This window comes from Carcharodon carcharias, chromosome 12 (genome assembly GCF_017639515.1).
Source record: "Carcharodon carcharias isolate sCarCar2 chromosome 12, sCarCar2.pri, whole genome shotgun sequence".
Classification (NCBI taxonomy): domain Eukaryota; kingdom Metazoa; phylum Chordata; class Chondrichthyes; order Lamniformes; family Lamnidae; genus Carcharodon; species Carcharodon carcharias.
In genome coordinates, this window is record NC_054478.1 from 18,327,129 (window position 1) to 18,399,217 (window position 72,089).

The 72,089-nt window shown below is 45.1% G+C and overlaps 1 protein-coding gene across 2 annotated transcripts; it reads right to left on the minus strand.

Annotated features, from left to right (window-relative positions):
- Nucleotides 1–7,568: 7,568 nt before the first annotated feature.
- Nucleotides 7,569–45,128, minus strand: stk16 (serine/threonine kinase 16). Of its 2 annotated transcripts, none has more exons than XM_041201313.1 (8): nt 45,025–45,128; nt 38,736–38,846; nt 32,419–32,638; nt 24,515–24,648; nt 23,206–23,326; nt 19,764–19,859; nt 16,227–16,348; nt 7,569–12,402 (listed from the first exon to the last, which is right to left on the minus strand). In XM_041201313.1, exons 2-8 carry the CDS (start codon nt 38,819–38,821, stop codon nt 12,264–12,266), a joined length of 918 nt encoding a protein of 305 aa, XP_041057247.1. In that variant the 5' UTR covers nt 38,822–38,846; nt 45,025–45,128; the 3' UTR covers nt 7,569–12,263. The 2 variants fall into 2 exon arrangements, with proteins under 2 accessions (XP_041057247.1, XP_041057246.1); XM_041201312.1 differs by lacking the exon at nt 45,025–45,128 and adding an exon at nt 44,711–44,745.
- Nucleotides 45,129–72,089: the final 26,961 nt, after the last annotated feature.

Consider the following 72,089-nt stretch of genomic DNA (forward strand, 5'->3'; position numbering starts at 1 on the left):
GGGAAGGAAATCTGCTGTCCTTACCCGGTCTAACCTACACGTGGCTCCAGACCCACAGAAATATGGTTGGTTCTTAACTGCCCTCTGAAATGGTCTAACACTTCATTCAGTTCAAGGCCAAATAGGGATGGGCAACAAATGCTGGTCTTACCAGCAATGCCCACATCCCAAATGAAGTATAAATTTTAAACTTAATATTTGTTCGGAATTAGATATAGTTCTGTGTTCAATTTGTATTTGTGGGTGTTAGGAAAAAGGTACAGCTTTAAGTTTAATTTATACTTTTTATTTTTGTGTTAAGAAAGGTGAAAACTGGAATAAAAACAGAAAAATGCTGGAAAAACTCAGCAGGTCTGGCAGCATCTGTGAAGAGAGAAACAAAGAGTTAACGTTTCGAATCCATATGACCCTTCTTCAGAGCACGGACTCGAAACATTAACTCTTTGTTTCTCTCTTCACAGATGCTGCCAGACCTGCTGAGTTTTTCCAGCATTTTCTGTTTTATTTCAGATTTCCAGCATCTGCAGTATTTTGCTTTCATCAAGGTGAAATCCGAGTTTAGTTTCATTTTAGAGTTTTTTTGAGATGGAGCCAGGAAGTCTCCAAGCCTTGTTTTCATACATGCATTTTAAATGAGGCTTTACAACTCGAAGTGAAGAGGTGGGTTACCAAGGGGTTAGTAGTTTAGGGGAGTTAAAACAATCACAAAAATTAGGAAAAAAAAAACTCTGCTTTTGCCTAGCAACAGGGGATCAGAGAGAGACCCATAGGGGGAGAGGGAGGGACAGAAAGGCAGATTTTAGTTCCACCAGTATGTATATATCAAAAAGTGAAGACAGAAAGGTCTAAGACTCTCTCTCTATATGGAAATGATGCCAGACTGTTGAGGAAATGAGTTTATGTAACTCATATGTATGGCTTTAAAGTTAAAGTAATAGTGAATTTAGAGTGAGTTTTCTGGATATCTCAAGGAAGGTACCAATTGTGGAAGGACTTCTAGTGAATGTTCTAAAGTCCACTGGAACTGACCCAGCTCCAGCCTTGATTTGGAAATAGCGATACCTCTTCACTGGAGTGTTGGGTCTGTAAGGGTATTGCTAGGATAAAAGGGATAGCCTGAATTTGAATCATTATTTCCTTGGTGCTGGTGTTGAAATCTTTCCAACCTTTTTGTTGTCTAGTGAAATATAGTTAATGTTTCTTGTTTAATAAGTGTTTTATCTTTTTAATTAAAAAGTCAACAGCAAAATCCTGTGAACCTGTTTCAGTAAGTACCCTTTACGGTTAAAAAAATTATGGTTATCAAGCCAGGTTCCATTCGGGGATCTGATATATCCAGTAATAACATCAGCTGGAATCGTAACACCATGTTAGAAAAAAAACTTAGATTTATAGATGCACAGTCCATTGAAACATTCCAGAGGTCTGTGAAACTGATATGTTTCTACCTCACAGCTGTGGAATATGGTTTGCCTGGGTGAAGGGAACGATGAGGGATGCCTAGGAGCGAGTTACAGGCTGGAATTTAGTCGAGGGGTTTGGATAAATAGAATGGATAGCTGGGAGTGAGTTACTGGCTAGTTAAGGAGATCCAGATTGTTTATTTAAGTGCTTCTTTTGGAGCTAATGTTACTGCAATTAAGCTTGGTTTACAGTTGAGTAGTTTTATGAAACAAAAAAAAACATTAATACTGACAGTCAACGTGTGAGTCCACAAACTGAAACATTTAAAAATCAGCAGTAGTTGTTTTAATTCAAAGGGGAAAGAACTCTAGCAAGAGCAATGTGATCAATTTGTGCAAAGATGGACAATGTTCATAAATGCTAGTTTTTCAGTAGCACATATTGCACTGGCTGCAGTGCAGTTTCCTTGTAGTCTCGTATTGCAAAGCATTTTCAGCTTAGAAATAGGCCATTTGGTCCAGTAAGTCCATAGTGTTTCTGCTCCATGAGCCTCCTCCCATCCTTCTTCAGCTAACCCTGAGCATATCTTTCTATTCCTTCCTCCTTCATGTGCTTACCTAACACCCCCTTTCATGTATCCATGCCATTTGTCTCAACTGTTTCTTGTGGTAACGACTTCCACATTCTCACTACTCTCATGCTGTCAGGTATGGTTCCGTAGTGGGTATGTAACAGAACAAGTCATCCAGAGGCCTGGACGAATGATTCAGAAATGAGAGCTCAAATCCACTAAGGTAGCTGTGGAATTTACATTCAGTTCATTAAATAAATCTGGAATGAAAGGCTAGTTTCAATTACTGGCTTGTCATAAAGGCCTAACTGATTTTTGACTTTTTTTAGGAACAAAAATCTCTTTACCTGCTCTGGCCTACCACGTGACTCCAGACCCACAGTAATATGCTTCACTCTTAATGCCCTCTGAAATATTCTGGAAAATCATTCAGTCGTGGCCATCACCTCAACAGTAATTAGGCCCACCCATCTTCATCTAGTTCATCAATGACCTTCCTTCCTTCATAAGGTCAGAAGTGGGGATGTTCGCTGATCATTGCACAATGTCCAACACCATTTGCGACTCCTCAGAAACCGAAGCAGTCAATGTCCAAATGCAGCAAGACCTGGACAATATCCAGGCTTGGGCTGATAAGAGGCAGGTAACATTTGCGCCACACAAGTGCTGGGCAATGACCATCTCCATCAAGAGAGAATCCAACCATTACCTCTTGACGTTCAATGGCATTAGCATCACAGAATCCCCCCACTATCAACATCCTGGGGGTTACTACACTGTGGCTAAAAGAGTTGGTCAGAGGCTAGGAATCCTGCAGCGACTAACTCACCTTCTGACTCCCCAAAGCCTGTCCACCATCTACAAGGCACTAGTCAGTAGTGTGATGGAATACTCTCCACTTGCCTGGATGAGCGCAGCTCCAACAACACTCAAGAAGATCGACACCATCCAGGACAAAGCAGCCTGCTTGACTGGCATGTCATCCGCAAACATTCCCTCCCTCCACCATCGATGCACAGTGGCAGCAGTGTGTGCCATCTAGAAGACGCACTGCAGGAACTAACCAAGGTTCCTTAGACAGCACCTTCCAAACCCACGACCACTTCCATCTAGAAGGACAGGGGCAGCAGATGCATGGGAGAACCGCCACCTGGAAGCTCCCCTCCAAGCCACTCACCATCCTGACTTGGAAATATATTGCCGTCCCTTCACTGTCGCTGGATCAAAATCCTGGAACTCCCTCCCTAACAGCACTGTGGGTGTCCCTACACCACGTGGACTGCAGTGGTTTGAGAATGGGAGGTAGTGGTATTGTCACTGACTAATATGCCAGAGACCCAGGGTAATGCTCTGGGGACCTGGGTTCAAATCCTGCCACGGCAGGTGGTGAAATTTGAATTCAATAAAAATCGGGAATTAAAAGTCTGATGATGACCATGAAACCATTGTCGACTGTCGTAAAAATCCATCTGGGTTCACTAATACCCTTCAAGGAAGGAAATCTCTGTCCTTGCCTGGTCTGGCCTACGTATGACTCCAGATCCACAGCAACATGGTTGACTCTTAAATGCCCCCTGAGCAAGGGCATTTTCTTACTTCCTGTCATCTAAATTGACGAGGAATTATCTTATATTTGTGGCCCACGCTTTTTCTCTCTGACAAGTTTTTGCCACACAAACAGGACCAACAGGGAAAAATAAACGCACATTTAACGTTTCAACATTTAAACCCCGTGTGCTGAGCTACAGAGATGACAATGTTCTAAGCTTCAGTTTCCAGCTTAAGCGGAATTTCTTTTTTGCTGTTGGATGTTGGCGATATGGACAAGATGAATATTTCCTACCATCCCCAATTGTCCCGAGGGTGCTAGAGGGCCAATTGCACAGTGAAATCCGATGTTGGTCAGACTGGGTAAAATTGTAGGTCCCTCCCTGATGGACGTCTGTGAAACGGACGAGATAATCAAAGAGAAACAACATCAAAGATTTGTCACGCGGGTTTCATTTGGACGAGATCACAAAAGGGAAGCCAACACCCCTGGAACCCTAACTCAGCAAGGGCCAGCCCCTTAACAGGATGACACCAGAACTAACAAAGTTTAATTATGAGGACAGATTGCACAGATTAGGCTTGTGATCTCTTAATTACAGAAAATTAAAGATGGTCTAATTGAGGGGGCTTAAGATGATTAAAGGTTTTGTTAGGCTGAGACTGAGATTGTCAGAGGCTCAGGGAAAAGAGGAAAGAAACTTGCAATATAATAGCACCTTTCCCAATTTCGGAACACCCCAAAACACTCTACAGCCAATGAAATATTTTTGAAATGCAGTCACTGTTGCACACAGCAAGATCCTGCAAACAGCAATGTTCTAACCGTCAGGTAACGTGTTTGTGTTAATCTGATGCTGTTTGAAGCGTTAATATTGGCCAGGGCACCAGCTAGAATTCCCATGTTCTTCAACAAAATAGTGGGCATAGAATTTTCTACATCCACCCTAGAGGGCACACTGGGGTAAATGCAAAATACTGCGGATGCTGGAAATCTGAAACAAAAAATGCTGGAAAAACTCAGGTCTGACAGGACCTGTGGAAAGAAAGACAGAGTTAACGTTTCGAGTCCGTATGACTCTTCTTCAGAACTAAAGAGAAGTAGAAATGTGGTGATATAAATACTGTTTAAGGTGGGGGGCGGCGGGGAAACAGCTGAAGCTGGATAGGAGGCCAGTGATAGGTGGAGACAAAGGAGAGATTCCAAAAGACGTCATAAACAAAAAGGTCAAAGGGTTGTTAATAGTGGTGATACTGGCTAAAGGAGGTCTTGGTTTAACATCAAAACTTAAAATATGACATGTCTGGTAGTGTAGTGCTCCCTCAGTACTACGCTGAGCGTCAGCCTAGATTTTGCACTTACGTTTCTGCAGTGGCACTCAAATCCATGAGCTTTTGACTTGGAGGTGAGTGTGCTAACACACAAACCATACTCGCAACACGGAAGAGTAGCCGAAGTTTTCACAACAGAAAGCCTGGAAGCGATTGCAGGGCAGCCACAGGAGTAAGTAGCTGAAAGTAGAGCATAACGGGAGGCCTGGGAACAACTGTGGAACATGAGACAGGGGGTAAACAGAAACCAGAGTGAGCAGAGCCGAGGAGATTAGCAAGGCAAGGGCAGCAGTGCACAGATGGCTGAAGCTTGAGAGATGGGCTGTGGCATGAACTCATCAGGGTGGTCCCAGGAGTGGTTGCAGGCCTGAGAGACTGCACAAATGTGGGACTCGGTTGAGAGAAAAGGAAAGAGAAGCGTGGGCAGTACAGGTGGGAGAAATATTTTTCAACGGATACAACTACTATAGGGTAGTTGGGCATCTGAAAGCCAGAAGAGACCTAATAGCAAGTCTCTCCACCTTTTCCCCTCTGCTTTGCACCTGGGAACTAAACTACCCTCAGGGAACTTAGCCTCCTAGTGCCACCTGCTGTCTTCAATAGGTTGGAGATTCCAAACATAGTTCCAGGTCAAAGGCAACATGGATAGTATTGATACACTGTGATGGAAGCCAACAGGTGCATCCTACCGTCGCTTCCAACGGTCCTACACATCACCCCAGAGCATTCGACACACTAGTATACAATCAAATGTTCAAGAAATGGAGATTATACTGCAGCCTGCAACCCAGCCTTTGACTTTGATTATCCCCAGTTTCACTCTCACAACTCTAGTACACCAAGGAAACCGATTGCTGGCCTCTGGTGCATCGCTCCCCCCCACCCCAGATCCTTTGCCCCACTACTGCCAGGCTGCCTTCAGCTGTCTAGGCCCCAAATGTTGGAATTCTCTCCTTACACCTCTCTGCCTTGCTCTTCATTCAAGGTGTCCCTTAAAACCTCTCTCTTTGACCATCCCAATATCACCTAAAGTGACTCGAGGTCAAGTGCTCTCTGATAACGCTTCTGTGAAACACCTTGGGGTGTTTCGTTATTTTAATAGTGCTTTATAAATGTGGTTACGCCAGAGATTGTACTGGCATTAATGTGGTTTCTACTAAGTGGCAGTGTGATTGCAGCCTTTTTTTTGGAAAAAAAATCAATCTTGCATGAAAACCCGTGATTTAAACATGTATAAATAAGGCTTAGGAATGTGCAGGCCATTCAGCCCTTTGAGCTCAATCTGCCATTCAATTAGATCATGGCCGTTTTGTATTTTAATTCCATCTAGTCACCTTAGTTCTGTAACCCTTACTACTCTTATCCAACAAAAATCTATCAATCTCATTTGCAAAGTTTTCACTTGACCTGAGCAACTGTTTTTTTAGGTGGGGGAACAAGTTCTAGATTTTTAGGTGTGGGTGTGTGAAGAAGTTGCTTCCTGAAAGGCCTGGTTCTAATTTTAAAGTTCTGAACCCTTGCTCTGGGATTCCCATCACCAGAGGAAATATTTTCCCTCTATCTACTCTATTAACATCCCCCCAGCTCCCCCGGTTATTTATTTTTTCTTTATTCTTTTATGGGTTGTCCCTGGAAAGGCTGGCCATTTGTTGCCCATCCCTAATTTCCCTTGAACTGAGTGGTTTGCTACACCACTTCAGAGGACAGTTAAGAGTCAACCACGTTGCTGTGGGTCTGGAGTCACATGTAGGCCAGGCCAGGTAAAGACTGCCGATTTCCTTCCCTAAGGTTTTTACTGAACCAGATGGGTTTTTTTAAACAACAATTTTCATCTTCAACATCTTGACTATGCTAGCTTACCGGAGTTTACTGTATTGTTTTCCACTGTGCAACGGGGAAGGTCAATCTATAAGGACACAAACAGGTGGTTTCTCTTCCTAGTAATGCCACCTACTTTCACTGGATAAAAAAAGACACATAGTACTGAATAAAGTGCAAAAATCACTATTTTGTTTAAATTCTCCACATCTCTAAAATGAAATACAGGAACTATAATTAAAATAAACTCTAAGGACTAAAACAGACTTGACAAATCATATTAATAGTCATTTGGTAGTACAGAACTTGGGTATTGCTGAAGAAAGAAATGTCAAAGCTTTTTGTCTTGCACTCATCAGGACACTTGGCAAGAATACCAATATAAGGGGAAAACAACAATTTATACTGTATGAGAAGAGTATGTTGATTGATTGACAAGTGGACTCTGATCAAAATAAGTGACAGCCATCGCTGACTGATTCCTCAGGGCAATGCCTTGAACAATCAAGGTCAAGCTGCCTGGTTTAAATTTCAAATAATACTTAGCAGTTAACTGGCAGTCACCATCAACTGGTACATTCTCCATGGCAATGTCTCAACCAGAGTCCACTTGCCAACCAAATCAGCATTCTCTTAAGAGTATAAATTGTTGTTTTCCCCTTATATCGGTATTCTTGCCAAGATTCCTGATGAGGGCAAGATGAAAAGCTTCAACAGGTCTCTTTTATCATCAATATTCAAAAATCTAATCTGTTTCAGAAATGCAATCTCCAACAGTACTGTGGATTCAAGTTAAATGGTGCCGATGCTAAACCCACTCTGGTTGCTAATGGATGCAGAGTGGTTTCAAGGATGCAGAGAATTTTGAGTTATTGTACTAAACATACACACTGTAAAAAGGAAATAAACGTTTAATCTGTCCTGTTCAAGGGCAAGGATTACATAATTGGTCTGCTATGCAGTGAGGGAGGTAATGGTAAGGTCGCCATAAAGGGAGGGGATAGAGGGGCGAGGATTGGGTGCCATAATCATGCCCTTATCCCAAGACCTGGGAGGAAAAACTGATTACCGATCACTTTCAAACTACCAAGACACTGGGGGCTATTCTCAGCGCTCTGGCTCAGCAAAGGCCCCTTTGTAATATCAATCTATCACAGGTGAGATATGTATAATCTCAAATCCAGAAGATTGTGCCATAAGTCACAATAGATCCAGTTAAGTTTATGATACAACAGGTTAAAAGAAAATCACAGCCTTGGTAAAAGAGACATCAATGAATCCAAAATCTACATGTCACACCTTGGAGTTTTTCCAACAATTCAGCCTTTCATTTCCTAAGTTGAGGTAAAACACATTTGCTTAGCAGTTCACTGTAAAGCACAACAGCCACCAAATTATGGGACACCGACGTACAAACGTTTATCACGTTTGTTTTAAATGAGTTAAAACCTGAGGAGAAAGTAATTCTGGACAAAGGTCCAGATACATAGACACTGCACACACACATACACCAGTAACACGCCTCAGAGCTTCAGTGTCTTCGTTCAATAACTCACACAGCAAATCTAGCAAGCACGTAAAAGGAGAAACGTTTTGGTCGGAATGTTCTGCAAATGCTCGACCAGGTGCCTTCGGAACAACCTGCTCCGTATGCCAACTGTCAGTGTGGATCTCTAATTCATTGTCATCATGTCACCTCACTTTGCCTGTACTTCACCTGACAACATGGTTCATGCTTTTAAAACATGATGCAGGTAGGGGAATAAACCAAATCTCAAATATGAGGTGGGGGGGGAGGAGAAAGAGGAGATTTTCCACACCGTAAGATCGACAAAAGATACAGCGAAGAGTCAAAACATCACACAGAGCTAAACAGGCAATTTAAAGCTATTTGTTGTATCTTTAAAACATGCACATAACCCAATAGCTGGACTGCAGTGATTATATACATAAAGTTATACATAACATAGGTGGAACTGTGCAATAAAGCACAAGGCATCTGTGGGTTGGATGGGAGCATAAACTACAGAATGAGACCAAAGTCCTATACAGATGTTCATTAATGTTGCATCAAGTTAATCAGTTTAAGGGAAGTTAAGGTTGCGACTATGAGTGAAATTAGAAGCAAACTAATATGGGGAACTTATGATGATCAAACCTGGATGTACCTGAAACTAGAGAATTTATATTGCGTCTTATATCTCGTGTTTCCTACAATAAATTAGAGGCAGTGTTATATAAGCAAATGTGGTGGTCATTTTGTGCAGAGCAAAATGCAACAAACACAAACAAATGGTAAAGTACTTTACTAGACATATGGCAGCATGTTTAAAAATATATATTCTTGATAAATAACTGCACTAAATGTTGTAATATTGCACAGGCCTTTCTCGTGTGGTCGGATTCTAGCCTCACAAAGGCAAAGCAGAAAGTTAAAGTGAAAATATAAAGCAATTTAACATACCCTTGTTCTCTCTCTCTCTGGATCTTTCCCTATTCACAGGTGCTTTTGATTTACAAACAGGTTTCTAAAAATGTTCTATTGTAATATTGCTAAATAACCATGAATGTATGTACCACTTTCCACAGGAGAAAAGGAAGCCATTCAGCCCCCACCGTGCCTGTGCCAGCTCTTTGGTAGACTTATCCAATTTATTCCACTCCCTCTTCTGCCCCTCCCAACTCCACAGATCAAGAGAAAGTCTAATAAAGTGGGTGCGACTTTGTTGGGTCAAATCTCAAATGCTGACCAGTCTCCGATAGCTTCGCTGTTCACCCAGCATTCTGCTTGGACTTCAGCAATCAAGTTTTCCCTTTTTATCTTCACTATATTCTGGGGTTGTTGTCCTTCTTAAAGCAGAGAAGGCCTAGAGGCAGTTTGATAGAGAAGTTTAATATCATGAAGGGTTTAGGTGGTGTTAAGTAAAGAAAAACTGTTTATAATATCTGAAGGGTTAATAACCCGAGGGCACAGATTTAAGCTGACCGGTAAACAGGTTCAAATGGCAACCTTCAAAAGGGGGAACTGGATAAATACTTGGAGGAGGAAAAATTACAGGGTTGTGGGGAAAAAGGAGTGTGGGACTTACTGGACTGCTCTTCAAAAGAGCTGACAGGGATTCAATGGGCTAAATGGCCTCCTTCTGTGCTATACTATTCTATGGTGTAGGTTAAAAATAAAAATAATATCCACCCTATCACTCCTCTTTTCCCTTTATTCTTTACCTTCCCCCTCTATTGTCTGTCTCAGTACTTGCTTAAACAACCTCTAACACTTCTGAGCTCTGCTGAACAGTCATCAACCTGAAAAGCTAACTCGTTTCTCTCTCCACTATTGTTCCAGCATTTTACTTTGTCTTAAATTTCAGGTTTCCAGCATTTATAGTACTTTGTTTTGTGTTATAAATAAACAGAAGAATAGAAGTGATCATCTGAATAAAATTCTTATCTGATGAACATTACTAATTTTATTTTGCAGTGTTGGAGGTTGGGTCAAGGGGGGAACAAATTAATTATCCAATTCTAGCTTTACTAGTTAGAAAAACTGAAAAAAAAATTGAGCCCAGGAATCAATCAAGTCTCTTTACCCCTTTTAAAACAATTTCAGATGCCATTTTCTGTAGATTCACCACAAATATTGTGGCTTAGAATTGCTACAACTGCGAGGGTTAGAGGAGTGGAAAGTTATCTCCGGCCGGTATTGTGTGAGACCGGTGTTCTGACCAGGAACTGAAACAAAGAGGTCTCCTGGGTTCACACTTTCATTTGCAGAAGTGAGCAGGAAGCTTCACGTGACAAGCTAGTGATTGGACAGTTTGATTTTTTCTTTCCAAATAAAGATAGTCCATTTTGAGGAGGCACAGTTAGGTGCTTGGGAAACAGCAGGGAAGGGTCTTAATTAGCTGACACAGAAAGGAATGGCCACAGAGATGGAACAGGTGTCGATAATTCCCTAAAGGGCAACGAGACGCTGAAGAAAACATTTATTTGGTTTGTTTCTGGTCTGCTGTTTCACATCCCTGTTTGTCTGATGGGGGGCGGGGGGGGAGATGGTGGGTGGGGGTGGTTTTAGGGCATCTTAGCAGTTTGCTCAGCCTGAGTTGATTTCAGCTTGATCAGTCACCAAACAAATATTCTTACACTACTTTGGTCCTCAATAGAAGCAAGGTACTCTATCGTTTCTGGGGTGGAGTGAGGTAAAAAGGGAGGTAACCAGACTTTATATGGAACTGCGGAACGTTCAACCATGTGTGTCACTGGACAATTTCACAGGAATAACACTGGAAAGCATAGTCAGGGCGAACCCGCTTCCCTGACAATCCCAAACCAGCATCAGTGAGGTATAAAGCTCTAACTAAAATCAATCCGCTGTCCAACATGCAGTGTGAATGGCATATTTTAAAAGCATTGCAAGCTGTGGAGTGGGGGTGGGGAGTGCAGGGGACAGGTTAAAAAGATTTCTGCACAAGCTGCTGGAATTTTTTTTATGATTATCAAGGTAGTCCTCAATTACACACACGGAAATGGCAGAGCAGGTGGGTGCACAGGACTTATCTCTTAAAAATCCAATGCCCTTTCTGTGGTCAATGTGCAGGTTAGCAGCACAAGGCTACCTGTCCACCAGCACTTTGTCAATTCTGCAGCCCTATACAGCAAAGCTGGAGGTGATGCGGAACAAAAGAACATGCAGGGTGAATACTAACACCACTGTGTCAGCCAACGAGTTGGAGCAGGGGCAGGTCCTCAGAGCCTCTGATTTCCTGACTGACGCTACGGGATACAGCGTCTCCCGGGCAGTGTGAGATTAGTTGTCCAGCAAAATGCAGTGAATGGAGGATAGATACTGAATTATTGGCGTAAAATCAACCCCAGGCACTTACAGCACTGACTGATAGGGGAAATTACTCAATAATTTCCGTTCTTGCCAGTCACCAAATACAGCCAAGATCATGCCATACAATACCGGATGTTCAGCGCAAACTAAAACACAAGTGATGAATCATGGCTATCCACTACCACTTGGTTACTGAGATTTGGATTAGGCTTCCTTACAGAGGAAGAGGATTGACAAGACATTTCCTATCAGACTGAAGGCAGGAGGTGAACACTGATCACTTCAGGCACTGGCAATCACTGCTCTCGTTAAAATAAACTCAGGAACAATTTACCAGCCAACATCCCTCCTCCTTTGCCTCAAACAAGTAAAACTACCCAGGATTTTCCAAGGTTCTTCACAGAGCACAACATAAGAGAGAAGGTGCCTCTGGGTTTGGTGGGTAAAGATTGATTCAAATGCATGAACATGGGAAAGCACAGGAAGAGATAATGGAGTAAAATGAGCAGCCGATTGCCTTTGGAAAGAAGAAAAATGTGCAATTCTTTCTCCCCCTCTTCCAAATTAAAAAAGATCAAGCACTTAAGATCTAGGAACAAAATAATAAAATGAGGTCCCATTCTATCCCACTGCCAGAGTTGCTGACGTTGGGATTTTATATGGTTTTTTTTGTGCAACAGCGTCAAGGTCTGACAGCCAATAAACTTGAGGCGCTCTCAGGGATAGATCGAGCCACTCCTGTTTATGCTGCCGAGATCAGATCGATTTAGTCTCCTGGACGACTTCTATCGGCAGCAGTTGTTCAGTCTGATTCAACACCCAGGTAATATTTGGTCTCTCTTGGGGGTTAGTAACCATCGTGGAGGTTAGCAGATGTTGCAGGGCCTGAGTGTACCTACAATATAAAGGAGCAACGGAGAATTCAGTTCACAACAAAAATGGCACACAAAAACATACCTTGCATAGAATTTACCGTACAGAAATAGGCTCCATCTCTACCTCATCTAACCTAATCATCATATCCTTCTATCCCTTTCTCTCTCATGTACTCACCTAGCTTCCCCTTAAATGCATCTATGTTTTTCACCTTAACCACTCCCTGTGGTAATGAGCTCCACATTCTTGCCACTCGCTGGGTAAAGAATTTTCTCCTGAATTTCCTATTGGAATTATTAATGGCCATCTTATGTTTATTGCCCCTAGTTTTGGACTCCCCCACAAATTAAATCATCTTCTCTATGTCTACCCTAACTACCTTTAATAATTTTAATGACCTCTATTAGGTCACCCAAAATATAAAAATATTTTAGAAGAGCAGATCTAGTTTTAGGACTGGAAAACTCCGTTGCAATGATCAGTCCTAGATCACAGAATGATTTACAGTGCAGAAGGAGGCCATTTAGCCCATCGTGTCTGTGCTGGCTAGGGCAATCTACCTTGTGCCACACCCTTGCCACCTCCCAGTATATTCTTCCTTTTCAGATAACCTCTTGAACGTGACTGAACCTGTTCCACTGCACTCTCAGGTAATGCATTCCAAATCCTAGCCACTCACTGTGAGAGAAGCTTTTCCTTATGTCAGCACTGCTTCTTTTTTTAGCTATTTTAAATTTGTGCCTTCTGGTTCTCGATCCTTCCACCAATGGGAATATTCTTCCCGACCTATTCTGTCCAGATTTTGAATACCTCTCTCAAATCTCTTCACATTCTTCCCTTCTCCAAGGAAAACAGTCCCTGACTTCCCCAATCTTTCTACATAACTGAAGTTCCTCATCCCTGGGATCATTCACATGAATCTTTTCTGCGCTCTCTCCAATGCCTTCAAATCCTCCTTAAATTTTAGTGCAACACTCCAGTTCAGACTAAACCAGTGTTCACTTCAAGTTTAACATAACTTCATAACAGCACAAAAGCCATCACTTTCTACCTTTCTCTAGTTCTGAAGACGAGTCATATTGGACTCAAAACGTTTACTCTGCTTCTCTCTCCACAGATGCTGCCAGACCTGCTGAGTTTTTCCAGCATTGTCTGTTTTTATTTCAGATCTCCAGTATCCATAGTATTTTGCTTTTATTTTAACATAACTTCCTTGCTTTTATGCTCCTCTTATGCCCCTATTAATAAAGCCTAGGATGCTGTATGCTTTATAATCTTCAAAGATTTATGCACATATACACATAGGTTCCTCTGCTCCTGCACCCCCTTTAGAATTGTACCCTTTATTTTATATTGTCTCTGTGATTTTCTTACCAAAATGAGTCACTTCACACTTCTCGGTATTAAATTTCATCTGCCATTTTCCACCCATTCTATCAACCTGTCCATGTCCTTTTGAAGTTCTACACATCTTCCTCACAGTTCCAAGTTTTATATTATCTGCAAATTTTGAAATTGTACCCTGTACACCAAGGTCTAGATCATTTAATATATATATATATATATATATATATATATATTACATATCAGGAAGAGCAAGGGTCGCAACACCGACACCTGGGGAACTCAACTACAAATCTTTCTCCAGTCCAAAAAAACATCCATTAACCACCATTCACTCTCTTGTTGCTCAACCAATTTCGCACCCACGTTGTTACTGTCCCTTTTATTCCATGAGCTATAAATCTGCCAACAAGTCTGTTGTGCGGCACTTTATCAAATACCTTCTGGAAGTCCACGTACACTACATCAATAACATTACCCTCACCAACCTTCTCTGTTACGCATCAAAAAAAACTCCAGCAAATTAGTTAATCATGATTTTCACTTAGCAAATCCACCCTGGCTTTCCTCAATTAACCCTCATTTTTCCCCAAATGGCTATTAATTTTGTCCCCAATTATCATTTCAAATTTAAAAAAAAACCACACTATTAAGAACATAAGAAATATAGCAGGAATAGACCATATGGCTCATTGAGCCTGCTCCACTGTTCAATATGATCATGGCTGATCTTGGACTTCAACTCCACTTTCCCACCTGTTCCCTATATCCTGGATTGCCTGAGACTCCAAAAATCTGTCTATCCCAGCCTTCCCAGTCTATCCCAGTAATGTATTCAAAGATGGAGCATCCACCACTCTCTGGGGTACAGAATTCCAAAGATTCACAACCCTTTGAGTGAAGAAATTTCTTCTGATCTCAGTTCTAAATAATCGTCCCCCTTGTCCTGAGACCATACCTCCTTGGTGTAGATTTCCCCAGCCGGGGGAACAACTTCTCAGTGTCCGCCCCTGTCAAGCTCCTTCAGAATCTTGTATGTTACAATGAGATTGCCTCTCACTCTTCTAAACACCAGAGAATACAGACCGAATTTACTCAGCCGCTCATTATAGGACAACTCTCTCATCCCAGGTGCCAATCTTGTGAACCTTCACTGCCCCCAGTACAAGTATATTCTTCCTTAAGTATGGAGACTAAAGCTGTGCACATTATTCCAGGTGTGGTCTCACCAAAGCCCTGCATAATTGTAGCAAAACCTGTTTATTCTTGTTTTTTTGCATTTATTCTGAATCTTTAATCATTTCTTTCAGCAAAGATGCAGCCAGCTCTCTGCTGAATACATTTGCCCACCAGTGGTGATGGATTTGCACTCACCAGTGGTTCTGCGGTATAAGTGAGATTGTGGGCAACCAGGGTCAACTACAACTGGCTCACTTGCGTCTGACAGTTGGGGAGAGGTTTGCCCAGAGCTTTGCCTGAATGTTTTTCTCCACTACTTCAGTCTCCCACCTCCAGGAGTTAGTATTACTGCTAAATGGGGACAGTGATGCACCAGCCTGCTCAGTTTAAATAAAGAAATTGTATCTATTTGCCTTTCACTCTCTTAATGTTCCAAAGTGCTTTACAGCCAATGAAGTACTTTTAAAAAGTTTAGTTACTGTTGTAATTTAGGTAATGTGGCAGCCAATTTGTGGACAGCAAGCTCCCACAAACAGCAATAAGACAATGACCAAATGATCTAGAGCTTTCTTAAAGTTATGTTGGTTGCTTCAAAATAGTGGGCATGGGATCTTTTATATCCACCTGAGGGGACAGATGTTGCCTTAGTTTAATATCTTATCCAACTGACAGTGCTACACTGGGATGTCATTGTGAAGTCACTGGAGTATCTACTGATTCAGGGCTGGGAACGCTTCCCACTGAGTCACAGATGGAATAGCGTGACTGTGCAAGGTCAGTTTCCACCTTTCTTTTCGGATGTTTGCTTGCCCTTTGCCCTGGTGTTAATGCTCTCTCTTGACACAACCCACATTTGAAGGAGGAAAAAAAAAATATCAGTCATTCACTATCCAATTAGTGTATGGATATCCCACAAGTATGGATATACTGTACTTGTTCCATACTTTTGCTGAAATCCATTGGAAATGGCAGCTGTAAAATGCAGTTAAGAGTTTGATAATGTGCACTGTTACATTAAGTGGGTAGCACACTGTGGTAGACGGTAGGTGTGCTGGTCCAATCTTCAGCTGGAGCCTATAGTACAAAACACTGTAACACACACAGTTGCAAAACAATTACTGTACGATGAACCTATGGTGACCATTACACAAGCTTCAGTAGAGATGTGGAAGAAAGCTGATGAGAAGGGGAATTCAGAACAGTTTAGGCATTCAGCCTTTCAAACTGTACATTCTAAATCTTTATGAGTGTAATCATTTCTGTCACCATTCTTCCTATAAAAGCAAATGCTCACGAAAACAATCTCCGACTGGTCCTTACCTGCAATTTTCTGGAATGGTTATTGAATTCTGTACGGCCAAGGCAACACAGTCTCCCCTGTGAAAGATGCTGTCATATGGTCCTTCCAGGAACATCATAGCATACAGCACGCAGCCTAGGGACTGAAAATAAATCAATCAGTCACTGCAACACAGTGCAAAAGGTCAGGAACTAAAACCAACATACACACAATCATGGTATAGGCGCACAACTCATGGATTGAAAACAAATCAATCAATAGCAGTTAAGTAACTCAGAGTGAACCTAGCCTACATGGAATCACAAAATACTATAGCACAGAAGGAGGCCATTCAGCCCATCACATCTGCGCCAGCTCTTTCAAAGAGCAATCCAGTTAGTCCCACTCCCCCACTCCTTCTCCATAACCCTGCAATTTTTTTCTCCTCCAAGTATTTGTCCAATTTGTTTTGAAAGGTAACAGTTGAAATCTGTTCCACCACCCCATCAGGCAGTGCATTCAAAAACCTAACCGTTCACTGTATAAAAAAGCTTCTCTTCATGTTATCTCTGACTCCTTTGCCAATCACCTTAAATCTGTGCCCTCTGGTTTTCACACAGTGCAGAAGAGGCCCTTCTGCCCATCGAGTCTGCACCAACATGTGAGAAACACCTGACCTATCTACCTACCTAATCCCATTTACCAGCACTTGGCCCATAGCCTTGAATGTTATGACGTGCCAAGTGCTCATCCAGGTACTTTTTAAAGGATGTGAGGCAACCCGCTTCCACCACCTTCCTAGGCAGTGCATTCCAGACCGTCATCACCCTCTGGATAAAAAAGTTTTTCCTCACATCCCCCTAAACCTCCTGCTCCTCATCTTGACCTTATGCCCCCTTGTGACTGACCCTTCAATTAAGGGGAACAGCTGCTCCCTATCCACCCTGTCCATGCCCCTCAATCTTGTACACCTCCATCAGGTCGCTCCTCAGTCTTCTCTGCTCCAATGAAAACAATCCAAGTCTATCCAACCTCTCTTCATAACTTAAATGTTTCATCCCAGGCAACATCCTGGTGAATCTCCTCTGCACCCCCTCCAGTGCAATCACATCCTTCCTATAATGTGGTGACCAGAACTGCACACAGTACTCCAGCTGTGGCCTCACCAAGGTTCTATACAACTCCAACATGACTTCCCTCCTCTTGTAATCTATGCCTCGATTGATAAAGGCAAGTGTCCCAAATGCCTTTTTTACCACCCCACTAACATGCCCCTCTGCCTTCAGAGATCTATGGACATATACGCCAAGGTCCCTTTGTTCCTCAGAACTTCCTAGTGCCTATCAACACTTCAGCCAGTGAAAACAGTTTCTCTTTATTAACTCTATCTAAATCCTTCCTAATTTTGAACACCTCTGTCAAATCTCCTCTTAACCTTCTCTGCTCTACGGAGGACAACCCTAGCTTTTCCAGTCTCTCCACTTAATTGTAGTCTCTCATCCCTGGAGCAGTTCTATATACATTGTAGACTATGGGCCAGCATTTCCATATTGTGGTTTTGGAGAACAGTGGAATATGGGTCATGCATTCGCAGAGGCAAAATTCGCCAGGGAGATGGAATGGAGACAATGCGATGAGATCAAAGTCACATACTTTACGAACTTCATATCAGCTGGCAACTTGCATTTGATGTGTGGAGGGGACAATGGCGAAAGTAGCCCAGTACCCTCCTGATACATTATGCAAACAAATAATAGCTTGGACTGTTAATCAACTCTGACCACCTACAACTCAAACTGGGTTGCATGGAACTATAAACTATTTGGGACGGCCTGCTTCCTTGGCCTTGTCTGCCAACACTACTGTATCAGCCAATGAGTTGAAGTCAGGGAACGACTTGCGGCCTTACTAACAGCAAACAATCTATTTTACAGCAGAGTCCAAACAGACAGAAACTCTATCAACAATAGCAAACAGAACTCATGACCGCAGCTAAATAAAAAATTGCAGGATCATTTTCACTAGAAAATTGCAGTGAACAGATAATGGTTCATCATTATCATCATCATGGGCTCTCTGACCAAAGGTAGGGCCTTGGCTCAAAGAAGTCTTTCCATAGCTCTCCATCTCATTACATAATCCAAATTGTGTGCACAAATTCAATCCTCGTCACTTACAACAGTGCAGTCTCCAGCCATAGGAACAGGAGGAGCCTATTTATGGCTGATCTGCAACCCAACTCCACATGTCTGCCTTTGCCCCATATCCCTTAGATTTTTTTTTAACCAAAAGGTACTATCAATCATCATAGAATTGAAAAATAGGGATGTTGTGCTAAACCTATATTGGAATCTTGGTTAGACCACAGGTCCAGTACTGCCAGCATATCGCCACATTATAAAAAAGGATATAAATGCACTCGAGAGGGTGCAGAGAGAAGATTTAGGATAATACAGGAAGGTGTGGGCATCAGTATGAGGGAAGAATTGAGAGGCCGGGGGTTCTCTTCTCTTGAAAAAAAATGGGGATTGAAAAGTGACCTAACGGAAGTTTTTAAAATTATGAAAGGTTTTGATAGAGCGGATACAGACAGAATGTTTCCTCTTGTGGGGAAGAGCATAACTAGAGGTCATCAATATACGATAGTCAGCAAGAAATCCAATAGGGAATTCAGAAGAAGCTTCTTTACCCAGAGAGTGGTGAGAATGTGGAACTCGCTACCACAGGGTGTGGTTGAAGTGAATAGTAAAGATGCATTTAAGGGGAAACTAGACAAGCATATGAGGGAGGGTTACAATGACAGATTTAGATGAGGAAAGATGGAAGGAGGCTTGGAGAATAAACACCAGCATGGACTGGTTGGGTTGAAAAACATGTTCTGTGCCATATATCCAATGAATTCCTATATAATCTCAGATTTAAAATTTACAGTTTATCAATCAGCAATTGCCATTTGTGGAAGAGAGCTTCAAACTTCCATCATCCTTCATGTGTAGAAGTGTTTCACTCCTGAGAGGTCATGGTTGAAGAATTTATCCAATCCTTCCATTCTGTGGGGCTTGTACTATGACTATATGCACAGACACCTTATATAGGGCAGGCTTTCAAATTGCTAGCAGGAGGTGGTGGTGTAGTGGTATCATCACTAGATCAGCAATCCAGATACCCAGCTTCGAATCTCACCACAGCAGATGAAATTTGAATTCAATAAAAAAAAAAAATCTGGAATTGAAAATCTAATTATGAAACCGTTGTCGTAAATACCTACCTTATTCACTAATATCCTTTAGAGAAGGAAATCTGCCATCCTTACCTAGTCTGTGACTACCTCAGCATTGTGATTGACTCTGAAATGGCCTAGCAAGCCACTCAGTTCTCGAGGAGGACTAGCCAGCGACGCCCATACCCAATGAAAGAATATTTTAAAAAATCACTGACTGGCAACTTTTTAATCGGTTTTCAACTGATCTAGCAAAATCACACAACTGGCAACGCAACTATGGTTTAGATCCATTCAGAATTAAATCCGGCGATGACTGGGCTAGGGTTACAATAAGTATTCAAATTAATCTACGTACCCAAATGTCTGTGCGCTCATCTATGATGCAGTGGCTCGAAACACTGAAGAGTTCAGGAGCTCGGTATGATATGGTGCAACGCTGAGCTGCCCAGTCCTGGAACAGAACAACTAAATATCAACATAGTGGTGAGTTACATGGAATACACAGGTTCATGCCAGTGTTTCATGCTCAACACTGGCCTCCTCCCATCTTTCTTCATCTCACTCCATCAACAAATCCTTCTATTCCTTTATTCCTCATGTGTTTATCTAGTTTAACTCAAATGCATCTACGTTACACACCACAACCTGTAGCAGTGACCCCACTCTTCCCTCCCTTGAGCTGAATGCAAAATTCAATCACGTTATGATCCCTGCTACCTAGAGGCTCTTTTACTATGAGGTCATTAATTAATCCTGCCTCATTGCACACTACCAGGTCTAGAACAGCAGCCTCTCTAGTTGGCTCTAGAACGTACTGCTCTACGAAATTGTCCAAAAAACGGATGAACTCAACTTCTGGGATACCTTTGCTGATCGGATTCATTTATTTTAAATGTGGATTAAAATCACCCATGATTTTCTTACAAGCCCCCCCATCAATTCTTCCTGTATGCCCCACCTTAGTGTCATTACTACTCCCACAATTGACTTCCCTTTGCTTTTTCTTATCTCTACCCAAACTGATTCTACTTCTTGATCTTTAGAGCTAAAATCATCTCTTACTATTGTACTAATGTCATCTTCACCACCCTTTCCTAGCTTCCTGCCCATCCGAAAGATCAAGTACATTTCAATATTCAGGTCCCAGTTTTGGTCACCTTGCAGTGGTTGCTGTAATGCTATCAGGTCATTCATATCTATTTCTATTTGGGCTGACAATTCATCTATGTTGTTATGAATGCTCGGGCATTCAGACACAGAGCCTTTAACTCATCTTTTTATTATTTTTGCAAACTCTGGCCTTATCGATGATTCACTCTTGTTTTCACACTCTGTCCCTTCCTGCTACACTCTGATTATCATTACCCTTATTGCTACCTTGCTCTCTTGCCTTGCCCTTTCCCTTTAACTTGCCACATCGTCCCTCGTGATCTCTCGCCCTGCTCTCTGCTCCTCTGAATTCTCTTTCTTGCTGATTTATGGCCCCGCTCTCTGCTCAGAATTCTCACTTTCTCCTCCGAATTCTCGCTTTATTTGCTTTTTTTGTGGTCTCATTAACCTGGTTTGTTCTTTTAGTGATCTGTGTATCTTTAACCCTAGATCTGTCTGCTATACCAAATTTAGACTTTTATGTTCCTAGTAGTACGTGACCCCCTTATTCTGCCTACCAAAAACGTACTGTCTCACAACAATATTGAAATTAATTAGCCAATTACACACCAATTCTGCAACTTTACTGTTTTCTTGCATTATGTCACAGTCTTCTACAGTCTTAACTATATCACACTACATAATTTGACATTACACACAAATTGTGAGAAGGGAAGGTGGCTGCCGTGTTAGTGCAATGCTTCATTGGCAGAATCTGACAGAGTCAGCTTGGATTTATGAAAGGGAAATCATGCTGGACAAATCTACTGGAATTTTTCGAGGATGTAACTAGTAGAGTTGATGAGGCAGAGCCAGTGGGGTGGTTTATTTGTACTTTCAGAAGGCTTTCGACAAAGTCCCACATAAGAGATTGGCGTGTAAAATTAAAGCTCATGGGATTGGGGGTAGTGTATTGAGATGGACAGAACACTGATTGGCAGACAGGAAACAAAGAGTAGGGATAAACGGGTCTTTTTCCGAATGGCAGGCAGTGACTAGTGGAGTACCGAAGGGATCGGTGCTGGGACCCCAGCTATTCACAATATATATTAATGATTTAGATGAGGGAACTAAATGTAATGTCTCCAAATTTGCAGATGACACAAAGCTGGGTGGGAGGGTGAGCTGTGAGGAGGATGCAGAGATGCTTCAGTGTGATTTGGACAAGCTGAATGAGTGGGCAAATGCATGACAGATGCAGTATAATGTTGATAAATGTAAGGTTATCCACTTTGGTAGCAAAAACAGGAAGGCAGATTATTATCTGAATGGCTATAAATTGAGAGAGGGGAATGTGCAATGACACCTGGGTGTCCTTGTACACCAGTCGCTGAAGGTAAGCATGCAGGTGCAGCAGGTGGTAAAGGCGGCAAATGGTATGTTGGCCTTCATAGCGAGAGGATTAGAGTACAGGAGCAGGGATGTCTTGCTGCAATTACACAGGGCCTTGGTGAGACCACACCTGGAATATTGTGTGCCGTTTTGGTCTCCTTATCTGAGGAAGGATGTACTTGCTATAGAGGGAGAGCAGTGAAGGTTTACCTGACTGATTCCTGGGATGGCAGGACTGACATATGAGGAGAGATTGAGTCAGTTAGGATTGTATTTGCTGGAGTTCAGAAGAATGAGGGGGGTGGATCTCATTGAAACCTATAAAATTCTAACAGGGCTAGACAGGGTAGATGCAGGAAGAATGTTCCCGATGGTGGGGGAGTCCAGAACCAGGGGTCACAGTCTGAGGATACGGGGTAGACTATTTAGGACTGAGATGAGGAGAAATTTCTTCACCCAGAGAGTGGTGAGCCTGTGGAATTCGCTACCACAGAAAGTAGTTGAGGCCAAAACATTGTATGTTTTCAAGAAGGAGTTAGATATAGCTCTTGGGGGTGAAAGGGATCAAAGGATATGGGGAGAATGCGGAAGCAGGCTATTGAGTTGGATGATCAGCCATGATCATAATGAATGGCAGAGCAGGCTCGAAGGGCTGAATGTCCTACTCCTGCTTCTAGTTTCTGTTTCATGCCAGTGATCCTCTAAAATCCTCAAAGGTTCAGTTGATCTGGTTCTGCTTTAGTAGCAAAGGCGCCTCGGCTCAAATTCTGGCAATGATTTATCCATCATAAGTGAATAAAATGATTTCATATGTTAGGATGTGAGGAGGCTGCAGTGACTTGTGCACAAATGCTTCCACACAGTGACAGTTTAGGCTTTGGTCACATGAGGCTTCTGACAAAGGAAAAGGGAGATCAGCAATGCCTCACATTACTATTTCGTGGGGATGAGATTCCTCTCATTATAATCAGCTAGAATGCTAATGTTACACAACATACTTTAGAAACCTCACTTTTTTTTTGCTCTGAATTGTTTGACTTCAAAGTTTGATCATTTTTGGCTTCAGTTTAGAGAAATGGCACAATTTTCAGGGAAATGGGGAAAAAGTAGGGACTTAACTGAGTAGTTCATGCAAAGTGGCATGATGGAATGAATGGCCTCCTTCTGTGCTGTGACCATCTATGAAATCAGTCTGTACTTACAAGGGCTGGATTTATAGCATAAAATACAAAATAAATAATTAACATTGATTTGTTTTTCTGCCTCTCCCAAATCTATATTTTTTTTTAAATTTCCTTCACCCTTGCCATATTTACCTGGATTGTCATGGCTTCTCGAGACCCTTTCACCTCGATCCTCGCCTTATTCATTGATCCTAGATCCATCAGCACAGGTTGCTCATTGTCATCTAAGAGAACATTGGTGGGTTTCAAATCCCTGAAAGTAAATAACTGATGAAAGAACTTGCATTTCTACAGCGCCTTTCACAACTCCAGGACGCCCACAAGCACTTTACAGCCAACAAAGTACTTTCAATGTGTAGTCGCTGTTGCAATGTAGGAAATGCGGCAGCCAATTTGCACACAGCAAGCTCCCACAAACGTCAACATGTTAATGGTCAGATGATGTATTTTTGTGATGTTGGTTGAGGGATAATTGAATCGACCAGGATACCGGGGATAACTCCCTCGCTTACTTCAAAAGAGTGTCTTGGATCTTTTATGTCTATCATGAGGGTGTAAGACATTGTCTTGGTTTAACATTTCATATGCAGATGACAGCTCCGTGAGTACAGGATGTATTCATCATCCTGGGGGTTACCATTGACCAGAAACTGTACTGGACTAGCCATATAAACACTATGGATACAAGAATAGGTCAGAGGCTAGGAATCCTGCAACAAGTAACTCACCTTCTGACTCCCCAAAACCTGTCCACCATTTACAAGGCACAAGTCAGGAGTGTAATGGAATACTCCACAATTGCCTGGATGAGTGCAGCTCCCACAACACTCATGAAGCTTGGCACTGTCCAGGGCAAAACAGCCCACTTGACTGGCACCACATTCACAAACATTCACTCCCTCCACCACCAACACACAGTAGCAGCAGTGTGTACCTTCTACAAGATGCACTGCAGGAATTCACCAAGGCTCCTTCGACAGCACCTTCCAAACCCATGACCACCTCCATCTAGAAGGACAAGGGCAGCATATCGATGGGAATACCACCACCTGGAAGTTCCCCTCCAAGTCACTCACCATCCTGACTTGGAAATATATTGCCGTTCCTTCACTGTCACTGGGTCAAGATCCTGGAACTCCCTTCCTAACAGCACTGTGGGTGGACTGCAGTTATTCAAGAAGGTAGCTCACCACCACCTTCTCAAGGGCAACTAGGGATGGGCAATGAATACTGGCCCAGCCAGCGAAGCCCACATTCTGTGAGTGAAAAAACAAATTACTACACTGGAAGTTTCAACATGAGTTGTGGGCTCCATGTTCTGGAGTGGGACCTGGATCCATGACCTCAGGAAGCAAAAATGCTATTTGCAGTGAAATGGCTGAGACGGACACACATGTCCCCAACGTACACAGGTCACCAACATGAAGAGGCCGAGGTTTACCTGTGCGCATAGCCTTTGTCATGGATGGCTTTGAGTCCACCGCAGAGCCCGTGGAAAATTTTCAATATCCGTTCCTCAGACATGAAGCTATTGGTGTCCCTGAGCTTTTCCAGCTCTGCCCACAGTGAGCCGTTCTGAAGGAAAAAAAACAGAAATGGTGTTATGCTCATTATTTAAATGACTCCAATAACATAGACTGTCAAGTGCAAAGTTGTTTTGTCAGCCACTGCTCAGTGGATAACACTTTAATTTGTGGCTGGAGGTCATGGGTTAAGTCCCACTCTAGAAATCTGAGCACACTCTTGGCTGACAGTCCCAATGTAGTACTGACAGACTGCTGCATCGTCTCGACTGTTTAACTGTTTGCAGACAAGAAGTTAAACAGATGCCTCGTCTGGCCTCTCAAGTGTAGGCAGAAGATTCCATGTCACCGTTTTTTTTATTCATTTAAGGGGTGTGGGCTTCGCTGGCTAGGATAGCATTTATTGCCCATCCCTCTGGGGAAGAGCAGGGGAGCTGACCAATATTTATCCTTCAATCAATATCACATGAGATGATTATTTTGTCACTATGTTTGTTGGAGTTTGGTGTGCATGCTCCAATCACTTACAATACTGGCTACACTTCAAAAGCACTTAATTGTTTGAAAAGCATGTCGGAATGTCTGATGTCACGAAAGGTGCTATACAAATGCAAGTTCTTTCTTTTGACAAAGGGGACCATGATTCAGATGATACATTAAACCATGGCCTTGCCTGCATTTTCTGGTAGATGGAAAAGATCCAATGGCACAACCCAAACCAGAGGAGGGAGTTCTCCCCGTGAGCCTAAACCAACAATAACTAATTAGGCACCCATTCATCCCATCTGCTGCTTCTGGGATGTGTGTGTGCAGTTGGCAGCTCTGCTTGTCTGCATTAATCCCCAGGTAAATCATTGGATGTGAATCGCTTTGGGGATGTACCGAGGACATGATCAGGTATTACAGAAATCCCAAGTCGTTTAGATATTACGTGGAATTTACAACACAACAAACAAATAAATTGGCCTAACCAGTCTGTGCTGATGTTTATACTCCAAATCTTATCACAGCCTTTCAGCATGTCGTTCCATTCCCTTTCATCTCATGTACTCATTTGGTTTCCTTAATGGCCGTGCTATCAACTGCAAAGCCTCTAAGCTATTGTCCCCCCCCCTCCTCCTCCTCAAAACCTTGTGCCTCTCTTTCCTCCTTAAAGACACTTCTAAAAGCTTGGACAAAAAGGTAGGTTTTTAAGTCATCTCTTAGTCATCTCCTTAATTGTCTACTCTCTATGTGGCTGTGTTGAACTTTGTTTTATCATGCTCCTGTGAAGTACATTGTGATGTTCTACTACATTAATAGTGCAGTATAAATTCAAGTCGCTGCTCTGGCTTTGAAAGTATTAAGTTATCTGCCTCTCATTGTTTATTTCCCTTTTCAGGTGTTTATTTTTCAATCTTTTTTATTTGCATTAATCTTCTTCAAATAAAAACTTCCATCGCTTGGTAATAGCTGTTACATTCATACACGTTTTATCGCAGTCCTGCTTTGTAAGGGTATCCTGTGTAAGGATAGCTGAACAGCACCATCAAGTGTCTGAAGTCAGTCACTTCCAAAATAGAAGGGATGAGAAGATTCAGGAGAGAAACCTTTGGGTAATTGGAAATCTGAAATAAAATGAAAATAAAGGCTAGCAATACGCAGCAGGTCAGTCAGTGTTTGCCTCTTTCTCAAGAAGGGACACAGCTGAGACTCCATCAAAATGTCAACCTGCCTTTCCTTGGAGTCCAACTGAAGAGCTGTGCAATCTCATCGCTGGAGCAAAGAACCTGCATTTCAGTGTTCAAAATACAGGGGGGGCAGTGGGAAAATTCACCCTTGAAATCACACGAGTAGCCCATGCAAAATCAAAGATGAGGGGGGCCCAAAAGTTCAAGGAACTTTGCTTCGCACATATTACCTTACCTTCTGACTCCTCTGTAGTCAAAATGGGGTTGAACAACTGGAGGCATGAGAGAACAGGAAAATAATGCAGAGTTCGATTCGAGGAGCAGCAAGCACGAGAGACAGAATCTGTGACGAGCTTCTCCTCCAATCAGATTCTGTCTCTCCCATGCTCGCTGCTACAGCTCCTCCAATCACTGATCCTCTCTCTCTTGCTCTTGCTGCTCCTGCAGAGGCAGAATCTCTGATTGGAGGAGCAGACGGTGCAGGAGGGAGGGAACTTGTGATTGGAGGAGCTGCAGCAGTGAGGATGGGAGAGATAAGGAAATCAAAACGAAAAAAGAACTTTTCCATGAGTGGAAGAAAGTGCGAAAGAGAGAAACAATTCGCTTCAGAGCAGAACGTCAGAACTTGGAAGTCAAAGTGTCAAATAGCTGACGCTTTTTCCTCCCTTTTGGAATTTTTTTGAACCTTTTAAGAGTGAGTGTCTTTCTTAAATCGAGTGGGGAGAGGGCTGTCTCTGGCAGGCGCTGGGTAGGATGAACTGAGGTATCTTTCAGCAATTATAAACAAAGTCCCCTCTCCACCCCTCTTCCAGTTACAACAACCTTCCTATTTAAATATAAAAGGAAATACAATTGGGATCTCAGCACGGCCATCAGCGAGCAGATCTGGAGGAGAGAGGGAGGTCAAGTTGGCAGAGGATCCAGTGCAGGTAAAGTGGCTCTGGCTGTGCCCATGAGGGAGAGGGAATGTGAAGTGGGGGAGGGATGGCGTGAAAGAGAGAGAGTGAAAGACTGAGAAGTGGGGTGGATTGGAGGGAAAAGGAAGCCTCTCAGGGTAAGAGAGGGAGGGTCTGGGCAACAGCAACATCGCTCACTTTCACACAACTTATTTTGTTCATTTATGTATATGATTTCTCAACTTTTTAAAAAAAAAATCTAGAGACCTGGGGTAGAGAGAGAGAGAAAATACTGTTGGGAAAATCCAATTTCTTTCTTCTCCTTAGGCTTCTCTTTAAGTGTTTCTGCTGTAGAAGTGTCTGTCTGTACACAAGCTACTTTTGCCTGTTGTCAGGGGTGTGTGGGGGTGTGTGTGTTTTCTTTTTTGAAAAAGAAGTTTTGATGTGTAGAAAAGGTTGGGACACCAGTCAATCCAGAAGAGCCCGACCTTCCAAGCCTCCAGTTTGCTTTCATTTCAGCCACTGGAGGATGACGACAGAGTTTGGGGTGGAGGGGGGGGCGCGGTGTTGAATGAAGGAATTGGCTTCCTGCACACCACAGTCTCTTGTTTCTTTCATATCCTTAAATCGGACGTGTAGAGCAAGTTTGCAAATTCCTGCTTCAAGAACAGTTCTTTAGATCTGTTGTACCTTCGAGGAGCCCCTGAAAGCCAAAAGGCTGTCCCCGAAAATCAAAATTCAGCCTTTGAGAAAATCTCAAAAAGTACCCTCGAAAAGAATATTTTGACCCAGTTGTGTTAATATAATGACCTCAGGACATCCCAAACATTATACCGCCAGTGATAACCTTTGAAGATGACAGGACATAATCGACAGAGTGTTTAGCAAAGCATATGGGATCTTGGGCTTCATAAATCAAATACAAGAGCAGGGAAGTTACCTATATGAAACTCTGGTTAGGCCCTAACTTGAGCACTGCATCTAGTTCTGGTCACCACACTCTAAGAAAGAAGTGAAGGTCCTTGAGAGAGTGCAGAAAAGGTTTACCAGAATGCTTCCAGAAATTGGGGGCCGGGGTGGGGGGGGGGGGGGGGGGGGTTTTAGATTGGAAAGGCTGAGGTTGCTCTCCTTGGAGCAAAGGAGATTGAGGCGTACAAGATTATGACAGGCTGAGTTAAAATAAACAAGGAAAAAAATCTTCCCATTACCTAAAAGTACAAGGACTAGGGGACACAGATTTAAGATGCTGGGCAAGAGTTGCAGGGGGAATGTGAGGTAGAACTTTACGCAGTGAGTGGTAATGACCTGGAACTTGCTGTCCATGAATGTGATGGTTGTGGAAACAATCAATGATTTCAAAAGGAAATGGGCACTTGAAGGAAATACCTAAGAAAGGATATACTTGTCATAGAGGGAGTGCAGCGAGGGTTCACCAGACTGATTCCTGGGATGGCAGAGTTGTCATGAGGAGTGATCATGCTGACTAGGCCTGTATTCACTGGAGTTTAGAAGTGTGAAGTTATCCACTTTGGTAGAAAAATCAGAGTATTATTTAAATGGTGATAGATTGGGAAACGTTGATGTACAAAGGGACCTGGGTGTCCTTGTACACCAGCCACTGAAAGCAAGCATGCAGGTGCAGCAAGCAGTTAGGAAGGCAAATGGTATACTGGCCTTCACTGAGAGAGGACATGAGTACAGGAGCAAGGATGTCTTACTGCAGCTGTACAGGGCCTTGGTGAGACCATATCTGGAGGATTATGTGCAGTTTTGGACTCCTTACCTAAAGGTATACTTACCATAGAGGGAGTGCAGCGAAGGTTCACCAGATTGGGCCAACTAGGCCAGTATTCACTGGAGTTTTGAAGAATGAGGGGGGGGATCTCGTTGAAACATATAAAATTCTGACAGGGCTGGACATATTGGATGCAGGGATGATGCTTCCCCTGGCTGGGGTGGGAACCCGTAAAACCAGGAGTCACAATCTCAGGTTACGGGTTAGGCCATTTAGGATGGAGATGAGGAGGAACTTCTTCACTCAGGATAGTGAACCTGTGGAATTCTCTACCACAAGGGGCTGTGGAGGTCAAGTCACTGAATATATTTAAGAAGGAAATAGATAGATTTCTGGACTCTAAAGGCGTCAGGGGTTATGGAGAGAGCGGGGGTATGGTGTCGAGATAGAGAATCAGCAACGATCATACTGAATGGCTGAGCAGGTTCAAATGGTCGAATGACATACTCTAGCTCCTATTTTCTATGTTTCTATATTTAAACTTGCAGGGTTACGGGGACTGAGCAGGGGAGTGCGACTGACAGGACTGCTGCACGGGCAGCCAGCACAGACTCAATAGGCCAAATGGCCTCCTTCTGTGTGTAAATAACTCTATGACTCTTAAGCGTTTTTGGTGTGCAGTCACTGTAAGAAACGTGGCAGCTAATTTTCACATAGCAAGATCCCACAAACAGCAAAGGGATAAATAGCAACACATAAATGTTTATGACACAGAAGTTTTTAATTTCCCGATCAGTCTGGCAATGTGGGACCTTATCAAAAACCTTGCTAATGCCCATGAAGACTACATGAAACATGCTACCCTCACTGACCCTCCTTGTTGCATCCTCAAAAAATTAAATCAAGTTATTCAACCATGACCTTCCCTTAACAAAGCTATGCTGACTATCCTTGATTAATCCATGCCTTTCGAAATGGTGACTTATGCCATCCCTCTGAAATTTTTCCAATAATTTGCCCACCACCAAATGTTAAGCTGACTGGTCTGCAATTACTCAGGCTATCCTTTCTTCCCTTTTCAAACAATGGTACAACATTAGCAGTCCTCCTATATCACCACAGAAGCCAGAGAAGATTGGAAAATGATGGTCAGAGCCTCTGCTGTGCCTTCTTTTAGTGGTTGGGATGTAATTTATCCAGGCCTGGTGATCCAAAGGTTACTAAGCATTTTAATATTTCCTCCCTCACTATATTAATCCCATCCAATATTTCACATTCCTTCTTAACTAGTGACTGCTTTGTCCCTCTCTTTTGTGAAAATGGACGTAAAGTGTTCATCAAGAACCATGTCATGGCATGAAATGGCAAAAGGATTGTCCCATGACAAAAAGATTAATACGGAGTGAAAAAATAGAGTGTGAGAGAAAGCTAGCTAGAAATATAAAGACTTTAAGAGTTTAATTGTAAGGGTTTCAATAGATACTTAGATAAGAAAAAAGTTAATAAAGTGAGCATTGGTCCTATAGAAAGTGAGTCTGGGGTATTGATAATGGAAAATAAGGAACTGGCAGATGAATTGAACAGGTATTTTGCATTGGTCTTCACTACAAGAGGACACAAGCAATATCCCACAAATAGCTGTAAATCAGGGACTGGGAGGGAGGAACTCAGGAAAATTACAATCACCAGGGAAGTGGTACTTAGCAAACTGTTGGAGCTGCAGGCTGACAAATCTCCGAGTTCTGATGGACTTCATCCTAGGGTCTTAAAAAAGTGGCTAGTGAGATTGTTGACATGTTAGTTTTAATTTTCCAAAATTCTCTGGAATATGGTGAAGGTGCCATTAGCTTAGAAAATGACAGATATAACTCCTTTATTCAAAAAGGGAGACAGATAGAGAGCAGGAAACTACAGGCCAGTTAGCCTAACCTCTGTCACAGGAAAAATGTTGGAAGCTATTATGAAAATCGTTATGGCAGGGCACTTAGAAAAATTCAAGGCAATCAGGCAGAGTCAACTGTTACCATCATGTTAGGCAAGGGGTAGATGGGAATGTGGAATTCAAAACACAAGTAGATCAGTCATGAACTTAATGAATGGTGGAGTAGGCTCTTGGGGCTGAATGACCTACTTCTGCTCCTATTTTGTATGTTCATAACATGGTTTTGTGAAGGGGAAATCACGTTTAACCGACTTGCTGCAGTTCTTTGACGGAGTCACATGTGCTGTGGATCAAGGGGAACCGATGGATGCACTGTACTTAGATTTCCAGAAGGCATTTGATAAGGTGCCACATCAAAGGTTATTGTGGAAAATAAAAGCTCATGGGGTAGGGGGTAACATATTGGCATGTTTAGAAGATTTTCTAGCTAACAGGAAACAGAGGGTAGCCAAAAATGGATTTTTTCTGGTAGGCAGGATGTGATGAGTGGTGTGCCAGAGGGATCGGTGCTGGGGCCTCAACTCTTGACAATTTATATAAATGATTTAGAGAAAGGGATCGAAGGTATGTTTGTATCATCAGCAAATTTAACAAAGTTAGGTAGGAAAGTCAGTTGTGAAGGGGACATAGATAGGTTAAGTGATCACAGTTTAGAAATACGGGGTCACCTACTTAAAGATGAGAAGAAATTTTTTCTCTCAGAGGGTAGTGAGTCTTTGGAACTCTGCTTCCACTGCCTTTTGAGGAAGGGAGTCTTCAAATGTTTTCAAGGCAGAGGTAGATAGATTCTTGATAAACAAGGGGGTAAAAGGTTACTGGGGGCTCGAGATAGGCAAGTCCCATCTTTTTCTTTAAGGAAATGTATTTCTTCTGAACCCTCTTTAGCTCCATCCCATCACCATCAAGTAGCTGTTTCCAGTTCACCTCTGCCAAATCACATCTCAGTTTAGTAAAACTGGCCTCTAATTTAAAACTTCTACTCTTGGTCTATCTTTATCCTTTTCCGTAACCACTCTAAACTTAATTGAATTATGATTACTACCACTAAATTGCTCTCCCACTAAACCCACTTCCACCTGCCTTGGTTCATTCCCTAAATCTATATCCAAATCTGCCCATTCTGATGTTGGGCTTATTATATGCCTAGTAATGTTGGATGAGGGACACATGTTGATCAAGACACCAAAGAAGCTTCCCTTATTGCTTTTCATATGGTGTTCCATGGGATCTTCTGCACCCATCCACAAGGAATCAATTTTAGGGTCTCATCTGAGAGATGGCACCTGAAACTGTGCAGCACTGAAGTGTCAGTTGAGATTATGTGCACAGGTCACTGATGTGGGGATTGAAATAATAAACTTTGACTCAGAGACGAGAGCTACCAACTAAGCTGAGGCTGACACATGTATGTTAAGGGTTAATTCTATGATATGATAAAAATTTATGCTCAGAGGAATAGTGGGCTGGAGAATCAAATATGACACTTTTGTAGTGCTCTCTCTCTCTGAGCTCCTTGCTGGGGTGCAAAGTTATCCTTACATAGAATTCCCTCTCTAATATGACAGACAGTCAGCCCCACCTTAATATAAGGCAGCAGCAGCCAGCCCTCACACTTTGGACCTTTGTCCATGATGCAGTGTGCTTCCAAATGCAGGATGTTCGGGTGGTTGAACATTTGATGCATCTCCACCTCGTTAAGAGCATTCTTGCGATCTTCTTTGTCATGGCAGATGATACGCTTTAGGGCGTAGAACTGGCCGTTTTGAACGCTCTCCACTAGATCCACGTAGCTAAAACCCCTGAAACAGAAAGGGAGAATGGAGCTAAGGGTGTCGGCACATAATTCAAAATAATGTTCTCCACTTTTTTTTTTAAAACATCTCCCCAACAGAGCAGGTAGGGGGCTGATTCCTGGGCCAAACCCAGAGAGATAACCAATTGAGAGAATATTCTAGGATTAACACATTGCAAATAACCCTCATCCTGGTGTTCAAATTACTCCTTAGATGTTGCAAATGTCCCAAGGTGCTTCACAGGAGCACAATCAGACAAAATTTGAAACTGAGTCATATGGAGATATAAGACAGATGAGAGGTTTCCCATCTCTGTAGCCTCCTCCAGCCCTAAAGCCCTTCGAGATCTCTGTGTGCCTCAATTCTGGCTTCTTGTGCATTGGCAGCCGTACCTTCAGTTGCCTGGGGCTCTGAGCTTAACTAATGAGTTATAAGCGCAAATAGAGAAAAATGGGTATGATTTGGTGGTATTTACTGAGACGTGCTTACAGGGAGAATAGGTTTGGGAGTTGAATATCCAAGGGTACTCAGTGTTTCGGAAGGATAGGCAGGAAAGAAAAGGAGGTGGTGTAGCTTTGTTAGTAAAGGAAGAGATCAGTGCTATAGTGAGGAATGATTTGGCACTTGAGAGCAAGACGTAGTCAGTCTGGGTAGAAATAAGAAATAGCAAGGGAAAGAAGTCCCTGGTGGGAGTGATCTATAGGTCCCCAAACAGTAGTTTAGCAGTAGGGCACAGTATAAACCAGGAAGTACTGGGAGCACATAAGAAAGGCACGGCAATAATCATGGATGATTTTAAAATGCATATAGACCTGACTAATCAAATTGGCAAGGGTAGCCTCGAGGGAGAGTTCATAGAGTGTATTAGAGATGTTTCTTGGAGCAAAATGTTGTGGAACGAACCAAGGAGCAGGCTATTCTGGATTTGGTTTTGTGTAATGAGATGGGATTAATTAATGATCTCATAGTAAAGGATCCTCTAGGGTAGAGTGATCATAGCATGATGGAATTTCAAGTTCAGTTTGAAAGCGAGAAACTTGAGTCCAACGCTAGTGTTCTGGAGTTAAACAAAGGTAACTACATAGGTATGAGCGCAGATTTGGCCCTAGTGGACTGGGCAGGAAGACTACAAGGTAGGACAATTGATGAACAGTGGCAGATATTTAAGGAGATAATTAATTCCTCCCAAGTAAAATATATCCCAATGAGGAAGAAAGATGGTAAGAGGGGGAAAAAGCATCCATGGCTAAGCAAGAAAGTTAAAGATAATATGTAAAGGCAAAAACTAAGGCATACCAAATTTCAAAGGTCAATGGCAGGCTGGAAAATTGGGAAACTTTTAAAGATCAACAAAGGGTTACTAAAAAATAAGAGCAAAGGTAAATTATGAAAGAAAACTAGCGCAAAATTAAAAACTTATAGCAAAAGCTTCCACAAGTATATAAAAGGAAAGAGAGTAACTAAAGTGAATGTTGGTCCCTTGGAGGATGAGACTGGGGAGTTAATAGTGGGGAACGCAGAAATGGCAGAGACGCTTAATCAATATTTTGCCTAGTTTTTCAGTGGAGAACACTAGTACCACCCCAATAGTAACAAGGAGTTCAGAGGGTATAGAGAAGGAGGAACTTAGAACAATCACCATCACTAGAGAAAAAGTACTGAGCAAACTATTGGGATTAAAGGGTGACAAGTCCCCTGGACCTGATGGCCTACATCCCAGGGTCTTAAAGGAAATGGGAGCTGAGATAGTGGATGCATTGGCTATAATATTCCAAAATTTCCTGGATTCTGGAAAGGTTCCAGTGGATTGGAAAAATGCTAATAAAATGCTCTTATTCAAAAAGGGGTGGGGGGGAGGCAGAGAGTAGGAAACTATACACCAGTTAGTTTAACGTCCGTCGTTGGGAAATTGTTGGAATCCAATACTAAGGAAGTAGTAATGGGGCATTTGGAAAGTCAAAATGCAATCCATCAGGGTCAGCGTGGTTTTATGAAGAGTAAATCATGTTTGACTAATTTGCTAGAGTTCTTTGAAGATGTGACAAGCAAAATGGATAATGGGGATCCTGTAGATAATGTATAACTGGACTTCCAGAAGGCCTTTGATAAGGTGCCGCACAAAAGATTAATACACAAGATAAGCTCACACCGAGTTAGGGGTAATATATTAGCTTGGATAGAGGATTGGCTAACCAACAGAAAACAGAGATTGCGGATAAATGGGTCTTTTTCTGGATGGCAAGCTGTAACTAGTGGGGTGCCACAGGGTTCGGTCCTTGGGCCCCAACTATTTACAATCTATATTCATGACTTGGATTCAGGGATAGAAGGTACTATAGCTAAATTTGCAGATGACACCAAAATAGGTGGGAAAGTAAGTTGCAATGAAGAAATAAGAAATTTACAAATGGATATGGACAGGTTAGGTGAATGGGCCAAAATTTGGCAGATGGAATTTAACGTGGGTAAATGTGAGGTTATCCATTTTGGTTGGAAGAATAAAAAGGTGACTTATTATTTAAATGGAGAGAAACTTCAGAATGCCTCAGTGCAGAGGGATCTGGGTGTCCTCGTGCATAAATCACTGAAAGCTGGTATGCAGGTACAGCAGGTAATAAGGAAGGCAAATGGAATTTTGGCATTTATTGCTAAAGGAATAGAGTATAAAAATAGGGAAATGTTGTTGCAACTGTACAAGGCATTGGTGAGACCACACCTGGAGTACTGTGCACAGTTTTGGTCCCCTTACTTGAGGAAGGATGTCGTTGCACTGGAGGTGGTTCAGAGGAGGTTCACTAGATTGATTCCAGAGATGCGGGGCTTGTCTTATGAGGAGAGATTGAGCAGTTTAGGTCTATACTCGCTAGAGTTTAGAAGGATGAGAGGAGATCTAATTGATAAAAACAAAAAACTGCGGATGCTGGAAATTCAAAACAAAAACAGAATTACCTGGAAAAACTCAGCAGGTCTGGCAGCATCAGCGGAGAAGAAAAGAGTTGACGTTTCGAGTCCTCATGACCCTTCAGCAGAACTGGGTGAATCCAAGGAGAGGGGTGAAATATAAGCTGGTTTAAGGTGGGGGGGGGGGGGGGGGGTGGAGAAAGAGAAGTGGAGGGGGGTGGTGTGGTTGTAGGGACAAGCAAGCAGTGATAGGAGCAGATCATCAAAAGATGTCACAGACAAAAGAACACAGAGGTATTGAAGTTGGTGATATTATCTAAACGAATGTGCTAATTAAGAATGGATGGTAGGGCACTCAAGGTATAGCTCTAGTGGGGGTGGGGGGGTCATAAAAGATTTAAAAATAATGGAAATAGGTGGAAAAAGAAAAATCTATATAAATTATTGGAAAAAACAAAAGGAAGGCGGAAGAAACAGAAAGGGGTGGGGAAGGAGGAGGGAGTTTAAGATCTAAAGTTGTTGAATTTAATATTCAGTCCAGAAGGCTGTAAAGTGCCTAGTCGGAAGATGAGGTGCTGTTCCTCCAGTTTGCGTTGGGCTTCACTGGAACAATGCAGCAAGCCAAGGACAGACATGTGGGCAAGAGAGCAGGGTGGAGTGTTAAAATGGCAAGCGACAGGAGGTTTGGGTCATTCTTGCAGACAGACTGCAGGTGTTCTGCGAAGCAGTCGCCCAGTTTACGTTTGGTCTCTCCAATGTAGAGGAGACCGCATTGGGAGCAACGAATGCAGTAGACTAAGTTGGGGGAAGTGCAAGTGAAATGCTGCTTCACTTGAAAGGTGTGTTTGGGCCCTTGGACGGTGAGGAGAGAGGAAGTGAAGGGGCAGGTGTAGCATCTTTTGCGTGGGCATGGGGTGGTGCCATAGGTGGGGGTTTAGGAGTAGGGGGTGATGGAGGAGTGGACCAGGGAGTCCCGGAGGGAACGATCCCTATGGAATGCCGCCGGCGGGGGCAGGGTGAAGGGAAGATGTGTTTGGTGGTGGCATCAAGCTGGAGTTGGCGGAATTGGCAGAGGATGATCCTTTGAATGCGCAGGCTGGTAGGATGATAAGTGAGGACAAGGGGGACCCTATCATGTTTCTGGGAGGGAGGAGAAGGCATGAGGGCGGATGCGCGGGTGATGGGCCGGACACGGTTGAGGGCCCTGTCAATGACCGTGGGTGGAAAACTTTGGTTAAGGAAGAAGGAGGACATGTCAGAGGAACTGTTTTTGAAGGTGGCATCATCAGAACAGATGTGACGGGGGCGAAGGAACTGAGAGAATGGGATGGAGTCCTTACAGGAAGCGGGTGTGAGGAGCTGTAGTCGAGGTAGCTGTGGGAGTCGGTAGGTTTGTAATGGATATTGGTGGACAGTCTATCATCAGAGATTGAGACAGAGAGGTCAAGGAAGGGAAAGGAAGTGTCAGAGATGGACCACGTGAAAATGATGGAGGGGTGGAGATTAGAAGCAAGATTAATAAATTTTTCTAAGTCCCGACGAGAGCATGAAGCAGCACCGAAGTAATCATCGATGTACCGGAGAAAGAGTTGTGGAAGGGGGCCAGAGTAGGACTGGAACAAGGAATGTTCCACATACCCCATAAAGGAGATCTAATTGAGGTATACAAGATGCTAAAGGAGATAGACAAAGTAGACGTGGAATGAATGTTTCCCCTTCTGGGGCATTCCGGAACAAGAGGCCATAGTTTTAGGCTAAGGGGTGGTAGATTTAAATCAGAGATGAGGAGGAATTACTTTTCTCAAAAGGTTGTAAACCTGTAGGATTCACTACCTCAGAGTGCAGTGGATGCCAGGATGCTGAATAAATAAGGAGATAGACAGATTTTTAATTAGTAATGGGATGAAGGGTTATGGGGAGAGCGCGGGAAATTGAAGTTGAGGCTGAAATGAGATCAGTCATGATCGTAATGAATCCTGCTCCTAGTTCTTATGTTAACAGAGCTCTGGAATTCCCTCCCTAAAGCTCTCTGCATCTTTTCTCAGTTACGAGGCTCCTTAAAACCTACCTCTGAACAAGTTTTTGTTCACCTATTGTATTATTTCCTTATGTGGCTTGGGGTCAAATTTTGTTTGATAACCTTTCCTGCAAAACCCTTTGGGATGTTTCACCACATTAAAACATGCCATTTAAATGCAAATTGTCGTTATCAAGAGTTCAGAGGGTGTTGATCTTCATCAGCAGCAGTACAACGAACTGAATGTTCGATCCACTCTGCTATTACACTATATGTATTTCATGCAGTACTGCCAAAGGCTTCTGTAAATCTCTGAGTGTTTCTTCCATTCTTCATGTTTGAGATCTAGAGGTGGGGTGTATCACAACTGAAACTGATCCTGCCCTGACCAAATACTGTCCAGTGGGCATCACTGGAAAGAGGGCAGGAACTGAAACCACGGCACATGTAATGTTCTAAATGCTGCTCTGCGTGATTCACTGCAGACCCGGGATTAAACCTCAGGACCCACAGGTCTCTGTGGCTGAATTAAGTTATGTCTCAAAGCAACATTGGCGGTGCAAGAGCAGAGAGGCAAATTGAAAAGCCGGTTAAGAAAGTCTACGGTATCTCTGGCTTTATAAATAGGAGTATGTAATTTTAAAAAAGTCATGCCAAACTTTAACAAATCACTAGTGAGGCCTCAGGTGCAGAAGTGTGTACAATTCTAGGAACCACGCTATAGGATGAATGGTAAGGCTTTGGAGAGGGTAGAGAGGGGGTTTACTAAGATGTTGGGAAGAAAGGTAATGAAAATAACGAGGGGATTTCATACAAGAAGCTGGGAGAAGCTGCTTCTTCTGGTCATGGATTTAAAATTATTGGCTAGAAGGGATCAAGGAGAAATTTCTTCATGCAGCGGCTGCTGTTAAGATTTGGAACACACACAGCAGAAAGTGTTAGAATCAGACTTCATTGGAACTTTGAAAAGGCAAATGGACATGTACGTGAAGCAGACTAATTTGTAGAGTTACTGATGAGAAAGATGGGGTCTGAGGCTAAACTGGGCAGCTCTTTCAAAGAAGCGGCACAGGCAGGATAGTCTGCATTTTGTGCATTAAGGGGGTATTCTTTGATTCTAATCTTTTAAGCACAGGGTGAGCCAAAAGCCATACGCAAGACATAACAGTGGCTGTGATCACATACCCTTCGTCCAGCTTCTGGATAAAGAAATAACGCTTATTATCGATGGTGATTGTCCCACGAGAGCAGATGCAAACAGCTTGGCCCATGGTCCATGGGACATCCTTTAGGCTGCTACGGTATGAAAAAATAAATAAATTTCAGAACTTACTGAAATCTAAAAGTTTGCAGATTTGCTTTCCACCCAACCAAACCTAAACCAACCCACTGTCCCCGAGAGGATTCTGAATCATCTCAGTGAGCTCCAAGTGTTGCAGGAAAACCTTCTGACTAGGGATTAGGAGTGCTGCCAGTATTAGCATAAAGAATTTGCGTGAGGGTTGGGGGGGGGGGGGGGGCGCGAATAATCCAGATATTCCTGGATAGATCAAGTATAACACGGGGAAAGCTTTCACTCCTCAAGCTTGCTATACTCATTCAACTAGGTCATGGCAATCTGTATTCTAATACCATTTTCCTGCTATGTTCCATATTGCTTGGTATCCTTGTTATGATCCAGTCAGGGACTGATAACATTTTTTGTTTAAAGACCAAGTTTAAAATCCCAGGTACTTATTAAGAGAATAAAGTGACAAGATTCTACGGTTTTGCACAAATTAGATAAAACTTCCATATTGGGTAGATTATTTGATTTTTTTTTCTTATATGCTAACACTCAGAATTGACGTGAGGTAAATATGAATTAACGGACAAATTGTGTTCAAACACACTATGCTGCACATTTAATGGCAGATATGATCAAGACAGATTTCTCAGCAACCCACCCAGACGTCAGTGACTGACAGTCAAAACCTTGTTAAAACTCCATCTCTCACAAGGATTTCAATTCTTCGCATTCAAAGATCAAGTCTCTGAATTCCCTTGAAAACCACTGACTCGGACTGCCTTGGCAACTTCTCACCTCCCAATGGTTCAATCTCTCCTCCCAAGACTGCATTCCACGGGTTCACAAAGCTGCACTCCTGTCTTTAAATACAAACATGCTTCCAACTCTTTCACAGGCTGCTTCCTCCATCACTGCCCCTTGATTACTTCGAACTCCAGTTTCCTACCTGCACCAAGCTACGAGTGGCTCCGAGAGCTTCTCTTAGCCCTAGTCCTCTTCAGCACAGAGCCATTAACCTTCTGCCACCTTCTCAGCTTCCCAGGGCTTCTCCTGATCCCTAACTGCACCAAAGGGGCTCAGAGAAGCCCTGGGAGCCAAATTGTCTGGAGCCTGCTAACAGCAGCACATTTTTGGTATTGAACCTTTTCATCTGCTGCAGAACACGCAGATAAACTGAAACCAGAGAACCTTCCTAAGCTCCACCCATCTCCATGATGACATAGCCTTTCAGGGTTCACAATGCTTTTAAACTAACTTAGCTCTAACTCCCAAAACCAAACATCTTGCAAAGAAGTGCAGCCCAGTGGGTAGTAGGAACACAGGACTTAGGAACAGGGGTAGGCCATTCAACTCTCAGCCTGCTCCACCATTCAATAAGATCATGCTGATCTGACGGTGGTCTCAACTCCACTTTGCCATTATGCTCTCCAGCTAAGTAAGTCCACCTACTGTTTTGTGGCTCCATCTTTTTAATTCTGACTCCAAAACTGGAGTCAATGGAAATCAGGGGGAAAACTTTCCGCTGGTTGGAGTCATACCTAGCACAAAGCAAAGCGGTTGTGGTTGTGGTTGTTGGAGGTCAGTCATCTCAACTCCAGGACATCGCTGCAGAAGTTCCTCAGGGTAGTGTCCTAGGCCCAAACATCTTCAGCTGCTTCAACAGTGGCCTTCTCCCATCATAAGGTTAGAAGTGGGGATGTTCGCTGATGATTGCACAATGTTCAGCACTATTTGTGACTCTGAAGCAGTCCATGACCAAATGCAGCAAGACATGGACAATATCCAAGCTTGGGATGACAAGTGGCAAGTAACATTCATGCCACACAGTGTCAGGCAATGACCATCTCCAAGAAAGAATCTAACAATCAACCTTTGACGTTCAATGGTATTACCATCACTGAATCCCAAACTATCAACATCCTGGGGGTTACTATTGACCAGAAACCGGAGCAGGTCAGAGGCTAGGAATCCTGTGGTGAGTAACTCATCTCCTGACTCATCACATTCTGTCCACTATCTACAAGGCACAAGTCAGGAGTGTGGTGGAATACTCCCCACTTGCCTGGATGAGTGCAGCTCAGGACAAAGCAGCCCACTTGATTGGCACCACATCCACAAACATTAACTCCCTCCATCACCAATGCACAGTAGCAGCAGTCTGTACCATCTACAAGGTGCACTGCAGAACTCACCAAGGCTCCTTAGACAGCACCTTCCAAACACACGACTGCTACCATCTAGAAGGACAAGGGCAGCAGATAGGTGGGAACACCAACACCTGGAAGTTTCCCTCCAAGTCACTCACAATCCTGACTTGGAAATATATCGCCGTTCCTTCACTGTCGCCGGGTCAAAAACCTGGAACTCCCTTCCTAACAGCACTGTGGGTGTACCTACACCACATGGACTGCAGCGGTTCAAGAAGGAAGCTCACCACCACCTTCTCAAGGGCATTTAGGGATGGGCAATAAATGCTGGCCCAGCCAGCAATGCCCACATCCCGTGAATGAATAATAAAAAAAAAATTAACAAACATAGGTACCTGTCTGAAATGCCATTTTCTTCTAGGTGTTCGGGCAATCTCTAAGCCCAGCATTTTAGTTGCCTTACTTTTACAACAATAATCTTCCCAGAACTAACCAATACCTCTAAAATATCAACATGATGCTTAAACTAGATTTTTGTCATGATTTCGCCGACAAAAGTCTCCCCTCCTCTGTCCTGAAAATTTCAACTGACCCCAGGTCTCGAGATCTCTTTCCTGGAGATCCAGATCCTTTCAAACCCGTTCCGTCATTAGAATGACCTCAATTAGGTTGCTGCTCGGCCCTCTACACTCAAGGATATTCAAACTTCCATCCTGTCCTTCTAATTTAGACCCAACTTATAAATCAGGTGCATCTAAGATCTTTGTCTTCATTGACTGTAGGAGGACGTATCAGAGTCTGGATCAGCTGTGCACACTTCAAGTTGCGGGTACTAAAATATCTCGTGGTTTTGATTTAGGACTGACCCACCAAAAAGACAGCATCACTAAAAACACCCTGGCTCACATAATTCAAAAAGGACACACTAGCAAATAATGAGAAGGACTAAATTACCTAGGACCACAATCTGCAAAACGCACTATAGAAGTCATTTTAGACTTCAGATGCTAGTCTTCAACAGAAGTTTTAAAACAGAGTTAACGTTAGCAGCTTTGAAGAAGTCATATGGACTTGAAACTGTTTATCTCTCCATAGATGCTGCCAGAGCTGCTGAGTTTTTCCAGCATTTTCTGTTTTTATCCTAATTATTCCTGTTTGTTTCCCTTTTGAGGTAGAGTATCTGGACATCTTTTCGATAGGATTTCCATTCACCTGATTACAATGGGATATGATTGAAGTTTAATTAATTTCATAGTTTTGCATGGTATCCTGAAAGTCTCAATCATTTCTGAATGAGTCATATATAACAGGGTGTGTCACAATGCAGTTGGTGTAAATTTGCCTTTGAGAAAATATCTTTTTGCTTTTTCCTGTTATTATGAGATTGTTGCACAATTAAATAAAACTCTTGTCTATTTGTTGTAAGGAATTTGAATCTTGACCTTTGTCACGTTATTTTATACCAATATTGTGAAAGTACTCATATGGATGCAGATCAACTTGTCAGTCACAAAAAGCACATTAAATGAAGGAAATTATATTTATATAGCACCTATCCAATGTCAGGATGGTCCAAAGTGCTTTACTGCCAATGAAATAATTTTGAAGCACGGCAATAGTTGCGATTCAAGAAATGTGGCAGCCAATTTGCACACAACAAGCTCCCACAATGAGCAATATCAGAATAACCAGGTAATCGGTTTCAATAATGTTGAGGGAAGGATAAATATTGGCCCAGAAAATCTGGGAGAACTCCCCTATGCTCCTTCAAAATAGTACAAGGTCTTGAACATCCACCTGAGAGTAGATGGGGGCCTACATTTAACATCTAATCCAACAGCACAGAACTCAAAACCGAGGCAAGGGTGAGTACCAAACAGGTGGATATTTTCAAATATCTTCCTCTTCTAAAACACAGTCAACATTGGGGAAAGGCTGGATAAATCGCCTCCATAACACTCATTACACTTTCCACTCTGTAAACCCACTTTGAGAAGCAGTAAAGCACAAAATAAATGATATTATTACCAGCCCAAAAGGACCTTGCACATATGATTCTGTGATATAGAATGATGCAAATTCATGACACAAAAAGGTACCATTCATGCCCATCGTGTCCATACCAGTCCAAAAAGAATCTTCAATGAACTTTCCAGCTCTTGGTCCTTAAGAGCATATACCAGTAACTTTTAAATGCAATGAGTGATTCTGCCTCTACCACCCTTGCACGCAGAGAGTTCCAGACACCCACTACCCTCTGTGTGAAAAGGTTTCTCCTCAACTTCCATCTCATCTTTCCACCAATTACTTTAAATCTCTGCCCCCTGTTTATTGACTTCTCTGGTAAGGGAAATAGGTCCTTCCTCTCCGCTCTATTTAAACACCCTCATAATTTTGTACACTTCAATTACATCTCTCCTCAGCCTTTTCTGCTCCAAAGACAAATAAATTCAGCTTATCCACTCTTTCCTCATGGCTAAAATTCCCTAGTCTTGGCAACATTCCCTTAAATCTCTACACCTGCTCTGCCGCAATCACATCCTCCTTGTAATGCAGTGGCTATCTAAATATAGCACTTTTAATGTAGAAAAATTTCCCTGAGGCACTTCACAAGTGCAACCAGGAAAGAAAATAGGACACTGCTTCAAAGATAGGAATGCAGGAAGAGGTGGTGGTTATTTAGTTTTCCCCCATCCCCCATTACGCCTGACTCCCTTGTAGCTCAAAAATCTGTCTAACTCAGCATTGAATGTTCAATGACCCAGCCTCCACTGGAGGAGGCTGCTTTCCGTGCACGTATGCGCACTCCCGCTACCACGCTGGGTATGCATGCGCTGTCCAGTGACACCCATGCATGCTCACCAGGCCCAGCGTCCCCTGGGAGTTGTAGCCCCAGCTGTTGTTAGGAGACCAAGTGACGCCTCTCCCAATTCTGGGGGCCTGAATTCCAAACACTGACGACCCTCTGGGAGAAGAAATCCCCCCTCATCTCCGTCTTAAACGGGAGACCCATTAACTTGGAAACTGTGACCCCTGATTCTAGATTCCTCCTCTCAGCATCAAGCTTGCCAGGACCCCTGAGAATCTGACATGCTGCAATAACTATTGCCACATTATTTTATACCAATATTGTGAAAGTATTCATATGGATGCAGATCAACTTGTCAGTCACAAAAAGCACATTAAATGAAGGAAATTATATTTATATAGCACCTATCCAACATCAGGATGGTCCAAAGTGCTTTACTGCCAATGAAATAATTTTGAAGCACAGCAATAGTTGCGATTCAAGAAATGTGGCAGCCAATTTGCGCACAGCAAGCTCCCATAAATGAGCAATATCAGAATGACCAGGTAATCGGTTTCAGTGATGTTGGTGGAAGGATAAATATTAGCCCATGATATCAGGGAGAACTCCCCTATGCTTCTTCAAAATAGTACCATAAGGTCTTGAACATCCACCTGAGAGTAGATGGGGGCCTACACTTAACATCTAATCTGACAGCACAGCACAAAAAAAAACCCAAGGCAAGGCTGAGTACCAAACAGGTGGATATTTTCAAATATCTTCCTCTTCTAAAACACAGTCAACATTGGGGAAAGGCTGGATAAATGGCCTCCATAACACTCATTACACTTTCCATTCTGTAAACCCACTTTGAGAAGCAGTAAAGCTCAAAATAAAGCACAAAACCGTGTGTGTGAATTTACAACTGAGACCATACCTTTGAGCCTGAATGAGAATCAAAGAACACCTCCTTCCCCTTGTGAGCATGCGCGACCAGGTTTCTCGACCCCACACACCCAAGCTGCCGGGCGGACAGGAATCGCTAAATACGCATGCGCACCCCAGCCACTGCGCTGGATATATCTATATGGGCAGGCCAGTGGCAACTACGCATGCTCGTCAGGCCCAGTGTCCCCCTGGGAGTTGGAGTTCCCTTCCCCCTCCCCGCCACAGCTGTTGTCAGGAGACGGAGCGACGCATCTCCGAAACGACCCAAAAGTTCGCGGTGTTTTTTTTTTTAAGTCCCTTTACCTTTCCTCTCTCGGCTCTCAGTAGTGTTTCTTTTTGTTTGGTTCTTTCGAGCCGCTTCGAGCTACCGGCGGCAGATTCACGTACCTCAACAAAATCCCGCCCGCCCGCCCGCCCCACTTCGGCTGATGGACGCTTCGGCCGGCCCGTTCCCGCGAGATCGACCTTTTTCTCTCTCTCTCTCTCTCTCTCTCTCCCCCTCTCCCTGCGCCTGTTGAGGTCTCGCGAGAGGGGTGGGCGGGGCTTTGCTCCATGTGCTCCCTCCCGCTCTGCCCTCCTGGCTGAGGAGGAGCCAGACTCAGCTCCTGGCAACCAGGAGCCGGAGTGGGCAGTTCAGCCCCTCGAGCCTGCCCCGCCATTCAACACGATCATGGCTGATCTCATTTCGGCCTCAACTCCAACTTCCCGCCCTCTTCCCCCTACCACCCACCCCCCCCCTCCCCACCCCCCTCCATAACCTTTCAACCCGTTACCGATTAAAAATCTGTCCATCCCCTCCTTAAATTTATCCAGCGTCCCGGCATCCCCTGCACTCTGAGGTAGTGAATCCCACAGATTCACCACCCTTTGCCAAAAGTAATTCCTCCTCATCTCGGATTTAAATCTACCACCCCCTTAGCCTAAAACTATGGCCTCTCGTTCTAGAATGTTCCACAAAGGGAAACATCCGCTCCACGTCTACTTTGTCTATCCCCTTTAGCGTCTTATATACCTCAATTAGATCTCCTCTCATCCTTCTAAACTCGAGCGAGTATAGGCCTAAACTGCTCAATCTCTCCTCGTAAGACAAGCCCCGCATCTCTGGAATCAATCTAGTGAACCTCCTCTGAACCGCCTCCAATGCAACGACATCCTTCCTCAAGTAAGGGGACCAAAACTGTGCACCGTACTCCAGGCGCGGTCTCACCGATGCCTTGTACAGTTGCAACAATACTTCCCTATTTAGTTCAAACTATGGAGGGAGATGGCGTTGCCGTGGTTTTTAAAAATTATGTCGCAGGACGTGAGTGCCTCTGGCCGGGCCAGCATTTATTGCCCATCCCTAATTGCCCCTTGAGAAGGTGGTGGTGAGCTGCCTTCCTGAACCGCCGCAGTCCATATGGTGTAGGTGCACCCACCATGCTGTTAGGGAGGGAGTTCCTGGATTTTGACCCAGCGACAGTGAAGGAATGGCTGATATATTTCCAAGTCAGGATGGTGAGTGACTTGGAGGGGAATTTCCAGGTGGTGGTGTTCCTATGCATCTGCTGACCTTCTCCTTCTAGATGGTAGAGCTCATTTTGTTAAGAAGGTGCTTTGGTGAATTGCTACAGCAACTGTGTGTCGCTGGTGAAAGGAGTGAATGTTGGAGATAGTGGATGTGGTGCCAATCAAGTAGGCTACTTTGTCCTGAATGATGTCAAGTTTCTTGAGTGTTGCTGGAGCTGCACTCACCTAGGCAAGTGGAGTGCATTCTATTACACTCCTGACTTGTGCCTTGTAGATGGTAGGCAGACTTTGGAGAGTCGGGAGGTGAGTAACTCACTGTAGATCCCCTGCCTCTGACCTGCCCTTGTTACCACAGTATTTGTATGGCTGGCTCAATAGAGTTTCTAATCAATGATAACCCCCAGATGTTGGTAGTGGGGAATTCAGTGATGATAATGCCATTGAATGTCATGGGGCGATGGTTGGATTCTGTCTTGTTGGAGATGGTCATTGCCTGGCACTTGTGTGACGTGAATATTACTTGCCACTTATCAGCCCATGCCTGAATGTTGTCCAGGTCTTGCTGCATTTGGACATGGACTGCTTCAGTATATGAGGAGTTGCAAATGGTGCTGAACCTTGTGCAATCATCAGCGAACATCCCCATTTCTGACCTTATGATAGAGGGAAGATCATAGATGAAGCAGCTGAAGATGGTTGGGCCTAGGACACCACCCTGAGGAACTCCTGCAGTGATGTCCTGGAACTGAGGTGATTGACTCCAACAACCACAACCATCTTTCTTTGTGCTAGGTATGACTTTAACCAGTGAAGAGTTTGACCCCCTGATTCCCACTGACTCCAGTTTTGCTAGGGCACCTTGATGCCACACTCGCTCAAGTGCGGCCTTGGTGTCAAGGGCAGTCAGTCTCACCTCACCCCTGGAGTTCAGCTCTTTTGTCCATGTTTGGACCAGGGCTCTCATGAGGTCAGGAGCTGACTGGTCCTGGTGAAACCCAAACTGGCTGTCAGCGAGCAGGTTATTGCTAAGCAAGTATCGCCTGATAGCACTGTTGATGACCCCTTCCATCACTTTACTGATGATCAAGAGTAGACTGATGGGGTGGTAAATGGCCGGGTTGGATTTGTCCTGCTTTTTGTGTACAGGACATACCTGGGCAATTTTCCACATTGCTGGGTAGATGCCAGTGTTGTAGCTGTACTGGAACAGCTTGGCCTGGAGCACAAATCCTCAGTACTACTCCTGGAATATTGTCAGGGCCCAAAGCCTTTGCAGTATCCAGTGCCTTCAGCTGTTTCTTGCCATCATGTGGAGTGAATTGACATCATGTGGAGTGAATTGAATTGGCTGAAGACGGTGAAGCTGGGAACCTCTGGAGGTGGCCAAGATGGATTGTTCACTTGGCACTTCTGGCTGAAGATTGTTGCAAATGCTTCAGCCTTGTCTTTTGCACTGATGTGCTGTGCTCCCCCATCATTGAGCATGAGGATATTTGTGGAGCCTTCTCCTCTGGTTAGTTGTTTAATTGTTCACCACCATTCACGACTGGATGTGGCAGGACTGCAGATCTTAGATCTGATCTGTTGGTTGTGGGATCGCTTAGCTCTGTCTATCACTTGCTTCTTTTGCTGTTTGACATGCAAGTAGTCCTGTCTTGTGGCTTCACCAGGTTTGTGCCTCATTTTTAGTTATGCCTGGTGCTACTCCTGGCATGCCCTCCTGCAATTTTCATTGAACCAGGGTTGACCCCCTAGCTTGATGGTAATGGTAGAGTGGGGGATATGCCGGGCCATGAGGTTGCAGATTGTCTTTGAGTACAATTCTGCTGATGGCCCACAGCGCCTCATGGATTTGGCACAGTGGTATTGTCACACAGCATGATGGAAGGTATCCTCAATGTGAAGGTGGGACTTCGACTCCACAACGACTGTGCGGTGGTCACTCTTACCGATACAGTCATGGACAGATGCATCTGCAGCAGGCAGGTTGGTGAGGATGAGGTCAAGTATGTTTTTCCCTCTTGTTAGTTCCCTCAACATCTGCCACAGACCAGTCTAGCAGCTATGTCCTTTGGTACTCAGCTACTGACCTTCTCTTGGCGATGGACATTGAAGTCCCTCATCCAGAGTACATTCTGTGTACCCCAAGTGATGTTCAACATGGAGGAGTACTGATTCATCAGCTGAGGGAGGGCGGTACATGGTAATCAGCAGAAGGCTTCCTTGCCCATGTTTGGCCTGATGCCATGGGGTCCAGAGTTGATATTGAGGACTCCCAGGACAAGTCCATACCAACTCTGCACATACCCAAGGATGGTGATGGTGGTGTCAGGGACATTATCTGTAAGATATAATTCTGTGAGGATGACTATGTCAGGCTGTTGCTTGACTAGTCTGTGAGACCGCTCTCCCAATTTTGGCACTAGCCCCCAGATGTTAGTAAGGGGGACTTTGCAGAGTCAACAGGGCAGAGATTGAGATTGCCTTGGTCGATGCCAGGTGGTCCGTATAGTTTTATTCCTTTTTTGCGACTGAGTGGTGGCATGGCATGCTCGGCCTCTTCGGAGGGCAGAGAAGAGTTAACCACTTTGCTGTGGGTCTGGAGTCACGTGTTGGCCAGACCAGGTAAGGATGGTGACAGATTTCTTTCCCTTAAGTGGGGCCAGGTGGGTTTTTAACAACAAACAACAATGGTTTCATGGTCATCATGCGACTTTTAATTCCAAATTTTTATTGGATTCAAATTCCACCCCTTCCACCATTCGTTCCAGCATCTTCCGTGGTGGGATTTGAACCTCGGTCCCCAGACCGTTATGCTGGGTCTCTGGATGAGTAGCCTAGCAACGATACCACTACGCCATCACCTCCCCCCCACAAACACATGGAAGAAACCAGAAACAGCAGTTTGATTTGGAAACTGTTTGAGTTCAGTTGGTTTTGAAGACAGCTGCCAGGCAGGAGCAGCCTAGAAAGGGCAGATAGCTGGTCCCAAGGGAAAGTTGGTTGGAAGTAGCTGCCAGAGAGAGAGAGACTGGAGCAAAAGGGACCAATAGCCAGTCCCAAGCTAAAGTCCCCAAATCCAGGGCAGTGGAACAGGAGAAGTCCATGTGGTGTAGGTACACCCACAGTGCTGTTAGGGTGGGAGTTCCAGGATTTTGACCCAGTGACAGTGCAGCAACGGTGATATATTTCCAAGTCCCCAAACCCAGGGGAGTGGAACAAGAGAAATTCCCAAGCAGACCTTCTAACCAAGGAAGGACAGGAACCTGGAAAAGGTCCTGTTAAGTGAAGTTAAGAGTGAGGCGCAGAGAGAAAGGCTCCAAGCTTCCAGCTTAAATCTTCAGGAAGCAGGAAGCAGAGTCAAAGTGATATAAAGGTTTGTGAGAAGTCATAAGGTCCAAAGAAGCAACTGAAGGTCTGTAACTCTTTGCTATGGGCATGTGAAGCAGTGGTACTGTTGGCGGCTCAGTCGGTGAGAGTGAGTGTGTGGAAGACAGCTTAAATGCATGTGGTGGCCCATGGGAGAGGAACATTGAAAGGAGAGTTCGAAACACTGCAGGTGAATCCTTGCGGAAGGTGTCTGAGAGAAAGCATCGGTTTAGGAAAAGATTCCAAGGCAAGTTCTTGGAAAGTGGAGTTTGGAAACCCTTGACTGAAACATGGAGTTCAGTGAGACTGGTTGGCTCACGGTGTAACAAGGGTCTGGGGGGAGTTGAGGAGAGGCCCATAGCATCTGTCTGGGGTGGCATCTGTCACTTGGTTTCAGAGTGTGGTGTGTCTGACCACTGGCCGCTAATTAGTTTACATGGACTGTATACTTACTGTCAACATTAGAGTATAAGATAGCTTTTGTAACTTGTGTTATCCTTACAAACCTGTATATATCTGTGAAAGTATAGTTGTGGGTGAAGGAGTATTGTAATATAGTTAATCTTTTCTTGTTTAATAAATGCTTTATACTTTTGTTAAAAGTTCATCAGCTGACTCCAGTGACTCTGTTCAGTAGCCCCTCCCCAAGTATCTAAACAAACAAATAAAAGTTAGGATCTATGAAGCTGGGTTCCACCCTGGGACCAGGCTTGTCCAGAGGTATCCTCAACTGGAGATCATAACAGTCCCGCAAACAGCAATGAGATAAAATAGTAGAACGTTTGTTTTTGGTGATGTTGGTTGAGAGATAAATATTGGCCAGGACACCAGAGAGACACCCCTGCTCTTCTTTGAGATAGTGCTATTGCATCTTTCTCTTCAACCTGAGAGGTCCTGAGATGGAGGGAATGGGACAGAGAATTGAAACGACAGGGAGCTCAGAGAGAAGCGATCCGGCAAAGTAATCTGCATTTGGAACCCCCTCCCATCCTAATCCCAATCAGGTGGAGCTGTGAAACTGCTCGGCAGAGAATGACCACATGATGGTGCAAGTAAGCTGATTTCTGACCACCTTGAAAATTGCTCAATGAAACTGGTTTTTGCAGATAAACAATAATGAAGATAACAATTTGCATTTACATAGTTAATTGTCCCAAAGAGCTTCATTGGAGTATTATCGAACAAAGTTTAACAACCAAGCCACATAAGGAGATACTAGGTAGGTGACAAAATGTTTGGACAATGAGGTGGTGTCTTAATGAAAGATAAGGAAGGGCTCAGAGATTTAGAGAGGGATTTCCAGAGTTTGGGCCCAGGCAGCTGAAGGCATGGCCACCAATGGAGGGGCAATTAAAATGGGGGATGTGCAAGCAGCCAGAATTGGAGGAACGCAGAGATCTTGGAGGTTTGTGGAGCTGGAACAGGTCACAGAAAGGGAGGCAGTGAGGTAAGGGAGGAATTTGAAGACAAGGATGAGAATTTTAAAATCAAGGCATTGTCTTAATTGGAGTCAATAGAGGTCACCAGTGGGTGATAGTACCTTAGCTAGACCCACTTACCAGCCTTTTCCCCGTAGCCCTGCAATTTTGCGTTCCTTCAGGTGTTTAACCAATTCCCCTTTGAAATCATTACAAGCCGACCAACTCCCACAGCTACCTTGACTGCAGCTCCTCACACCCCAATTCCTGTAAGGACTCCATCACTTTCTCTCAGTTCCTTCGCCTCCGTCGCATTTGTTCTGATGATGCCACTTTCCAAAACAGTTCCTCTGACACGTCCTCCTTCTTCCTTAACCGAGGTTTTCCACGATGGTTGACAGGGTCCTCAACCGTGTCTGGCCCATCTCCCACGCCTCTGCCCTCATTCCTTCCTCTCCCTCCCAGAACCATGATACGGTCCCCCTTGTCCTCACTTATCAACACATCAGCCTCCGCATTCAAAGGATCATCCTCTGCCATTTCCGCCAACTTCAGCATGATGCCCCCATGAAACACATCTTCTCTTCACCCCCCCCGGTGGCATTCTGCAGGGATCGTTCCCTCTGGGACACCCTGGTCCACTCCTCCATCACCCCTTACACCTCAACCCCCTCCCACGGCACCTTCCCATGCAACCACAGAAGATGCAACACCTGCCCCTTTACTTCCCCTCTCCTCATTGTCCAAGGGCCCAAACACTCGAAAGGAGCAAGTGAAGCAGCATTTCACTTGCACTTCCCTCAATTTAGTCTACTGCATTCGCTGCTCCCAATATGGTCTCCTCTACACTGGAGAGACCAAACGCAGACTGGGTGACCGCTTTGCAGAACACCTTCGGCCTGTCCGCAAGCATCACCCAGGCCTCCCTGTCGCTTACCATTTTAACACTCCACCCTGCTCTCATACCCACATGTCCATCCTTGACCTGCTGCAATGTTCCAGCACCTCATCTTCCGCTTAGGCACTTTACAGCCTTCCGGACTTAATATTGAGTTCAACAACTTCAGATCATGAACTCTCCTCCATCCCCACCCCCTTTCCGATCCCCTTTTTTCCAAATTTATAGTTTTTAATATATTTTCCTTTTCCCACCTATTTTTAAATTTATTTTGATCTACTGTTTTATCGCCACCTTTAAGCCCATTTCGATCCCTTCCCCCCACCCCAACCCCACTCGGGCCATCTGCCACTTATTTGTCCTGCTTTCTACCCTTAATGTCCCCATTAGCACATTCCTTAGATAATATCACCACTGTCAACACCTCTTTGTCCTTTTGTCTATGACATCTTTGGCAATCTCTTCTTTGCCTCCACCTATAACTGGCCCTCTATCTAGGTCTACCTGTCCCACCCCCCCTCAACCAGCTTATATTTCATCTCATTTCAATATTTCTTTAGTTCTGATGAAGAGTCATACGGACTCGAAACGTTAACTATATTCCTCTCCGCAGATGCTTTCAGAACTTCTGAGTTTTTCCAGCTATTTTTGTTTTTGCCCCTTTCGAAAGACACGATTAAATCGCAGAATCATAGAACCGTCACAGAACAGAAGAAGGCTTTTCAGCCCATCGTATCCGTGCTTACCCCCACCACACTCTCAAGCAGCGCATTCTAGATCCTAGCCACTCGCTGCGTAAAATGTTTTTCACGATGTCATTAGTTCCTTTGCCAATCACCATAAATCTGTGTCCCCTGGTTCTCGATCCTTCCACCAATGGGAACAGTTTTGCCCTGTCTACTCTGTCCAGATCCTTCCTGATTTTGGACACCTCTTCTCAAGTTCTCTCTTCTGAGAAGAACAACCTCTCCAATCTATCGATGTGCAACTGAAGTCACTCATACCTGGAAATACCCTTGTGAATTCTGCACTGTCTGTAAACACTTCACATCCTTCCTAAAGTACGGTGCCCAGGAATTATTTTATTCATCCTTGACATGGCCAGTACTTGTTGTCCATCCATATTTGTCCTTGAGAAGGTGGTGGTGAGCTGCCTTCTTGAACCGTTGCAGTCCATGTGGTGTAGGTACACCCACAGTGCTATTAGGGAGGGAGTTCCAGGATTTTGACCCAGCGACAGTGCAGGAATGGCAATATAGTTCCAAGTCAGGATGGTGAGTGACTTGGAGGGGAACTTCCAGGTGGTGGTGTTCCCATCTATCTGCTGCCCTTGTCCTTCTAGATGGTAGAGGTTGCGGGTTTGGAAGGTGCTGTCTAAGGAGCCTTGGTGAATTGCTGCAGTGCATCTTGTAGATGGTACACACTGCTGCCACTGTGTGTTGGTGGTGGAGGGAGTGAATGTTTATGGATGTGCCAATCAAGCGGGATGTTTTGTCCTGGACTGTTCAAATTTCTTGAGGCCGTACTCATCCAGGCAAGTGGAGAGTATTCCATCACACTCCTAACTTGTGCCTTGTAGATGGTGGACAGGCTTCGGGGAATCAGGAGGTGAGTTACTTGTTGCAGAATTCCCAGTCTCTGTAGCCACTGTATTTATATGGCGGGTCCATTTCAGTTTCAGATCAATGGTAATCCCCAGAATATTGATAGTGGGGGAAGCTGGACACCATACAAGAAAGGCAAAGCAGCCCACTTGATTGGCACCCCATCCACCACCTTAAACATTCACTCCCTCTACCACCGACGCACAGTAGCAGCAGTGTGTACCATCTGCAAGATGCACTGCAGCAACTCATCAAGCCTCCTTCGACAGCATCTTCCAAACCTTCAACCTCTACTGTCGAGCAGCAGATAGATGGGAACCATACCACCTGCAAGTTCCCCTCCAAGTCACTCACCATGCTGACTTGGAAATATATCGCTGTTCCTTCACTGTCACTGGGTCAAAATCCTGGAACTCCCTCCCTAACAGCACTGTGGGTGGACCTACACCACATGGACTGCAGCGGTTCAAGAAGGCAGCTCATCACCACCTTCTCAAGGGAATTAGGGATGGGCAATAAATGCTGGCCTAGCCAGCGACGCTCACATCCCATGAACAAAAAAAAATCAGTGATGGCAGTGCCGTTGTCAGGAGATGATTAGATTCTCTCCAGTTGGGGATGGTCATTACCTGACACCTGTGTGAATGTTACTTGCCATTTATAAATCCAAACTTGAATGTTGTCCTGGTCTTGCTGCACATGGGCACAGACTGCTTCAGTAAACATTTTCACTACCAACCTGAGTATTGGACACAATACTCCAGTTGAGGCTGAACCAGTGCTTTATTATGGTTTATCTGTGCTGTATGTTCTATGCAATGCATTGTGTAAGGTGAGACCACTTAGATAGTGAACTGTGGGGGGCATCACATCTGCCTTGCAATGACAGGAAGGGGAAACGCTGGCCCATTTCTGTAACCCCATGAACTTTGTGAATGTTGAACCCAACTCCACCTTACTGATCACCAATTTAGCACCCTCGTAACACAAGAGCCTGGAGATTAAACTTGACCCCACCCACCTCCCCCCCACCCCGCCCCAGCCTACCTTGTTGTATAAACCTGCACAGGGCACTGGGGAGGCTGAGAGCGGATTCCAATAACTGGCAGCATTCCTAATGAATCCCATCAGTAATTAAAGAGAGTGCATTCTTACATTTCGTGTCATCGTAACAGATGAATTAAACAGCCACCAGGTGTCCTATAAACGTTTTTCAGTAATTGGATAACAGATTCACACTGTTCAAAAGCGCTTAGATTGACTTAAAAAAAACACTTTCACACAATCAGTCTGGTGTTAGTGCTTTTCTCTCTTGTGCAGAAAACTCAACTACTTGTTGAGGTTAACATGGGTGGGTCATGTGACAGGTTCCTAGTTTCTCATCTCCCATAAACCGAAACCAACTAAAGAACTAAATCTTGCTACCCCGCATTGTAACTCAGAGAAGTCCTGTTCATCTGCCACCCCCGTGTGCTCACTGAGCTGCATTGGCTCCCCACCACCCGCCAACGCCCCTACCCCCCAACCAGCTCTTGATCTTTAAAATTTTCACATGTTTTTTAAAATCCCTCTGTGGGCTTCACCCCTCCTGATCTCTGTGATCTACCCCATAACCCTCTGAGATCTCTGCGCTCCTCCAACTCTGGCCTCTCGAGCATCCCCTGATTTTAACCGCTCCACCATTGGCAACCGTGCCTTCAGCTACCTGGGCCCTAAGCTCTGGAATTCTCTCTCTAACCCCCTCCACCTCTCTTCCCTCTTATAAGGCACAGCTTAAAATTTACCTCTTTGACCAAAGGCAGGATTTATAGGTCAGCTTGTGGGCAGGCCCAGGAGTGGCCGGGGGATGGACCCTGGCTGCGATTCATCGCTGGCTGGCCGATTAACAGCCAGCTGGTGTGAAACGCACGCTGAACTGCTCAGCGCTGCCGGGGTGGTGGGGGGTGGGGGGTGGGGGGTGGGGGGGTGGTTTGGACGCTGACATAAGCGTGGGCACCAGGGGAGCACTGAACGAAAGCTCCCTGAAGGCAAAGAGCTGCCTCAGGGAGCCGAAGAATTTGAAAAACCGATAAACAAAGATTTTAAGATCCGGAAAAAAATGTCCACGCATCAAAATCAGTCACCTGAACATTTACACGATGAAAATTCTGTCCGTACGGTTTTTATTTTTTTAACTTAATAACGGAAACCTCATCCCGCCCTTGGGTGAGGTTTCAACAAAAACGCAAAGTCCGCCTGGCCGACTCGCCTGTCCACCAGCCGTAATGTCGGGGGCAATTACAACTTAATTGCCCTCTTAATTGTCAGCGGGTGCGCTTCCGACTAGTGCATGCATCCGCCAACCAAAATATCGCGCGAGCGCCTGATGATATCTGGAGGCTTACCCGACGTCACCACGCGCTATATTACGCTCGAGTGGGCCAGGCGCGCACCCACACACTGTCCTAAAAGTTCTGTCCCAAGCTTCGATGCACCTCTCCTAATATTTCTCTATATGGCTCGGTGTCTGATAACGCAGCTGTGAAGTCAGTGCCAGGGACATTTTACCATGGTGAATGCTCCATATAAATATTAGACTCTGCTGTTATCCAGAGGTTCCACAGTAACGATGAGGACCTAAACTGTCCTATCCACTTAAATTGTACAGAAAAGGCAAGCATAATGTTTAGTAGGATACATGTATCTATTGGGCCGAAACTACACAAGCTCAATTGTGCATATTGACATTTGGTGCTAGACCTGTAAAGGGATTTTGGTGGTTTGAGTAGTCTACAAGTGACATTCTCAACATCCTTTAGCTACAAAAATAGGGTCCTGAACAAAATTGATTTTTGAATAAAACATTTCCTGCTAGGATACCTGGCGCTTGCCTCAATCTCACCTTCCTCTCCAACATGACCCTTCCCTGTTTCTTCAAGATTACCACGTTCTTGCCTGAAGCTGCAGCTTCCTTCAGGGGTAATTCCTAAGGGGAACATCAGAGGGAGCTTTACTCTGTAGCTAACCCCGTGCTGTACCTGCCCTGGGAGTGTTTGATGTGGACAGTGTGGAGGGAGCTTTACTCTGTATCTAACCTCATGCTGTACCTGCCCTGGGAGTGTTTGATGGGGACAGTGTGGAGGGAGCTTTACTCTGTATCTAACCCCGTGCTGTACCTGTCCTGGGAGTGTTTGATGTGGACAGTGTGGAGGGAGCTTTACTCTGTATCTAACCTCATGCTGTACCTGCCCTGGGAGTGTTTGATGGGGACAGTGTGGAGGGAGCTTTACTCTGTATCTAACCCCGTGCTGTACCTGTCCTGGGAGTGTTTGATGGGGACAGTGTAGAGGGAGCTTTACTCTGTATCTAACCCCGTGCTGTACCTGCCCTGGGAGTGTTTGATGGGGACAGTGTGGAGGGAGCTTTACTCTGTATCTAACCTCATGCTGTACCTGCCCTGGGAGTGTTTGATGTGGACAGTGTGGAGGGAGCTTTACTCTGTAACTAACCTCATGCTGTACCTGTCCTGGGAGTGTTTGATGGGGACAGTGTGGAGGGAGCTTTACTCTGTAACTAACCTCATGCTGTACCTGTCCTGGGAGTGTTTGATGGGGACGGTGTAGAGGGTGCTTTACTCTGTATCTAACTCCGTGCTGTACCTGTCCTGGGAGTGTTTGATGGGGACAGTGTGGAGGGAGCTTTACTCTGTAACTAACCCCATGCTGTACCTGCCCTGGGAGTGTTTCTGCTCACCTCTTACAATGTCCTTCCAAACAGTCAGCCTCCAGAGGTCACGGCCATCAGCGACTGTCCCCCTGTTAGCAGGGTCAATGTCCATGTAGCAGAGCTGTGGACTTCCAGGAGGTCATGACCCAGTGGCCAGTTCACTATACGGAAGGACTTTGGGTATACGGCTATTCTCCATCCGATGAATGTACCCGAGCTAGTGCACCAGTGTAGGTGTCGTTGGCTTAGCAATGAGTGTGTGCTGATGGAATTACCTCACTCCAGGAACTCTGAGTCGGTGATCTTGTCCTGCCAAGAGATACAGAAGATACCTCTGAGACAGCGAAGGTGGAAACTGTTCAGTCTTTTCTCCTTTCTAGCACACGTTGTCCCGGTTTCAGCACTGTAGAGGAGTGCGCTGAGGACACAGGCTTGGTAGACTCACAGTTTGGTGTTCTCAGTCAGGTTGCTGTTGTTCCTCACATTCTCACTCAGATTGGACAGAACAGCTGCAGCTTTTGTGATGCGTGTGTTGATTTCAGCATCAAGTGACAGATTGCAGGCGATTGTGGAGCCCAGATATGTGAAGCTAACACCACCTCCAGCGCCACATTGTCAATGCTGATGGATAACAGAATAGCAACATCCTGGACCATGACATTTGTCTTCCTGATGCTGATGGTCAAACCAAACTCTTTACTGATGTGAGAGAGTCTGTCCATTTGCCGCTGTAGCTGTTCCTCAGTGTGTAATGTTAGTGCTGCATCATCAGCATTGAGCAAATTCCTGATGAGGACTTGGTGCGCCTGTGTCTCGGATCTCAAGCGAGCAAGGCTGAACGGGTTTGCATCAGCTCTGGTATGTAAGTAAACACCCTCGGTAGATGACCTGAAGACATATTACAAGCAGCAAAGAGAAGGATATGCCAAAGAGTGTCGGTGCCAGATCACAACTCTCTTTGATCCCACTGGGGATCTCAAAGGGTTCCAATGTTGTCCCGTTGTAGCTGACCCATAGCCTTACTCATCATATTGTCATGGAAAGAGGAGATCACATTGAGCAGCTTCAGCAGACAGCCAATTACCTCCAGCAGCTTAAACACGCTGCCTCTGCTCACGTGGTCAAATGCCTTGGTGAGATCTTTGAAAACAATGTATAGTGGTCTCCCTTGTTCCTGGCAATTCTCTTGCAGCTGCTGTGCTGAGAAGATCAGATCAATTGTAGATCTTCCAGTTCTGAAACCACACTGGGATTCGGGATAGATGCGTTCAACCAGGGTCTGCAGTCTGTCAAGGACAACGCAGGCAAATACTTTTCACATGATGCTCAGCAGGGAAAGGCCTTGATAGTTGCAGTTGCTGTTGTTCTTGTACAGAGTCACAATCTTTGCATCACACACATCCTGGGATGCTGCCCCCTCCCTCCAGCAGAGACAGAAGTTTGTGCAGATGCTGCAGGGGTGCTGGTTTCCCGTGCTTGATGAGTTCAGGCAGTACAGTATCGACACAGGGAGCTTTGCCCATGGCAAGCGAGTCAATAGCTTTGCTAACCTCCTCCACTATGGGTTTGACATCCAGCTCTGCCATCACAGGCAGGCTTTCTATGGTGTCTGGAGCTTCTTCGGTGACAGTGTTCTCCCTAGAGTACAACTCAAGGTAGTGTTCCAACCACCTCTCCAATTGTTTATTGCAGTCGACGATGACCTCCCCCGCCTTTGTTTTCAATGGAGCCATTTTCTTTGCTGATGGACCCGTTGTCTTTTTGATCCCTTCATACATGCCCCTGGCATTCCCAGTGTCAAGGATATCTGGATAGTCTGGCGAAGTTGTAGCCAGTAGTCATTGGCACACCACCGAGCAGTCATTGCAATCAGTGTCTTCTCACTCGGATCTCTCTTGTCATTAATGAGAGTGTACCGCTTGGCTTCAATGACAGGTTCCATCACTGTGATGTTAGACTCGAACCAGACAGCATTTTTCCACTCTTGCTTCCTGCATGTTACAAATGTGGTTTTATATACGGTGTTTCTGCACACTGCTTGCACATGAAGAGGGGAGAGACCTCACCTTCAGTGAGACACAGCCAGAGTGAGTGTGGATATTGGCAATTTGGTGCACAGTGGGAATTCGATGCAGAGGGGAAGAGGTGCTCTTTGCATTTTTTCTTTGCTATCCAACTTCTTAAATCTTCAGAGTGTGGTCTTGCCTTGCTGCAGTAGTAGAGGCTACAAGGGAAAGGAATGACTGTGAAGTAGTAGGTACAGTCATGTAAGTATTTACTATTTTTATCACTTATAGTTTAAGGTCTTTTTGTGGTTTATAGTTTGTATATTCTGTAGTAATGAGGATCAGGAAAGAAGGGCTCTAGAGTAAGTGATTTAAAAGGTTTAATTTAAAAGGATAAGTCATGGCATGAGAGCTCAAAGCCGTGGTGTGCTCCTCATGCTTCATGTGGGAAGCCGAGAACATTTCCATTGCCCAGGGTCAGCATGTGTGCAGGAAGGGTGTCCAGCTACAGCTCCTGGAAGCTCGGGTTTCAGAGCTGGAACGGCGGCTGGGGACACTGTGGAGCAACTGCGAGTCTGAGAGCATCGTGGATAGCAAGTTTAGAGAGCTGGTCACACCACAGCTGAAGGGTCTTGAGGAAGGAAGGGGATAGGTGACCACCAGGCAGTCCAAGAGAAACAGGCAGGTAGTTCAGGAGTCCCTTGGGATCCCGCTCGCAAATCGGTATTCCATTTTGGATGCTGATGAGGGCAATGGTTCCTCCAGGGAGTGCAGACAGAGCCAAGCATCTGGCACCACAAGCAGCCTGTCTGTACAGGAGGGGAAGAAGAACAATAGTAATAGGGGATTCTATAGTCAGGGGAACAAATAAGCGCTACTGTGGCCGTCAACGTGACTCCAGGATGGTGTGTTGCCTGGTGCCAGGGTCCAGGATGTCACTGAACGGTTGCAGAGCATCCTGAAGGGGGAGGGTGATAAGGTAGAGGTCATGGTACATGTTGGTACCATGACATAGGTAGAAAGTGGGATGAGGTCTTGCATCAAGAATTCAGGGAGTTAGGCAGTAGACTAAAAAGCAAGACCTCTCGGGTCATAATCTCTGGATTACTTCCAGTGCCACGTGCTAGCGAGTTCAGAAATAGAATAGCGCAGATGAGTACGTGGCTTAAGAGTTGGTGCAGGAGGGAGGCTTTTAGATTCCTGGATCATCGGGACCATTTCTGGGGAAGGTGGGACTTGTACAAGCGGGATGGTCTACATCTGAACCAGAGCAGCATAAACATCCTTGTGGGCAGGTTTGCTGGTGCTGTTGGGAAGAATTTAAACTAATTTGGCAGGGGGCGGGGATACATAATGTTATCAGATTAGGGACACATCATAATACAGTAAAACAATCAAGTCAGAGGGAGTACAGCTGCATTAAGTTTCAAGGGAGAAAGGCAAGGCTGGATGGCCTCTACTTTAATGCCAGGAGTACAACAGGTAAAATGGATGTGTTAAGAGTGAGGATTGACATGTGGAATTGTGATATACTAGCCATCACTGAGACGTGGTTGAGGGAGGGGCAGGATTGGCAGCTCAACATTCTGGGATATAGAACCTTCAGGCGAGACAGGGGAGGGGGTAAAAGAGGAGGAGGCATTGCATTATTAGCTAAGGAGTCAGTTACTGCAGTAAGGAGAGATGATATCTTGGAGGGGGCATCAAATGAAGCTTTGTGGGTAGAGTTTAGGAATAAAAAAGGAGCAGCCACATTGTTAGGTGTTTATTATAGACCCCCAGATAGCGGGAAATTTATGTGCACAATTTACGGAGGTGTGTAAAAACAATAACAATAGGGTAATTATATTAGGTGATTTCAACTTTCTCAACATTAAGGGCTTGGATGGGGTGGATTTCTTGAAATTTGTTCAGGAGAACTTTTTAGGTCAATATGTTGAGGGTCCACCAAGGGACAGCGCAGTGCTGGACCTAATTCTGGGGAATGAAGCCAGACAAGTGGCTGAGGTGGTGGGGGAGCATTTTAGTGATAGTGACCACAACATGGTACAATTTAAGCTTGTTATGGACAAAGAAATAGACAAGTTGCAAAAACATGTTTTGGATTGGGGAGAGTGGATTTTAGTAAAATAAGGTAGGATCTGGCCCAGGTAGACTGGGAACAGCTACTTGTGGGAAAATCTACAGAGGAGCAGTGGGGGGTGTTCAAAAAGGAAATGGGGAGGGTACAGGCTCAACATTTCCCTCTAGGGTGATAGGAATGAATAACAAGCCCAGAGAACCATGGATGACCAGAGATATTCAGGATACGATGAGAAGGAAAAGAGAGGCTTGTAGCAGGTGCAAGGGGAGCAAATCAGCAGAGGCATTAGTGGAGTACAGACAGTGCAGGGTGGAGCTTAAGAAAGCAATTAGGAGAGCAAAGAGGGACTATGAGAGCGCTCTGGCTGGTAAAAGTAGGGAAAATCCCAAGATGTTCTAAAAGTATATCAATGGGAAGAGGATAACCAGGGAAAGAGTAGGGCCCATGAGGAATCAAGGGGGCAATCTATGGGTGGAGCCAGAGGACATCGGTAGTGTGTTGAAAGAATACTTCACATCCGTCTTCACCCAAGAAAATGAGGATGAAGGTATCAAACTCGCGGAGACAGACTGCGAGGTTCTTGAGCAAAATGATATAGGGATTGATAAGGTATTGGCAGTGTTGGCAGGCTTAAAAGTGGACAAATCTCCAGGTCTGGATGATTTGTCTCCCAGACTCCTGAGGGAGGCAAGGGAGGAGATCACAGGGGCTCTGACCCAAATTTTTAATTCCTCTCTAGCCACGGGGGAGGTGCCAGAGTACTGGAGAGCAGCTAATGTGGTTCCGCTATTTAAGAAAGGTTGTAGAGATAAGCCAGGGAACTACAGGCCAGTGAGTTTCACATCAGTGATAGGGAAACTATTGGAGAAAATTCTGAAGGAGAGAATCTATCTCCACTTGGAGAGGCAAGGTTTGATCAGGGATAGTCAGCATGGCTTTGTCAGAGGGAGGTCATGCCTAACAAATTTGATTGAATTTTTTGAGGAAATGACCAGGTGTGGAGATGAGGGTAGTGCAGTTGATGTAGTTTATATGGATTTCAGCAAAGCCTTTGACAAGGTCCCACATGGGAGACTTATAAAGGGCAAATGCACATGGGATACAGGGTAATTTGATAAGGTGAATTCAAAATTGGCTTAGTTGTAGGAGACAGAGGGTGATGACAGAAGGATGCTTCAGTGACTGGAAGCCAGTGTCCAGTGGTGTGCCACAGGGATCTGTGCTGGGTACCCTATTATTTATATCATTTATATAAACAACATAGATGACTATGTCGGGGGTAGGATTAGTAAGTTTGTGGATGACACAAAGATTGGCCGGGTGGTTAACAATGAGGTTGAGTGTCTTGGGCTACAGGAAGATATAGACGGGATGGTCAAATGGGCAGATAAGCGGCAGACGGAATTTAACCCTGAAAAGTGTGAGGTGATACACTTTGGAAGGAATAATTTGATAAGGAAGTATTCAATGAACGGCATGACATTAGGAAGTTCTAAGGAACAAAGGGAGCTTGGCGTGTGTGTCCATAGATCTCTGAAAGCAGAGGGGCATGTTAGTGGGGTGGTGAAAAAGGCAAATGGGACACTTGCCTTTATCAATCGAGGCATAGATTACAAAAGTAGGGAGGTCATGTTGTAGTTGTATAGAACCTTGGTGAGGTCACAGCTGGAGTACTGTGTGCAGTTCTGGTTGCCACATTATAGGAAGGATGTGATTGCACTGGAGGGAGTGCAGAGGAGATTCACCAGGATGTTGCCTGGGATGAAGCATTTAAGTTATGAAGAGAGGTTGGATAGACTTGGGTTGTTTTCGTTGGAGCAGAGAAGACTGGAGGGCGACCTGATCGAGGTGTACAAGATAATGAGGAGCATGGACATGGTGGATAGGGAGCAGCTGTTCCCCTTAGTTGAAGGGTCAGTCACAAGGGGACATAACTTCAAGGTGAGGGGCAGGAGGTTTAGGGGGGATGTGAGGAAAACCTTTTTTACCCAGAGGGTGGTGAACATCTGGAATGTGCTGCCTGGGAGGGTGATGGAGGCGGGTTGCCTCACATCCTTTAAAAAGTACCTGGATGAGCACTTGGCACATCATAACATTCAAGGCTATGGGCCAAGTGCTGGTAAATGGGATTAGTAGGTAGGTCAGGTGTTTCTCACGTGTCGGTGCAGACTCGATTGGCTGAGGGCCTCTTCTGCACTGTGTGATTCTGTCTTGAAGTATGTTCCATTTTGCTTCAGCACCCTCTGTGGGAATGCCAGAGAGTGCCTGTTCAATTGAATCACAGACCTGTTGGCTTTTATCTGGGTAGGCAGTATGGCTGACGTTGATATGAGGACAACCTTTCTGCTAGAATGAAAAAACTTCAAGGGTTGCATCCTAACCCTGGTGCACACCAGGGAATGATCTGCATCACAGTCAGCACTGTGGTAGCTGCGTGTGTTGTGAATGCTGTTCAGAGAGTCACATCTGGCGATGATCAGATCCAGCTGGTGCCAAAGCCCTGATCTTGGATGTCTGCAGGACATCTTGTGCAAGGTTTGTTCTGAAAGAAGGTGTTAGTTAAGCCTGTGATAGCAGCAAAACTCACGCAGTCTCTGTCTGTTCTCATTTATCTTTCCCATCATGTCTGATGCTTGCAGGTCATGCCTCATGGTCCATGCCCAGTCCTGCATTGAAATCCCCCAATAGGTAAAAATGTTCTGATTTAGAGAATCTGCTGATAACAGTGTTAAGTTCCCCATGAGTACAGGTGTGAGAATAGGGTGAGGGTGTGGGGGCAATGCCAGAGCTGTGAGAATGGGGTGAGGGGGTGGGAGGGGGCAATGTCAGAGGTGTGAGAATGGGGTGAGGGGGTGGGGGCAATGCCAGAGCTGTGAGAATGGGGTGACAGTGTGGGGGCATTGCCAGAGGTATGAGAATGGGGTGAGGGGGTGGGAGGGGGCAATGTAAGAGGTGTGAGAATGGGGTGAGGGGATGGGGGCAATGTCAGAGGTGTGAGAATGGGGTGAGGGTGTGGGGGCAATGCCAGAGGTGTGAGAATGGGGTGAGGGGGCGGGAGGGGAGCAATGCCAGAGGTGTGAGAATAGGGTGAGGGGGTGGGGGCAATGCCAGAGCTGTGAGAATGGGGTGTGGGGGTGGGAGGGGAGCAATGCCAGAGCTGTGAGAATAGGGTGAGGGGGTGGGTGGCAATGCCAGAGCTGTGAGAATGGGGTGAGGGGGTGGGGGCAATGCCAGAGCTGTGAGAATGGGGTGAGGGGGTGGGGGCAATGCCAGAGCTGTGAGAATGGGGTGAGGGGGTGGGTGGCAATGCCAGAGCTGTGAGAATGGGGTGAGCGGGGCAATGCCAGAGCTGTGAGAATGGGGTGAGGGGGTGGGTGGCAATGCCAGAGCTGTGAGAATGGGGTGAGGGGGGCAATGCCAGAGCTGTGAGAATAGGGTGAGGGGGTGGGGGCAATGCCAGAGCTGTGAGAATGGGGTGAGGGGGGCAATGCCAGAGCTGTGAGAATGGGGTGAGGGGGGCAATGCCAGAGCTGTGAGAATGGGGTGAGGGGGGCAATGCCAGAGCTGTGAGAATAGGGTGAGGGGGTGGGGGCAATGCCAGAGCTGTGAGAATGGGGTGAGGGGGTGGGTGGCAATGCCAGAGGTGTGAGAATGGGGTGAGGGGGTGGGTGGCAATGCCAGAGGTGTGAGAGCTTTCAAGCAGAAGGGAAGTGGATGCTATGCGTGCACAAAATTTAAAGGTCCAAATTACAGGACAAACAGCTTCCCAGCACCGAGCAGCCCAGGACATGGGACAATGGACTCAGACACAGGACAATCCCATAAAATAAGGGATGGTTGGTCAGCCTGGTTGGTGAGTTGGCCCCTTACTATTCAGGGGCTGCCCAACTTTAGGTGGGCAGTGACTGACCAGTGGGACATGATGGCCCCTCCACTGTCAGAGGCAGCCCGTAGCACCCGCTCTCCACGCCAACTGAGTTGGGCTTATCACTCGTAACCCCTGCCCCCGGTGCAAAACTGGAGGGTCCTCTCCAGGATTTAAGCCTGGGAAAAATCTTTGGAGACCCTTGGCTGCCCAAACATCAGGGCCCCCTTGTCAACCACCCTGGCTGAGTGCAAAAGAATGCAAAGCACTACATTTGGTATCAGTTTGGTTGCAGGAGTTGTTGGAAAGATGACATATTTAGACATCAGACCCCCTTTGGTCTCTACTCCAGACTCTTTTGTCCGGTTTTACTCCCTTAACCTTCAACTCTCCCGAGGTATCCACAAGGCAGTGGAGCTTTCCGCCCGATAGCTGGGAGTTTGGTTCATGGGTGTCAGGGTGTGTCCATGTGCCAATAAGCCTGCACACTGCTTGTCTGGGGGCAAAACCACCTCCGAGTTCCTCTGAGGCTTTAGCCTGGGGCGGTGAGGAATCCAGTTTCAGTGTGTCACCACAAGGAGGCACAGCTGAGGACTTGCCGATGGGGACGCTGTGTACTGACAGGGAGAGACTTACACATTTGGTTCTCTTTTGTGTATTGCTGCTAGACAGTGGTGTGGCCTGAAAATGGGAAGAAAGTTAGCCCGCACAAGCGGAAAGCATGCTGACACTCTTCAGCCACACACTAGGAACATAGGAGCTGGAGTAGGCCATTTCGCCCTTCGAGCCGGCTCAACCATTCAATAAGATCATGGTTGATCTGGTTGTGGTCTCAGCTCCACTTTCCTGCCCTCCCCCCATAACCCTTGACTCCCTTGCCAAACAAAAATCCCTTTAACTCAGCCTTGAATAAATTCAAAGACCCAGCCTCCACTACTTTCTTGGGAAGAGAATTCCACACACCAATGACCCTTTGGGTGAAAAAGCTTCTCCTCATCTCTGTCTTAAATGAGAGACCTCTTATTATAAACTAGAGGTCGAGTATCCGTTATCCGAAAGCCTCGAAGCCGATCACGTTTCAGATTTCAGATCATTTTGGTTTCCGAATACGGTCTACAGGCCTACCTGCATTACAATGGCCTAAGCCAAATCTAGCTATAGCCTAAAGTCAATAAAATGACTAGAAAAATAAGACGTATCACTGAACAATAAATACAGGGTACCTGTAATAAGTTCCCACCCATAGCATCATCTGTGATTCTGCTTGTAGGAGAGGGTTCAGAGTGTTGATGTGCAGACAAATAACTGGACTTCCCACGCTAAAAGTTGGGTACGGTCAGCGAGATTCGTGTGGGCTCAGGTCAGGGACATAGTGCATTAAAGGTTGATGAGGTTCAAAAAAAGGGCAGCTTTTTGGTGTGTTCGGTTTTTGGATTTACAGATAAAGGATACTCGGCCTGTAGGTGCATAACATTGACAGGTTGGACACAAATGCTATTCTAGTCTCTGCCTAACAGCTAGTTGTGGGGAACTTTCCCAGCTTCTAATAACCCTCTGTATCAATAAAATAGCACAAGATAAAGAGGGGTGTGGGAGGCGAGGGATGTCCCAGTTTCTCGGGTACTTGTCGCGATTACGTTGGAACTTCCTCCTTGTGCATACGAGTTAGAATGGAGTGACTGCCTGAGAGTGTGGCAGAGGCAGATTCAGTTGTGGTTTTCAAAAGGGAACTGGATAAGTGTCCGAAGGGAAAAATTTCAAGGGCTATAGGGTAAAGTACAGGGAGCGGGATCAGCTGAGTTGCTCCTGCAGAGTGCCAGCATGAACTTGAGGGGCCGAATGGCCACCTTCTGTGCTGTAACCATTGTATGATTCGACTGATCATTCCATGTACTTAACCCAACACTGAGTAGCTGATAGCAAACAAGTTTTCTATCATTCACTGCTCCTGTCTGATGGAAAACAATTGTGCCTGGCCCATTAGAACTGTTTAAAATCGTTCTATTTTTTCTGGGTCTATCTTTTTGCTTCTTTTGTCCTCTGGCTTGTCAGCCACTCCCGCCCCATCCTTTCCCGGCCTCTCACAGAGCCTGCTCTGCGGTCAGCCTTGCAAACTGCATCCTAGGTCAGCGTGTGTAATAATGCTGCTGGGTTCTGCTAGGACAGGCATCTCCAGATTAATTCAATCTATCGAGATTTGTTGTTAATTGAAACCTGTTTGGGAAGTGACTGGGTATAAATTATCCCAGCCTCTCACCTCGCCAGTCAGAATGAAGAATTAGTTTCAATTTCTGAGCTCAGTTTAATTTGCGAAGCGTCTCCCAGCTAATTTGGGTGCCCAGGAGACTGGGAGCAGCAATAACCCTTGTATTAAACCTGACACAGCGTCACTCCTTATAAATTTCACTTTAATTAACAGTTTACAAATCAAACCTGCCAGTGATTAAACCATGGAAACCAGCAACCGCCCTCACCCCAGCCCCCACCCCCTCCATCCACTGGTTGGACAGAGGCCGAACTTAAATAATCTTTCACTTTGCTGTTCAAAGCTCTGCTGCCCATGCCCTCATTCGCACCAAGCCCTGTTCACCTATCACCACACCACCACCACCAGCCCCCCCCCCCCCACCCCATGCTCGCTGACCTAGACTGGTTCCTGACCTGGCATCACCTCGAGTTTAAAGTTCTCACCCTTGCTTTCAAATCCCTCCATGGCCTCGCCCCAGCCTATCCCTGTGGCCTCCTCCAGCCCCACAACCCTCAGATCCCTGCGCCTCTCCAGTCGTGACCTCTTGCCCATCCCTGATTTCAGTCGCTCCATCATGGGTGGCCTTGCCCCCCCCCCCACCCCAAACCCCAACCTGGGCCTTGGGAATTCCCTCCCCAAACGTCTCCACCCCTCTCTCTCCATCTTTCCTCAGCTCAAACCTTTTGACCTTTTGATCACCTGTACAAACCTCACCTTCTGTGGCTCAGTGTCGAATTTCTTTTGAGAACACTCCTGTGGAGCACCTTGGGCACATTTTGCTATGTTGGAGATGCTCTATAAATGAAAGTTGATGTTGTCGCACAGTTTCCAAAAAGCCCCTTCCATTCATGCAAAGAGAAACTCCTTTCATTCTTATGCTCCCGAATCTAACCCCTCCCTCCTGCCCTTCCCGAGACCATTGTGTTGTGGTGCTGAGGTTTGACAGATTTTCCAGAGAGGCGGTGTGTGATGTTGGGGGGATGGTGACTGGGGGCTGTTATTTTACCATGGGGTGGAGAGGTGCATCGATTGAGTCAGAAGATCCCGGCCTGAGACCCGCTTACTCCCCAAACGGGAATCATCAGGCAGAGGTTTGCAAGTCAGACTGATTTTTCAAATTATTATTGCTTTCCTACTGCTGCACTCTTCTGGGAAAATTGAGTCAGACTTTCATTTGTCGAGGTGGGGGTAGGGGTGGGGGTACGCGGGGGGTGGGGGTGAGTGCAGGGCTTAACGGAGGCTGCTAGCCTCCGATAGGCAGTCCCAGATCAGCTGCACCAGCTGTGGCTCTGTGGAAAGCATTCACCCCTCTCAGAAGGTTAAAGGTTCTAGTCCCGTCTCAGTTACACAAACTCAAAATCTAGGCTGACACCCGTCGCCCTCAGGTGGATGTAAAAAATCCCAGGCACTATTTCAAAGAAGAGCAGTGGGGATCTCCTCAGTGTTATGACCAATAATACTCCTCAGGGCAACTTCAGGTTTTAATTTATCGCATTGCTGCACATGGGAGCTTGCTGTGTGCAAATTGGCTGCATTACAACAGTGACCACACTTGGAAAGCGCTTCATTAGTTGTAAAGCATGGTGGGATATTGAGGAGGCTGTGACCGTTTCTTTACTGGATTTCCCCCTTTCCCCCTTTCTCTGTTATTTTGAAGACGCTTTGATAGCTTTGGGGAACCGTTTGCAGGTCACAGCGAGAGGTGAAAACAGGAGAACTAGAAAGTGAGCATGAGTAAGCAGAGAGGGGGAGGTAGCCTGATTGGAAGGCTGTCCTGAAATCGAAGGGGTGACCGAACGCTACACAAGGTTTCAATCATCGACAGCCCGTGCTCCGAAACTGGGCCTCAGCAAGATGAGATTTATGGACAGATTTTTCAATCATGTGTCCCTTTAAGCTCTCCAGTTTCTGCTTTCCCTCATTGAGCTGTGATGGGTTAACAGATTTCAGTAATGAAGTGGTGACGTTATCGGCTCCCCCCAGGGGTATGACCTCGCAGAAGAGGGAGATCGGACTGATTCTACCCCCCTCCCCTCCCCTCCCCATTTTACTTATTCAGCCGGGTGGCACTTAACCTGACCAAAAAAAAACAGATATGAATGTGCCCAGTGCAGTAAAAGCTAAATATACACTGCACACTTGTGGATAAAGTGGGCACAAAGAGCCATCAGCTATAGAAATGAAACACTTAGAGGGTGAGATTAGACTTGGACACACAGGCTGACATGTTTCTCTTTGTGCATTGGATAATGCTTTTGTTTGCATACAACATAACCTTTGGCCAATTTATTTGGCTGCGTTTGCTGCCAGTGCCACGCATGTGCAGTTCTAGCGTTTCTCCACCATGTTTACCCTTTTAGTGCAGGTTCGGATTTGAGGCAAAAGTACACCAGCGGACACTGTGTGAAGGAATTAATGGGAATTTTCTCCATTTCAGCCTCTTCACAGATCGAAGAAAGTTTCCAAGTGGTGGGTGGTAGTGAGCGTGAGCTGGCGGGACCCACAGTGTTTAAACATCTCCCTCCCATTAAATTTACACCTTCTGCAATATGGGATATTAGTATTTGTGTTGCATTTCTCCTTTTCAAATTTCAGTTAATTATGAACTGCCAAGTCTGTCCCAATTACTCAATACTAAATGTGTTATGGCCCCACCATCTTGTTTGCCTGGAACATATTGTAGCAGAATGATATCCTGTGTGGAATCAAGACATTAACAACTTGCCAACTGAGCAGAGTGGTGTCTGCTTGGACCAGGTGTCCATTTTACGTTGGTGGGAGACACAGTGAAATTGTTTACATCTGCACAACTATCTGTGCACCGGTTAATATCTTCCCCTTGGCACAACGGTTGACATCTTTCTTCCTGCACATCCGGGAAATGTTATCTCCTATACCCACAGTTAATGTATTCTCATTGCTGCTGTAAGCTCTGGAATTCCCTCCCTACGCTTCTATGCCTCTTCTCTCTCCTTCTTTTAGATGCTCCTTAAAATCTACCTCTTTGACCAGGCTTTTGGTTGAGTGTACTAATATCTCCATGTATGAGTCAGCGGCAAATTTTGTTTGATAATCACTTTTGTGGAACACCTTGAAATGTTTGACTACGGGCAGCATTCTCCCCCCACCCCATTGAGGGGGATGTGTGGGAGCGGGCACGAGAGAGCAGGTTCCTGATCAGTGTCCCCGGTCAGGGGCACGCAGCCATTTTACGTGGGCAAGCCAATTAAGGCCCGCCCAGCGTGATGTGCATCAGGAAATGCTATGTGCTCCCTGCGCAGGCAGTGGGGGAGGGGGGGGTGGGGGGGGGTTGCTGGTGGGGTGCTGGTGGGGGGTGATTCCCTGAGCCGGGAAAGTGCTGCCTCAGGGAGATCAGTGTTACTTTTAAAAAGATAATAAACGATGAGAAAAATTTTATTGACATGTCCCCTCGTGTGACGGTTTCACATGAGCTGGGACATGTCAATTACTTTTATTAAAAATGTAACACAAATTTTAAATCCCTCATGAAACCTCAACCCGCCCGTGGATCAGGTTTCACGTTTTTTCTGAAGGTCGCCTGGGCTCTTCACCTGCCCGGCCAACCTTAAGGTTAACAACTTTAATTAGTTTAATAATGGCCTTAATAGGCCTTTGACAGTCCTGAATCTAAATGACACACGGTGATGTCAGGACGCCCGCCCAACATCACTGCGCATCTTTTTATGCGTTGGCGAGTGGGGTCAGCCCCCGCTCGCCGAAGGGAGAATTCTGCCCTATGTTACAGGTGCGATATAAATGCGGGTCGTTGTTAATGTTTCCACCCGCACTCTGGTTATGGTTACTCCACTTGGATACTGGTTTGCACCGCTATTTCAGTTTGTGGGAGCTTGCTGTCCCCAGATCAGCTCCCTACATTGCAACAGCGCCTATACTTCAAATACACTAGTTTGGCTGGGCAATATTTTGAATTGCCCTGAGGTGGTGAAAGGGGCTGTAGAAATGTGAAGTATTTTATCCCCACCCTCCAGCCCTACAACATTCGCCACTGAGAAAAGACTTGCATTTATGTAGCACCTCTCAGGTGTCCCAAGGCACTTTACATGCAATGGCGTACCTTTGAAGTTTTATTCACTGTTGTAATGCAGGAATCACAGCAGCCAGTTTGCACACAGCAAGCTCCCACAAACAACAAGGTGATAATGACTGGATTATCTGCTTTAGTGACGTTGATTGGGGAATAAATGCGGGCCAGGACACTGGGGAGAGCACCTCTGCTCTTCTTCGTAACAGTGCCATGTGATCTTTTACGTCCAGCTAAGGATGCAAACAGGACCCAGTTATCTGAAAGCCATCATCTGAACTGTCTGTTCCCCTGACCCTGGGCTCTTGTGCTCACTGACCTCGCCCACTCCCTCCATTTGCCCCACCATTGATCATATCTTTAACAGCTTGGGCCCCTCACTCTGGAACTCCCTCTCTAGACCAGTCACTTCACTTCCGCCTCCACCTCCACCTCCACCTTTAAAAGCCTTCTTAAGATTCACCTCTCTGACCAAGCTTCATGGTCACCCTCCTGATCTTCACTTGTAGCAGCTGAAGTTTAGTGGGTAGCACTCTCACTCCTGAGTTAGACGGTTGTGGGTTCAAGCCCCATTCCAGGATTTGAGCACAAAAAAAAATC

What these genes read in the sequence shown, in the direction of transcription:
- stk16 (XM_041201313.1), bottom strand. Translation starts at nt 38,821, where the DNA reads ATGGGCCAAGCTGTTTGCATCTGCTCTCGTGGGACAATCACCATCGAT. An exon ending in ATGAGCGCACAGACATTTGG is followed by an intron (nt 16,349 to 19,763) that starts GTACGTAGATTA and finishes ATTTATTTTCAG; the next exon opens with TCCCTAGGCTGCGTGCTGTA. An exon ending in ACCATTCCAGAAAATTGCAG is followed by an intron (nt 12,403 to 16,226) that starts GTAAGGACCAGT and finishes TTTATATTGTAG; the next exon opens with GTACACTCAGGCCCTGCAAC.